General features: G+C 37.6%; 1 pseudogene; it reads right to left on the bottom strand.

Annotated features, from left to right (window-relative positions):
* Positions 1–11,740: 11,740 nt before the first annotated feature.
* Positions 11,741–54,702, bottom strand: LOC111909520 (protein SRG1-like; annotated as a pseudogene).
* Between the last annotated feature and the right edge of the window lie 17,387 nt (positions 54,703–72,089).

Raw genomic sequence — 72,089 nt, 5'->3', positions numbered from 1 at the left:
TTATACTTTTATATTGTTAAATGCTTGCCTATATATGTATAGTTAAATAAGAAAGGTTTAAAAGATTTGGAACGACTAGCACGCCTTATTTCTTTTTCTGTTCTCGTTGGGATGTGGCCTTAGGTTATCAGTTATTCATTCAAATGTCGTCTAAATATTAGTTATATAGATCATGTATACCTATATAGACATAAAAGTTCCATCAGTTAGTTCAGTTCCGACACTCTTGGGTAGCAAGGATGTATAAACATACTTGGACACTCATCAATTACATTCCAGTAAACTATTATAGGAATAGTTTAGGGGATACAAAACATTATTCCTATTACAAGGAATCACGCAAGATTCAGTTCATTCATGAGTCTGTACCAACGTTTTATTTACAAGTATACATTCTTCATAACAAGGATAATCTTTTCATACAAAAGGTATTTCATTATATTACTCGTGAAGTTGTTGTTAGCAAACATGTGAGACAATGGCTTTGTTAGTACCAAAATGAATGTCCCCATTTGTAACCAGAGTCTCCTGGAGGGAGAGCGCGAATTTGTGTATAGATCTATACGGGTTTGACGAACCCGCACCTAAACTGTAAGCTCCAGTTAGACCGGAAGGTCTGGGGTGACAAATGTCGACATTAGTACCACGTCTAGTATGGTTATGAGAAACTTACAACAGCGGAAAAAACAACCCTTTTACGTAGTAATATACATTTAACTCAATCATGCTCAGGGGCTAATAACTATACCATGGGATATTATTAGCATGTTCACAATTCGGGATAAACACTCTTTTAACCAATTTTACTTATACAAAAGACTCACACGGAGTATTAGAAACATGTTCGATATAGATAAACTATTTTCCTTATTACCTTTATATTGTGACTCATACACATAAACGACGAGGTAGACTATAACTTTTATAATAATAGTTAAACAAGGGAAAAACCGTCACATTTATAGTGATGCGTACTTCTAAAACATTCAGGTCTTGGTAGAAGACTACTTTCTAAAACATTCAGGTCTTGGTAGAAGACTACTTTCAAAGGTCTTGGTAGAAGACTACTTTCAAAACACTCGGGTCTTGGTAGAAGACTACTTTTTTTATACTAGTAGAAAATATGGGATTTCTAGGAGTTTTCAAAACATATACAAACAATTACATTGAACAATTTCAAATGTTATCATCAAACTTATACGAACAATGACATTAAATACTTATGAACTCACCAGCTTAAATGCTGACCTATATTTTCAAAATAACTTGTATTCTCAGGTCACCAGTAGACAGGTACGATGACCAGGTTTTGCGAAGACGGAGCAGTCAAGACTCGTCTTTTATTTTGATTACTTGTTGTAATGTCTTATTACTATGAAAGAACACACATGTATTAAACTATTACTATTAATACAATATACGATGTTGTTGCTTGTTTACTACTTTACATTGTTGTGATACATACATGACGTCCTCCACCCTAGAACGTTTCCGCCATTCTCGGTTTTGGGGTGTGATAGATACCCGGATCTTAAATCAATCTTTGAAAAGTAGCTTGGTCCTTGAAATTGGTCGAAAAAGTCGTCTATCCGCGGTAGAGGGTATCGGTTCTTAATGGTTAGTTTGTTTAGCTCGCGGTAGTCGATTCACATACGGAATGATCCATCCTTCTTGTCACACCCCCAAACCGGGAAAACGGAAACATCTGGGGGCGGATGACTTCATCTTGTAATATCATAACAATGTATATAAATGAAACATAGCCATCATCATGATCATACATTCAAGACTACAACATACATGGTTTACAGTATTGTGTTTGTTCATAAAAATTACATCCCAAAATAACAAATGTATGATGAAACCAAAATAGAACATTCATTCAAATCCATAGTTGTAAAGAATCAGCTCACTGTGTTTTTGAGAATGCAAGACATTTGAAAAGAATCAACATAAAAATGTTTGTGAGTTCATAAGCATGTTTATATAAAAACTTTGTAGTAGTTTGTAAATCTACAGAAAATCCAATATTTTCTTGTAAAAATAGTTTGCAAGTCTTGTTTCCAATCATGCATAATTGCATGTGTATTCTTTGTTAAACTTGTTTTGAAAATGTATAGTGAGTGATTCCCAGAAAATCTTGTATTTTCTTTTATATGAAAAGTGTGGTCTTAAACCCTGAGACCCGAGTGGTGAACGTAGATGTAAAGTAGTTGATGCATAGGTTTGTACTTCGTAACATGAGTAAAGTGTAGATATTGGGTAAATTTTAATATAATATTGTTATTCTCTATGGGAGTCGTTATAACCATACTAATGTGATGGAGTGCCTGCCTTGACGTTCTTCGGGTGTCGGTTTCTGAGAAGATATTTGTCACCCTAGACTTGCCTGTCAAGCTGTAGCGAGCAGCTTAGGTGTGGGGTGTCAACCGGGTATAGATCTATAAACAAACTCCCGTTCTCCCTCCAGGAGACTCTGGTTATAACTACAGGGCTTACAGTGTACACTAAGATATGTACGGTGAATGTGTGTCTTACAAGAGCTTAACGAAATTTACGCTAACATTGAGTTTCATTATTTAACGTTATAAATAATGTTACTAGGGTATAATTTGACTACAAATCAATGGTGATAAAACAATATAATCGTTTTTACCGAAAGTGTCAAAATATGACATTGTTACAATTGTTGTCACTAAAGGTCTAATACAAATGGAATTTTCACATAAGGCCCAACTTTACTCAATTTGTTATAAGAGGCCCATTTTTATTAAGATGTTCACGAATGGCCCAATATTATCCAAGGTGTCAATAATGGCCCATTTTTATCAAGAATGTCGAAAAATGGCCCATTTTTATTAAAATGCTCAAAACAACCCATTTTTACAAAAGTATTCATTTAAGGCCCATTTTTACTAAAATGCTCAAAAATGGCCCAAGTTTATTAAAAAGCCCATTTTCGGCCTACTTTTGCTAAGATGTTCAAAGATGGCCCAAGTTTATTAAAATGTTCATTTTTGTCCCTTTTATTCTAAAATATTCAATAAAGGCCCAAGTTTATCAAAATGTTCAAAAATGATCCATATTTACTAAAAAGGCCCATTTTCGGTCCATTTTACCAAAATGGCCAAAATGGTCCCTTGTTAATGAAAGCTTCCATTTTTATCATTTTCCATGTTTTCTTGTCAAATTTTGTTTAAACATAATTTTTGGACTAATCCTTGAGATATTTATCATGCATCAAAGGAAATATATTTCATGTAGAAACTAGTTTTCCATTTTTAACAACATGATAACTTAACTAAGTCCAACAACTTGAGATCTAACAAAAATCTCGAGTTCATAGTCTTTTAGCATGAATTTCACTACATTTAACACACATGTCATGCAACACATGCACATACAAGCAAATATACAAAGATTTACACAAGACTTTGACTTGTATCCTCCCCCAAAAGAAAGAAAAACTCGAAAATAGGTGTATGAAGTTCACCTTGGGTTTTTTTTTTGGTTTGAGAAGGAAAATGGAGTAAGTTTTCGACCCTAAGTACTTCTTTGAGGAGATCTTTGAAGTTGTGGTGGTTTTAGGAGCATAAACACGAAAATGAGGTGGTTATGAGGAAAAATCTTAGTATAAGAAGAAAGTGAACAACTTGAATAATGATATAAACTTACCAAGATTTTGAAAGTTTGAAGAACCTTCTTGAACCCACACTCTAAACTCATGATTTTGGAGCAAGAAGGGAAAACTGAGTGAACATTATTGAGGATTGAGAGGGAAATGATATAATTTTGAAATGAGAGGTGAGTGAGGTGATGGTGGTTCGGCCGAGTATATGGGGAAGGAAGGGAAGATCCCTCCTTTGATGTACGGTGGATAAATTTTTCACCTCTTGATACATGCTAGGTAACTCTTAGATGTTTGTTATACAAATTTGATGTGGCACACTAAATTCAACCCCTCCCATGTGTTCCCTTTCTCTCTCTCTCTTTTTTTTTTTTTTTAATTTCGATCGGCCCAATTGAGAAAAGAAGGAAAGAAAGGGATCTTTAGGCTAGAAGGCAACCGAAAACATCCTACGCCCAATAGGGTTTGCGGTTTGCTTGAGTGATTGGGCTTGGATCGGCCCAAGAATGGTTTTGGTCCAATACTAGGTCAAAAGAAGTGTATTAAGCCAAATAAGGATTTTTGACCCATTAGGGCCCATATATGGGTTTTATAACAAAATGCGGCCCATTAAGACTTAAGAATAATTTTCATGGCCCAATAAGGGTCTTATGGCCCAATACGATATTAAATACGGATTTTTGGCCCAACTATGGACCAAAGGCGAGTTTTCGGCCCAAAAGAATCAAGTAGAGAGGTATCGGCCCATTAGGGCCCAATTAGAAAGTTTTGGGTCCATTAAGAGGTTTGGACCGAGAGAGTTTGGGTTAAGGCCCAAAGTTGAGTGAATCTAGCTTATTGGGTTATATTTTGGGCTTACATGAGGAAGTTTTAACTAGAAACACAATTGTGGATGTATAAATCTATATTGTATTGAAATTAACTTACACTACACATAGTGTTACATAGTTACACCAAGGAACTATCTTGCACATGGAGAGGAAACCTAGCCCTAAAATGCTAGTTGTGACACTTCTTCTTCACGAACAAGACCGGCGCTCCCCAGGGTGAGAAGCTCGGTTTGATGAATCCTTTGCTGAGTATTTCCTTTAGTTGACTGGATAGTTCCTGCATCTCTGCTGGTGCTAAATGATAAGGCGATTTGGCTATTGGGGTAGCTCCAGGAATTAAGTCGATTCTGAACTCGACTTGGCGTTCTGGTGGTACTCCAGGGAGATCTTCGGGAAAGATGTCAGGAAAATCACGAACTTCAGGAATGCTTTTTATCTCATTCACTTCCTGATTCCCGTCTACCACGTGAGCTAAGAACACATGGTATTCCTTTCATAAGTACTTATGGGATTGGATGCACGATATGATTCGAAGGTTCATGTCTAGCATGTATGCACGATGGGTACTTAACCAATCCATGTCGATGATAATGTCGAAAATTTTTATTGAGACCAGCATAAGGTCGATTTGGAATGAATAGCTATCTAGAGTGAGTGTGCATCCTATATATATCGCTAGTGTTTTCAGTCTTGCCGTTATCCATTTCTACGATAAATGTTTCTTTTAGTGTTTGCGGTTGTTGATTGAGTGAGTGTTTAAATTTGTGGCTTACGAAACTCCTCTCCGCTCTACTATCAAATAGTATGCATGCATAAGAGTTATTGAGGAGAAACGTAACCGTGACCACTGTGGCATCTACCAAGGCTTCTTCATGACCTATAGCCAAAAATCTCCCTACTCGACCAGCATTCCCTGCTTTCGAACAGTTCCTCTTGAAGTACCCAGTTTCACCGCACCTATAGCAGGCCTGGCCTATTCTAATACCCGGGACCTGGTTGATTGGTTTTTTCTGGTGCCTTATAGAAATGGGCAGTGTGCCCCTTCTTGTTGCGGTTAATGCAATGCATGTCTCGGTAGGGTCTGTGATGATGGAAATTGCACTTGCTGCATTTCGGCGGATTTCCAGCATACGACTTCGCTAGTGTAGGGGCAGCAGGGGTTGTTGCAGCATGAATAGCCACAATCTATTCTTTCTTAGTAGAGTCCTATGTCGATTGTTTATTCTTTTTGTCCCAAAACTTCCTTTTGTTATCGTTCACTTTGTCTTGTTCGGGGACAAGGGTTGCTACTTTTGGACGAACACCATGGTCTATGAGTCTTTGAGCCAAGTGTTTGGTGCTATCAAATGTAGTAGGGTTTGAAGACTATACATTCCCCTGGAATGGAGGTAACAATCCCCAAATATACCTCTCAATCTTCTTAATTTCTGTGGGAACCATCCTGGGACATAAAGCTGCTAGGTCACTAAACCAAGTAGTGTAGGATATTATGTTAGAGCCTGTCATGGTAAGGCTCCAAAGTTCCTACTCCAGTTTCCGTACCTCGCCTCTCGGGCAATACTCTCCCAACATCAGTTCTTTTAATTTCTCCCAGCCCATTGAGTCAACCACTATGAGTGTAAGTGACTTGATATGGCTATTCAACCATGTGAGGGCCCTATCAGAGAAAGTGCAGGCAGCAAATTTCACTCTACTTCCTTCGGGGCAGGAGCAGATCTCGAAGATTGACTCCGTTTTCTCAAACCATTGCGATAGAGAAATGATTCCTCCACTCCCATTAAAGGTCTTGGGTTTACATTTGGTGAAGTCCTTGTATGAACACTCCCTTGGGTGTCCATGGCTATCCCCATGATGCGAGTTCGTACCGGTTCCAGCCCACTCGTGCCACTAGCATTGATTTAGGTTAGGGCTGTTGTCACAGCCGCGGATATTGTCGCTTGGAAAACTACAGGTTCGAATTATTGTGGTGGCGGCGGAGTTTGAATTATTGGAGGATTGTTGTTGACACGCCTATTTGATTTCCGTGCCGGCATCTTTTAGCTATAAAGTTTTTAAAGCTGAAAATGATGGTAAGAGTTTGATAGTGATTATAAATCGGATGCCCGTTGAACAAATTTACCCTAATTCCATACATATTCTGCAAAAAGTTTGAAATAAATTCTAACACAAGTAATAACCTGTAAAGTAACAACAAGAATTTGATAGTGATTTTTCTAAACAAAAGAGGATGTTTTTCAAATTCATTGGTAGATTAGAAGTATAGAGTTCGGAAAATTTGACATTGAAGTAGGTTTACAACATACCAACTTAACGAGAAAACTTTGATAGCATACCGACCTATCGAAAAATGAACTTTTGAGGTCTAACTATATATATGAAAAATAGCACTAGTTCATGTACGTAGACTTAATCTATATCGAAAAGAGTGAGTAGAGTATGCCCTACTCGCGAGGAGTGTTGTTCTGCTTCATACTATTTTCAGCCCTAGATTTAGCCAATTGGTGTTTTGTTTCAAACACACACCTTTCCAGTGCTACTTGGTGCTCCCAAAGTTCTGTAACCTCGGCTCGGTTGGAAATTAATTCCCTATGTAGGGCCTCGGTGTGATTTATGGTTAACTCTTGGTCTTCGTTCAGGTGGTGGAGGCGAACCGTGTTGACTACTGTGGTAGTACCAACCTCCACGACTCGGTGGATGGCTACTCTTGCTTGCTCGTCGTTACGAGCAACTCGACCTACTAATGTAGGGAGGGCTTTGTCTATTGAACCTCCCTCAGTAAGGTTGTAGAAGCTTCGGTCCACATTGTAGGGAAGTTGCTGACCCTGTTCACGACTCCACCCCTCCAAGTTTATTGCCCACTGAGGTGTTGGACCTTGGAAGTTCTGTTAGGGATTGGGATTTTGGGCAACTTGAGGTTGAGCATAGACTTCTGGTTCTGAGTCAGAGTCTTCCTAAATATCCTCTTCGTTCTCTTCCTCAGAGTCTTCTTCTATTGGAGCCACAGGGTCATCTTCTGGTTCTTCTTCGAGCAATCCTCCGTTCCCCTGATTGGGAAAGTACGTGTCTCCCAGCAGATGAAATCCATCCATGATATCTACGCAAGAATAGGGGTGTAAGAGACATTTAATAGATCTAGAATGGTATGTTATCGTGTTATAAATACTCCTATAGTATTTAAATCTATGTTAAGTTCTAATGTTTCTTTGTAATAAGAGTGCGTAAGTTTTTAGACTTGTTACAACACCACGACCATTCCTAGTCCTATGCTAATCACCTCTCGAATATATATAGTTGATCAGGCTATATTTATCCCAGACCTGATTTTATATCCTAAGGCTTACTCGTGTTGTTCAACAATCATAATACTTTTGTTTTATTCAGGATATGATATTGATCTTCTATGTATGCATGTATACTTTTATAAAATATTAATATATATTAAAAGTATAACTCTTGGTCAGAGTGTTTTATCCCACTATGTTTATAGTTATATATCTTTCATGGGTTGATATACTTTCTTCACTACAAACAATGCTCTGATACCAATTTGTCACACCCCCAAACGGGAACGACGGAAACATTCGGGGGCAGAGGACGTCATGTACAGTATCATAACAATTGCATAATGGTAAAACAAGCAACAACATCCAATGTATTTAAAATAATTAATACATGTGTGTTCTATGTATTGATTGTAAGACACCAAAAATGTATAGCAAAATAAAAGAAGAGTCTTGAACAAGCTCTATCTTCTCAAAAACCTGGGTGCGTATACCTTACTACTGTTTCCTAATAATACAAGTTATTTTGACAAGAGAGTATCAACATTTAAGTTGATGAGTTCATAAGCATTTAGTATTCGAAGTTTGTATTTGTTCCCTGAAAATGCTAGTATGTTCCTCAGAAAATCCCAAATTTTCTACAACAAATGAAAATTAGTCTTAGGCCTTAAGACCAAAAATGTTTGTATGTTTTTGTACTCTGAAATCGTGTAAGTGTATGTTTTCCATAAATGTATGTTTTCTTTAATAGAAAATAGTGTACTGCACTTGTATGAACTCTATAGTGTATTAGTGTTGAAATATAATGATAGGTAGTCCTATTACTTAAAATAAAACCACTGAAGTAATGTTAGTTTTTGTAAACTAAAATGATTAGTTAATGCTTAATGTGAATGAGATTATAACCATACTGAACTGACTAGTGGCCTACTCGACGTTCTTCAGGCGTCCGAATGTTATGAAATTTGTCACCCGTAGACCTGCCGGTCCAACTGTAGCAAACAGTCGAGGTGCGGGATTGTCGGTCCCGTATAGATCTATACACAAATTCATGCTCACCCTCCAGGAGACTTTGGTTATAAAATAGGACTTTAGCATGTACCTTAATAGGTACCATGAAGTGATGGCTCACATTCAAGTATTAGCTCGATTACGTATAGTGTATATATGTTTTCTTGTTCTTGCAACTGAATAGAATATTTGTAATGAAAAGTAACTATACTTACGTATTTTTTCATGTAATGTATCCTTGGACTAGAAAATAGTGTGAATGGATTTCAAAACTATACCTATTATAGTTTACAAGTGTTATGTTTGTACTAAAGATGATTAACAATGTTATTGAAATAAGTTTAATACTCATATATATATATATATATATATATATATATATATATATATATATATATATATGGCATGTATAATTAAGGTTTAACTGACAGTTAGACAGGTGATCCTACCCTAAGCCCACAACCATACAAGGAACAAGAGTTAAGGCAAGAGCAATAGTCCTAAATCTGTTAAATCCTAATTGTACACACACACACACACATATATATATATATATACATATATATATATATATATATATATATATATATATATATATATACAGGTCTATATAAACAACAATTTAAGAGGTTGAAAACACAGTTTAAAATGGTTTGATAAGTTTATAAAAGTATTTAATATCTTAAAAATGATTTGTAATCGTATGTAAGTGTTAACACAACTATCTTGTGTTTTACTTGTATTCTCCCCTATAAAAAATTTTAAAATGCTAAAACATAGGGGTATGAACTCACCTTATGTGAGTGTCCGAGTGAAGATACGGTGTAATAGAGTTAATTCCACAAGTTAGAACCCATAACAAAACAGAATCCTAATAGAATTTCACGCAATATATATGTATATAATTAGCGAATATAGTAATAAACATGTTTATGGAATAACCTAAGATGTAAGAATCACTTACAAATAGGAGTATTAGAATTTAACCGTAAGGGAGATTGGTGTTTTCGGCCACCTATGTGTTTTCGATCACTTGATGATTCAATTGGTTTTCTTGGTGAAACCAAGAAGGTCAAGGTGTTTTCAATTGTAGTTAAGGAGATTGGATGATAATTTCCAAAAAGGTATGAAGAACACTTGATGAATTTAGCAGGATCCTATGAAGATGTAGGTGATTATCGCAAGATACTTGAGAGAAAAGTAAGGTTCTTGGCTTGTGTTCTTGAGAGAAAAAGAGGTGTTTTCGATTGGAAGGTGAGATAATGAGGGTGATTTCTCAGTTCTAGGTATTTACAATAAGATTTAGTGAAGTGACACATGCATTGGAAGGTGTGAAATCACATTGGAATGGGTGCCAAAGGATAGAACTTGGCCTGTTCTCGGTCAGGAACTCACATCGAGTAACCACGTTTTCGGCCGAGAATGGTTTGCTGCCTCGCATGATTTCGGTCCAAGGAGTTTACGACCGAAAAGGGTTTGCGGTTCGAGACAAGTGGCCTTTGCGAGGGTTTTTGGTTCGAAGGCTTACATTTATGCGAGGGTTTTCGGTCCTCGCATTTGGATAATTATAGTACAACCCATTTAAAGTAAAAGGGTTTAGCTATATCATAACTTTGGATAAGCTTCTAATAGTTAAATAAATCAACGTGTTTGACTTTTATTTGACAACTTTTGACTTCTTTTACTTTTACAGACCTGAAAATAACGTGTTGTCACACGTACCCACATTCATATCAATGAAGGGAGGTCATTACGGACCATCCGATCGCAAAACCCAACATCTAAGATACGCATCCATCCAACACATTCTCGCCAGAGTGGCGAAACCTCCTCATGCTGGCCTGCTATAACTGCACTCACTCTTGGAACTTCCACCAACCCTACGACAGCTCGTGCGTGCTAATCACACATAAACGTTGGATTCCATAAACATTCGTATACTTGATTTTACCCTAAGCCCAGAACCAAACGAGGAACGGGAAATAAAGCTAAATCAAACATTCTCAAGCTATAAAATCTTAGTTATGTACAACTATGATGTACACACTAAGCAAGTATAAAAATGATGTCAGTCCCATCTAGCATACAATAGATACTCCTAGGCTATTAGGCATCACAATTCAGGCAATTCTATCGTGCAATTCTTAAAGATCCCTAGCCTATAACTAGCATGCAGTTCTATCATAGTCATCATAAACAAATAACAGTACGTGTATCTTGGGGTATACGTTCTTACTTCGGCTAATCATACACATTTCATCCTTCCTTAGTTACTTTTGAAAAAAATTTGAAAACTTTTTCAAGTCCTTAGTTTGAGTCTAGATTAACATGAATGCTCATCCAATCATCTCAAACAAGGACTCTGATACCAACTTGTAACATCCCAAAATCAAGGCAAAAATTTTCATTCTTAAACCAATCCAAAAACCACAAATATCACAAAATCATAGTTTCCAAAAGTCATAAAACAAGAATCAGAGTATTCCCAAAATCACAATCTCATAAAATAATGGATGATATGCACGATCAAGCCTTCGCATTGGTCTTGTCCTATGAAATATCTTAAACCATAACAATCAAACTGTAATCCCAAGCTTAGTGAGTTTCCCCAAAATACCTAACACAACATAACATATACAATCAAACATGTTGGGTCCACATATGATCATGATAATTCACTTCTATACCATCCAAAAGAATATATATATATATATATATATATATATATATATATATATATATATATATGTATTTAAATGGCCAATTATGTATGTGTGACAACCATAGAGAGAAGTACCACAAATAACAAGAAAATAAATAAATAAATGACTACATGAGATAAATCCGTTTGGTCCACATCCTTATTTATAATTATTAAGAACTATTTAAAAAGACAAAAACATATAGGTGTAGTAGTACTTTACACAATGTTTTATTTCGAAAACAGTACAAATTAACAACTTTTGCATAAAAGAATCTTACAAAATAAATCATATACAATATTGCTCAATGTTACTTTTGGTCTTAAGTTCTCTAGAAAAAAATTTCTTAAAGTAATCCACAAGAGATACCCTTATAAATTTTGGTGGTGTCTCGTGAGTGATTAGGCTTGGCGCCGGTCCAAAATCAACATCTATTTTAGGGGCAAAAATGTGGCAATTGATAGCCTCTCCTTCTTAGAGTTCACTATTGCTCTATGCTCAATGCTTTTATATAGCCCATTTGTCACAATTTGATGACATCAAATAAACTTTACAATTTTAGTAACTAGTTTAAAACCACCATTACAGTGTTGGTCTATATATCTCGTTGTTAAATACATAACAAATCTATAGCTACTCTACAAGGCTCTTTGAATTATAAACCAACCAATCTGTTGCCATTTACCTATGTTTCATTTTCATGAATCATTGTGCTTATGGGACATCTTAAATATCCATCAGAACTTAAATCTCCACGTATCATGTTTGATAAAACAAAAAGGTTAAATGACGAAAAACCATAAGGTAAAATTAACATGATTGATTATCTTGAGATATAAATTAGTTTGAGATAGAAATGATGACCTCTATGATGTGCCCAAGATTGACTATGCATGAATGCATTAGGGAGTGGTTTGATCGGAATCCAAATGCCATCCTTTTTTATCTGCAAACCTTCTACTTCATTGATTTGAATCACGAAGGTGATTTCAAGAGGATCTGAGTGAGGGCGGAGACCAATGACTTTTTCAGGTTCTAGACATGGTGGGTAATATTTCATCCTCATAGATTGTAACCCTTCATCAAACAATAGTTTCATATCTTTAACCTTGATCTTCAAATCTTTTGCAATGAAGATGAGAGTTTTTAGTGTAACGCTCTTAATTTCTCTTTAGAATGCTTCTAGGGTATCTGTCACACCCCAAAACTGGAACGGAGGAAACGTTCGGGGGTGGAGGACGTCATGTACAGTATTATAACAATGCAAAGTAGTAAATAAGCAACAACATCATCCATTGCATTAATAGTATAATTTCATACAAGTGTGTTCTTTAATAGTAATAAGACACCAAAAATGAATAATGAAAATAAAAGACGAGTCTTGAACATGCTCCGTCTTCTCAAAACCTGGTCATCGATACATGTCTACTGGTGACTTGAAAATGCAAGTTATTTTGAAAGCGTAGATCAACATTTAAGTTGGTGAGTTCATAAGTATTTAGTGCCAATGTTTGTATAAGTTTGATGAAAATGTTTGTAAGTGTTCAATGTAAATGTTTGTATATGTTTGAAAACTCCTAGGAAATCCTATATTTTCTACTAGTATAAAAAGTATTCTTCTACCAAGACCCGACTATTTTGTATGTTTGTTTCTATGTAAAAGTGGATGCTTTTCCCAAGTATGACTATAGTTTTATATTACTCTTTATGTGAGAAGATCACAATTCGAATATAATGGGAAAATGTATATGTGTACTGCAGTATTATTTGTATTAACTATTGAAGTAATAACTACCTTAAAGTCGATGGTTTAGTTAAGGCAAAATGTGATATGATTTTTACCATACTAAGCCGACTATAACACAATGATGAAATTCGTCGGAAGAAATGACATTTGGCACCCGTAGACTTGCAAGTCCCATTGTAGCGAACAACAAGGTGTAGGATATTCAATCCAGTATAGATCTATACACTAACACACGCTCTCCCTCCAGTATATTCTGGTTACAAAACGTGACATAATGAAATGGTCGATGTGTTATGAAGTAGTATCTCATATTATGTTATCTCTGAATCTTGTTATAGTATACTTGTTATAGTAATAGTATTCTATGTATAGTATTCTCTGTATAGTATCCTTTGTATATTATTCTCTGTATAGTATCCTTTCTATATTATTCTCCGTCTAGCATTCTTTGTTATAGTATTCTCTATTATAGTATTCTCGGTTATAGTGTTCTCTTTTATAGTATTATTTGTTATCGTATTCTCTGTTATAGTATTTGTATATGATAGTATTCTTCTAAACTATACCTATTATAGTTTACTATTAATTTCTGTAGTTTTAAAGAAGGAAGGTATGCCTTTGCTACCCAAAGGTACTGAACTGATTAATAGTACTTTTATATCTACATATGTATACATAATATATAATTGATATTTAAACGACCTTCTGAAAAATAACTGATATTCTCTCAGGCCACATCCAAACAAGGAAAAGGAAATTAAGCGAGTTATCAGTCCTAAGGCCTTTAAACATTACTTATATATATATATATATATATATATATATATATATATATATATATATATATATATATATATATATATATATTGTCACACCCCAAAACCAGAACGGCGGAAACGTTCGGGGGTGGAGGACGTCATGTTTAGTATCACAAGATATGTATACAGTAAGCAAGTAATGAACAACCATTTCATTTCGAAAGAAAGTGTTTACAATGTGTGTGTTTACAAAACATAGAATTTATAAACGAATAACAAAAAAAGACTTGAAGCTATAATGCTCCATCTTCTGAATTCCCAGAGAGAGTACATGTCTACTAGTTTCCTGAGAATACAAGTTATTTGAAAGAGTTGATCAGCAATTAAGTTGGTGAGTTCATAAGATTTTAGTGATGTAAGTAAGTTTTAAAATGTTGTGGAAAAATGTAGATGTAAAATGGTGTTGAAAATGTAGTGTAATATGTAGTTGTAAGATGTTGTAAGTTGTAAGTTGTGTTTTGAAAAGGTTCACATGTTCCTTTAGAAAATCCTATATTTCGTACGTTGATGGAAGTTTAAGTAAAATGACACTACAACTCTTTCTATGGGTACTAAGTGGGTAGAAGTTATATAAGACTCAGAGTAAACAACCAATTGATTGTGCGCATCTGCCCTAAGCTCACAACCGAACGAGGAACATAAATTAAGGCGGATAACACACATCCCATTGGTTGTTAGATCATCATCATATATATCCCTAGTGTATTCGCTTGGTACTCATGGAGTTAATTGTAATGGTTCCTTTATATCTAATGTAAAGTTATTTAAGAAAACCCATATTTCTTATTATAAAATGGTGACCACAGTGACTACTTTTATAATAGCTTAGTTTATATTGCTATATATAATCTAATATCGGATAGAAAGTTAATTAAGTGAATCTGCCCTAAGCCCACAACCAAACGAGGAACAGGAAGTAAGGCGGAAAGCACACATCCAACTACCTATTAGGTATTAGTTTTATATATAAACATGATGTATAAACTAAGGTATTGTAGAGTTATTCACCTAAGGTCCTTTAAACTATACTGGTTTAATAAAATGGATTAAACCCTTTACTGGGAAGTTTCTAGTCTTGTATGCCAAAAGTACTGATTTTGAAATGTATGTTTTGTGCTAGGAAAAACCGTGCTTTAACTTTGTGTCCTATAACCTGACCCATACCTGGTACCCTTAGGATGACTTAATGTATACTGAGCATACATTTATATAGAAACAGATAGAAAATAGATTGGGTGAATTCGTTCCAAGCCCACAACCAAACAAGGAACAGGAAATGAAGCGGAGAGCACACATCCTATTACCTGTCGGACCCTATTGGTATATATATATATATATATATATATATATATATATATATATATATATATATATCCTATGATGTATACATTAAGGAATCATAAGACTAGCATTATGGTCCTTTCTTTTAAACGTAGCCATCTACTAAGGCATCTTCTGTCAAACGTAGCCTTCTACCAAGGCATCTACTGTTATGTGCTAGACTCGACTGTTCTGTTTGTCGTTTGTAAAAATGTAAGTATTGCAGTATTGTATATAGTAACTAGTAATGTACTAAATGCCTTAAATTGATTATTAAGGTATAATGTGATGGCTAGATCCCATACTAAATTCTCTTCCTGTCAAAAGATTCTGGGACCCAAACGCGACCTCTGCAATCAATTGCAAGCCATGAACATCCACATTAAAATTATGTGATCATGTATACCCAGTATAACTATTAACTTTTGTTTAGAACAATACGTTAGTGATTCATTGGTATAATTAGATCCTGTAATAGTGCCATGCTATAGCATCTTAGTATGTTCGTTCTGTTATAGTATCTTAGTATCTTCTCTTGTTATAGTATCTTAGTATGTTCTTTCAGTTATCGAGTATTGTATCTAGTATGAATTGAACCCCTAAAGTATACCCATTATAGTTTACTGGTATTCTACTTGAACTGTTATTGAAAAGACTCATTTTACTACCAAGGTATGCTTGTACTTTAAAAACGGAGTGTTGTTAAACTATAAAGCAACATAATTGTAAAGTAGTTTTTGAAATATTTTGACCACTTATAGAAGACATAAGCAACATTTTGAAAGATGTTTATAACAAATAATTACACAATTATCATTGTGTTCAACTTGTATCCCCCCCCCTTAAAAGCATTTATAACAGTTAAAAGATTCATTACGGTGTATGAACTCACCTGATGTGGGTGATTCAAACGGGTATGCGTGTAAGGTTGAGAAGTTCCATGAATGAAGTCCCAAGATACAATAGGTCCTAAATGACATATAAGAACACATGTTGACATGAATATAGGGTTTATAAACAATATAAACAACTATATGAAAGGAAACACTTTTTGGGACTAGGAAACACTTTGACCAAGTGTTGGAATCACATGTGATTCACTAAAAGAGAGTGTACGACCACTTTGAGGAGTGTGCGGCCAAGGAATGTGTGGCTGCACACTCATGGTAATGAGTGCACAAAAGTGTTTACCAAAGGTAGGGAGGTTTGTGGGACGATTATACAACAAGTGGTGAAACTAGAATGGCACTTTGGAGGCTTTTAAGCACTAAACAGAGGGGTGTACGGCCACACCTGTGTGGGCGGCCACACACACCATATGTTCTTGAGTTCTGGCATTTTCGACGATTTAAACTAGTGTTCTAAACAAGATTCAAGTATTGGGACGGAGTACGTACGATCTGGAGGCTCAAGAAGGCTCAAAATCACCAACAACAAGTGTGTGTTCTTGGTGTTCTTGGTGAAATGGTTGAAGATTTGAGGATCTAGCCAAAAAATGATTTCAAATGGATGAAATAAAAGGATGTAACTAGTTTAAGAAGATTAACAACAAATCAAGGGAAGAACATATACATTCTTGAAGATTTAAGTTGAAAATCGGATTATAGTTGAGAGAGAAATCGAGTTCTAGGCTTGGGAGTGTGAAAAGGGATTAAAGGAGGATGAGATCTACACTTATACACATGAGTGTGCTGCCAGGAGAGGGGTGTGCGGCTGTACACTCCTTATGTTGGAGTGTAAGGCTCGATTTTGGTGCTAGAAGTGTACGCGATCCATTCCTATGCTCAATGCTTGAATGTACGGAGCTTTGAACCTTCAAACAGACTCTAAAAAAGGCTAAAAGATAGCAGAAATGAGTATGACACTCAGTTAAGTTGACTGTCTGATCTTTACAAGGCAAAATAACAAAAAAAAATCAGGCTGTCACATCATCCCCCCCGTTAGATGGAATTTCGTCCCGAAATTAGCTTTTTTAGCTGTACTACTGGGGTTGCGTTCCTCTGATTTGCAGAATATCCACTTGTAGACCTAGCAACCTTGCCTTGGTGTTAATGATAGGATTCATACTAGGTCCATCTATCATTACCTCGTATATACAAGTCGTATATGATTAGGATTAGTAAGACGGTCGGATGTGTGACTCTGCTCTAGGTCCACAACCAAACAAGGAGCATGAGATAGAGCGGAAACACACATACTAGATCTGCGTAATCATAATCATGTACCACACTTGCGTATACACTGAATAGTGATAGGTGGGTTGTATTCGTCCATAGCCTCTGTGCTCGAACTTGGTCTGCTAGACGAGTGGTATTTCGTGACGGTTTGTTGACATATGATGATAATGCTTCGGAGGACAAAGTACTCTCCGAACGAGTACTTCGGGGTTTAGAATACGAAATATAAAACTGAGGTTTAGGTCGGACTATCAATACGAATGGCGAAGGTTTCGAGAACTTGACGATCGAGGCGACAGAAACATATGAACTTAGTATGGTGAGGACCACGCCAATTCATGACGAATGATAGTAACGGACTCTTTACTAAAAACTTTTTTGGCCAATTTGAAAGAAACATCTGTTATATGATGATGTATCTCTAGTGTCTTCGACAATGTACTCCTAGTGTTCGACAATGTACCCTTTGTAAATGTTCTAGTGCTTTATGTCTTCCTTTTGATGTTAACACTCCCACGTATCGTACCGCTATGTGCACATACATACAAATGAACGTGCTTTGATAACTGATGATGATACTGAATATCATGATCCTCCTCGGTACCACTACGATCGCCTGTCATATTCAAGTTATGAATATTTAAGATGAATGAGACAGTCGACTGAGTAACTCAGCCTCAAATCCACAACCAAACAAGGAACATGAATTAAGGCGGAACCACTCACTCTAAGTCTGCAACATCTTAGTTATGCACAACCCTGATGTATATGCTAAGCCATCATAGCTTATCTAAACGGATCTTTTAGTTCTCTTGCATACCGTGATCTATTTCAATATGTGAGTTATTATAATTACTTTTAAGTGTTTTCCCTAAGTTTTATTCTTATAGAAATATAAATTTATTTTTAAAGTAATTACTACATCAAATGCACCATTCATTACAAGTTATGAATATTTAAGATGCATAAGACAGTCGACTGAGTAACTCAGCCTCAAATCCACAACCAAACAAGGAACATGACTTAAGGCGAAACCACTAACTCTAAGTCTGCAACATCTTAGTTATGCACAACCCTGATGTATATGCTAAGCCATCATAGCTTCTCTAAACGGATCTTTTAGTTCTCTTGCATACCATGATCTATTTCAATATGTGAGTTATTATAATTACTTTTAAGTGTTTTCCCAAAGTTTTATTCTTATAGAAATATAAATTTATTTTTAAAGTAATTACTAGATCGAATGCACCCTTCATTACAAGTTATGAATATTTAAGATGAATAAGACAGTTGACTGAGTAAATCAACCTCAAATCCACAACGAAACAAGGAACATGAATTAAGGCGGAAACACTCACTCTAAGTCTGGAACATCTTAGTTATGCACAACCCTGATGTATATGCTAACCCATCATAGCTTCTCTAAACGGATCTTTTAGTTCTCTTGCATACCGTGATCTATTTCAATATGTGAGTTATTATAATTACTTTTAAGTGTTTTCCCCAAGTTTTATTCTTATAGAAATATAAATTTACTTTTAAAGTAATTACTAGATCGAATGCACCCTTCATTAGAAGTTATGAATATTTAAGATGAATAAGACAGCCGACTGAGTAAATCAGCCTCAAATCCACAACGAAACAAGGAACATGAATTAATGCGGAACCACTCACTCTAAGTCTGCAACATCTTAGTTATGCACAACCCTGATGTATATGCTAAGCCATCATAGCTTCTCTAAACAGATCTTTTAGTTCTCTTGCATACTGTGATCTATTTCAATATGTGAGTTATTATAATTACTTTTAAGTGTTTTCCCCAAGTTTTATTCTTATATAAATATAAATCTATTTCAATATGTGAGTTATTATAATTACTTTTATTCTCTAATGCACTCTTCATTACAGTTTACGGTCTAAAGAGATGTTCTTAGACCGTAAACACCTTGTTCTTGGCTAAAAATGATGTTTTCAAGGTGGTTAACTAGTGATTCAAGCATATATCAAGCTAATGGTAGTGTACTTACTTATTACAAGCTTGTAAGGGTGATTAGGATCCAAGAACACTAGTGTGTGTTCTTGGTGAAGTGAAGAACACTTGAAGATCTATCAAAATGAAGAGATTTCATGGATGAAATCATGTATAACCACTAGATAAAGAGATGTAACAACAAATCAATGGAAAGAATTCTTACATTTTTGGAAGATCAAGATGAAGATCTTATAATACTTGAGAGAGAATTCGTGATTCTAGGCTTGTAAAGGAAAGAAATGATCAAAATGATCATGAATTATGTATATATAGGGAGTTTACAGTTACCATGACCGTAAGCTCCAAAGTCTTGACCGTAAACTCCTTTTGAGGAGGTTTACGGTTTGCTAGATAGTTTAGAACTTACACTGACACTTCCAAACACTGATTCCTTTGATGCACTAGCCTCAGAATACTCAAATAGACTCTAAACAGTGCTAAAAGTTACCAAAAACAAGTCTAACTTTGATTGAAGTGAATGGTTGTAAAAGATAGAAATTTCAGATTATCATAGTATCTCTGTCATAAATATACGTCATTAGATATTAAAGGTTAACAACCTCTAATAAAATGGGACAACTACATACGATGCTTATAATATATTATTATGTATCTCTAAATATTATTAAAAGAGAACGTTTAATTCTCCATTTAGGAAATCAGGGCCATTCATTGCATTTCAATCCTATATTCTAGATCCTTGGATTATTTGCTGATAACACCCAAAAATGTAACACCCAAAGTCAGGAAGGCCAAGAAAGGAAAGGAAACCCTAAATTTAAGGGACGACTCGACGATTCCAAGGAGGAACTCGACGAGTCCGAGCGGGATCCGGGTCAAGGAGTAAGTGACCGACTCGACGAGTCGGTGTCCCGAGGGGGACAAGGTTAGACTCGCCTGCTGTCTTCTGAAGGACAGAGCGAGGGATTGGTGGGAAGAGATTGGTCAAGCATTGGGGGATGATGCCGCGTTGGACGCGATGACATGGAGCGATTTCTCGGCCAGGTTCAGGGTTGAGTTTTCACCGGTTATTGAGGTGCAACAGTTGACACGGGAGTTTCAGGATTTGACGCAGACCACTGAGACTGTGGCGGAGATCACCGCCAAGTTCAGGGAGAGGGCTCTTCTTGTACCGCAGTCTGTCGCGGATGAGGAGATGAAGAAGGCCCAATGCCCCAGTTTGTTTTCAGCAGGACGGGTGATGGCACCTGCCCCTGCAACTTTGAGGATCACAGACGGCCGTCAGGGAGTGTAGAGGCGCCTGCGGTAGGAGGCAGGGCTTTTCAGATGACTACCTTGGAGGCGTGAGCAGCATCGGACGTTGCAGGTATGCGATTTCCGATTTTAGTTCTTTTATTTGTGCATGATTATATTGTTATGGTTCTGCATCATTATCGGTATGAGTATTTTATTTTGTGCGGCTTGGTTGTGATCGAGTTATATGCCATCTGCATACCTTGGATATTTGGAGGGTAGTTAAGGGATAGGCTCTATTGGAAAAGGTTACCTAGGATGCAGTACCTGTAGCATGCCTGGGAGGGACTTGGTATGTCTCGCTAGATCGGAGTTGTATAGTTTTAGAGATAGATTGGTTAGATTCCTAGCTATGGTAAGCTTGGGTTCCTCAGCAGATTGATTATGGAATGGTAGCAAGGATTGGGATTTCTTTTCGAGCATTGAGCAGCAAGGGTTAAGCAGGATCGAAGTGGGGGAGAATCCTCCAAGCGTGCAAAGGTAAGAGCATGCAGATTCAGAATGAGTGCTCGATCTTTGAGAAGGAAAGGAAGTAGTACAACGTTTGATGGATTGAGGATTTTAGGGTTGGGAGTTTGAGAAACTCCCCATCAGCTAGTGCGTGTGATGGTGATGGTTAGTGCGTGGTTGGGAATTCAGGTTGGTGGATCGCCTGTAGGACTCGAGTGAGTCGGAATGAGGACCTTGAGAACTGATAGCACGGGGTGCTTTCGTATTAGCGGTTAGTGGTAGAAAGTGTTGTAAGACTACGGGGCAGCCGTAGCATGCACTAGCGGCCAGTGGTAGAAAGTGTTGTAAGACTATGGGGCAGTTGTAGCATTCACTAGCAGTCAGTGATGGAAGGTGATGTAAGAATGCGGGTAAGCCGTAGCATTCCTTAGTAGCTTCGTTAGCGGAGTTGGGGCAAGGTCCTTATCTCCTAGTGAGCAGATAGGGATCAGGAATGGGTAGTGGACGAGAATGGTAGGGAGTTTTCATGTATAGCCCTAGAGAGGTGAGACCTTGGGGGAGGCCCTCCAGGATATAGTAGGGTGAGACCCATGGGCGAGGCCCGTATGGGATTAACAGTGTAGGTGAGACCTGAGAGCAGGGTTGCTCAGTAGTATGGTTGGGTGAGACACGTGTGCGGGGCCCGATCGAGGGTGGTTAGACAAGTGGGACTAGAAGGATAGAGGCGGGTAGGACCCGTGGGTGAGGCCCGTGAGTTTTAGCAGTACAGGTGGGACCTGGTAGGGACCTTAGTGTCAAGATAGGGGATCGAGGAGCCCAGGATTGTAGTGCCTGTATGGAAGAATAGATTGAGCAGTTATAGGTGATCGAAGTTTCTTCGAAAGTCGCTGGGAGCGACTAGGAGTTGTGTTGGGACTAGCTACCGGCGGGAGCCGGTAGTAGTGCGGGTATGCAGTGTATGGTGGAATTCAGTTAGTTGATCGTCGGGTGCTCGACACCAAACTATAGTAGAAAGAATTCCCAAGTGGATACTGGCGATAATGACCCATATTGGAGGTAGCGGGCGTGATGGATTTGGCAAAGATAGGATCTTCACAGTGACAGAGGGAATAGTTGGTTATAGAGCATTGCCTTGGGAAGGCAAGGAAATCGCGCAGCGAAAGAAGGGGTGAACCCCTATGGGTTCAGTGCAATACTCAGAGAGTACCAGAAGGATTGTCGGTTGAGTAAGTTGTGTTTTCAGAATGTTCAGGGTCAGGGTTGACCCGGGATTATTATCCGCAAGGATTAATGTTAGTCGAAATGACCGGGCGAAAGACCAGCGAAGGTGGGCAGCTGGTGTTGGATCAATCAGTAGAGTATTGAAAGCAGATCGCAGGCAGTTGGCCATAGCAAACTTCGAGGACAAAGTTTAGTTTAAGTGGGGGAGAGTTGTAACACCTAAAGTCAAGAAGGCCAAGAAAGGAAAGGAAACCCTAAGTTTAAGGGACGACTCGACGAGTCCAAGGAGGAACTCGACGAGTCCGAGCGGGGTCCGGGTCAAGGAGGAAGTGACCGACTCGACGAGTCGGGTCTGAACTAGGAAAAACCTAAATTCGGGATTTGAAACCTATTTAAGCGCCTCATTCTCTTCCCTAGGGTTCCTTTACTGCCTCTCTAACCCAGAACACCAAACCCTAGCCGCCATATCCAATTTTGAGCTAATTATTGCCATGAAGAGTGCATTAAAGCCTGGAGAAGGAAGAAGAATCTTGGAGGTGCAAGAAGGGACTATAGATCCGGGATTGGGAAGACATTTCTGAACATTTGGAGGTAATAAACTAGTTCTTGGACTCTTTTGTACCTAGATCTATGTATGAGTTTTGGGCATTGTTGGCATGAAGTAACCATTTCGAGCTAGAAGCTCAGATCTGAGGTTGCTACCTCAGATCCATGCTTGTTTTGGTCTAGAATCCCATAAATTATTAGCTCTTGGCATGTTGGCGAATCATGGTTGTCATAAACCCTAGTTCATGGTGTATTTATCCTAGATCTCCTTCTCTACACATAAAGTTTGCAACTTTACGTGAGGAATAGGCTTGGGAAGGGTAGATCTACAGTTTGGAGTCCATGAATGACTCAAAAGCCCTCTGCATGTATGAAGATCTAAATGGACTCGGCGAGTCCTTTGAGTGGACTCGGTGAGTAGCATGAAGATTAGGAGGACCTCGACGAGTGGGATGAACAGCTCGTCGAGTCGGATGAAGTTGGGTAGGAACTCGGAAAGTTGGAAGAACAACTCGGTGAGTCGGTTGAAGGTTGTCTTGGACTTGGCGAGTCTGGTCGTGAAACCCCAAACCCTTCGAGCTGAGACTCGAATCAGTGAGTCGAGTGGAGACTCGGTGATTCGGACAGGACAGGACTCGGAAATCGGTGGACTCGGCGAGTCATGGACTGACTCGGCGAGTCGAGTCAAGAATGGAAGGACTCTGAACATATGAACTCGGCGAGTCAGTAAGTAGACTTGGCGAGTAGGGTGGACCTGGGAGGTTGACCTTGACCAGGACTTTGACGTTGACCAGAGTTGACTTAGTTGACTTTTGGGGGTCAGTTAGTCTAAGTGTTGCATTGATATTGGTAGCTTGGGGAGCTAGTGGAGCAGGAGTTCAGAGAGTTGCCGGTCAGCAGCTAGTGGGTTCATCAGCGAGTTCAGCCGGTGCAGGTGACTTTCCCTTTGTGTGAATGGGTCTAGGGCCACAATGCCGGCCCATGTAGTTATGAGTAGAAGACCTGGGGGTTAGCCCTAGGTACAATATGCTAGTATGATATTCAGGACGAGGTCCAATGATAACGGGCGGGTGCCCAAGGAATGGTTTATGTGATAGTTATACTTGTTGTCTGTGTGATACTTGTATGTGCCTGGTAGGGGGTGAGTGTGGGAGAGGTCCCATATCTCACTAATAGCATAGTGTGGATGGTGTTCCACATCTCATTAGCAACAGATCAGGGGCGAGGCCGAAGCTAGGGAAGGAGTGAGTGTGGGTTGGGTCTGTATCTCACTATTAGCAGAGTGTGGATGGTGTTCCACATCTCATTAGCAACAGGTCAGGGGCGAGGCCCAAGTTAAGGAAAGAGTGGGTGTGGGCTGGGCCCGTATCTCACTATTAGTAGGAGCATGGACAGGGTTCCATGACTCATCAGTAGCAGGACAAGGGCAAGGCCCAGAGACAGGCGAGGCCTTAGGACAGGATCCGTTAGTAAGTGTTTAGCGTATATGTTGTGATATGTTTGTGTGCTACTATATGCTAGCGGGCGAGGCCCTGTGACAGGCGAGGCCGATGTGAAACATATATGTATCCGAGCGGGGCTCGAAGCCAGGCGGGGCCTGGAGGGGCGGGGCCGTTGTATTGGGCGAGGCCCGAGGCAGGGGGCGAGGCCCAAAATGGCGGGCGTAGCCCAGTATGTGCAGTATGTGGTTATGTATGGTATGTGGTAGGGTGGGGAACTCACTAAGCTTCGTGCTTACGGTTTTCAGTTTTGGTTTCAGGTACTTCCGGTAGCGGAGGGAAGAGCTCGGGGTGATCACATGGCACACACCATAGATTGGATAGCCTGGGAATGTTTTACTCTGATAATGAACATGTGTTTTGGAAATTAATACTCTGATTATGTTTTGGATTGATGATTTTGCTTTAAGTACTGTTTTATTAAAAGAAATTTTTAGTCTTGAATTTTGGGATGTTACAAAAAACTTGTTGCCTAATGCTGCCTTCTGTTCGTCATTTACTCTCTATGTCTCTTCTACTTCAATCGGCCATTCGCTTCTACTTCAATCGGCCAAGATGACACATCTTCTAATCTCCACCGCCTTCGTACACCTCTTCTAATCTTACTGGTGCTTCCCTCTCCACTGCCTACATCAAGATGACAGAATACCCCACACTATTCAAGCAGCAGGTAGATTTTTGGGATTTCATTTCCATCTTTTGTTTTCAATCGGAGACTTAAAATTGACCAGCGATTGTCAAGAGACTTCTGGTAGGAGTGGAGATCAATGGTGGATCGACTGCGTTCCCCTATAATGATTGTCATGAGTCTTCCATCAACTCTTTTAAAATCTACACACCTTTTACAAAACAACAATACAACATTGAAAATCTTTTGTTTTTATAGATAGCATCTGCTAATGTGTCAACCGTGGTTAACTAGTGTTATACCCATCCGGTGGACAAGTAACAAATGTAAAAACAATAGATTGATTATACTTTCGTCTATAACATTCTTCTTTCATTTATTCTCATATTAACAATGTATAATGACAAATCTACCCAATTATATTGCATAAGAATGAATAAAAGGATATAATAGGTTAAAATACAATCAAATAAAAAAAATAGCTATTGATTAAAACACAATCAAATGAAATCAAGTTCAAATGAACGGGTTAACCAATAAACGAATAATCATTAATTGTTTGTATAATGTCATTGTGTATACAATTGATGATACATTACATGATGCAATAGTAGTGACTTGAATAACTACGTTTTTATTATCGGCTAAAAAGATAAGTATGTTGCTATTATCGGCTAAAAAGATATGTATGTTGCTATTATCGGCTAAAAAGATAAGTATGTTGCTATTATTGGTGAAATTGATAAGAACATTGCTATTATTGGTTCAAAATATAAATGTTCATATTAATGTTTAATAAAATAAATATGTTGCTGTTACCAATTAAAAAGATAAGTGTTGCTATTATTGCGTGCAAAAAAAAAGTTGCTATTTTCAATGTAAAAAAATTAGTATCTGATCTCTATTGGTAAAATGAGTAAACACTACTACAAAAAAGAGCATTACCGACCGCCAAAACCGTCGGTAATCCGCCACTAATAGGCTTTACCGACGGAATTGCAACAGACCAAAATTTGTCGGTATATTCTTGTAGCTAGATGTTTGTAACGGATTTCCGACGGCCACAACAAATTTTTTGCGACAGATTTTGCCGTCAGTAATTAGTAACCGATCACCAACGGAAATATTTTTGCAACGGATTACCAACGGAATGTTTTTGTAACAGATTACCGACAGAATGACTAAATAACAGATTACCGACCGATATACAACATTTTTAGTGACGGATTTCCGTCACTAAGCCGTCGCTATAGTGATTTTATTTAAAAAAAATAATAATAAAATAATTTTACACGATATAACATGTTTGCAAACTTTTGCAAAATATGAATTCCTAATATACATGCCACACTAATCAAACACATATATGTATTTTGCAAGTCTCCATAAACAAATTCAGTGAATTAAATGATGGATAATCCACAATATACAAATGATCATATGTTTAATTAACATAAAAATTCCCAAAGAAAAAAAGTAAATATATATATATATATATATATATATATATATATATATATATATATATATATATATATATATATATATATATATATATATATATATATTGTAGCTAACTTGTACACGTCCCATGATGACAACAGCCCAAATAGCTAGCATGTACAAAAAAGAATCATCAAAAATACCATCATTATAATGAAACAATTTTATGGATAATTACACAAAGAAAAAGAAGCAACAAAGTAAAATATTAGAAATAAGGATAATAATGAATCAATCATATTGGAAAATAACATACCTCCAAAAGAATATTTAAGATGAATCACATGCCAAGATGGACCATTTTCCATTATATTCAACAGGGGCAAAAGTGCTCCCATTTGCAAATACAGCAAGACCTTGCCATCAGCAAAATATAAAGAAAAAAATAAAAATAAATAAAACAAGAGTTATATGACTATTAAAGGTATAAACTTTGGGTCAAATTTGGTAGTATAAAAGTCAAACCTCACTCCAGTTATTTGCTAAAGAAGTATTTAAACCTCACTCCAGTACATTCAGATTGTGATATTGGGTTGGAAAGAGGAAGAAGAATAGGTTCCAACAAAACCAGTAATTTAGACAGCTTAATCGGATGATAGTTTCAATAACTTCTTTAGCAAATGCATGATTACATAATAACATAATACAAAAAGACAACTAATTTTCACCTTGTCAATTGCAAGATTCGTTATGTTTTGTTGGTTTATATTCAGAATTGAAACCTCTTCTACAAAGGTAAAAATTATTGAATTATAAAACATGATAAAAGCTTATTAAAACACAAATAAGATTATAATAAAGCATATATAACTCTTTGAAAAAGATGGGACTTGTCTAGATTTTGAAATTCAAATTCTTATAGATAATGTTGTATTTGAATATTGCACATCCAATTTGTAAACAACACCATACTGGAATATGAAAAACCGTAGGCTCAAAATCGTCTCCATAACCCTTCCTTCAAATGTTCGAATATGAGACTGCAAAAAAATCACATTTTATCATAATTAAGAATTGTATATAAATACATGGTAATGGAAAAACAAGGATTTTTTTTTAATTGTAGTACCAATTCTTCATCTTACCAAGCTTCCCAACTTTCTTCTCCTGTAACACCGATTCCACCTCTATAGAAGAGCTAATTTGTCCGGTCTCTGAAGTCCTCTACTGTCGTAAAAATGGAAAACAAAAAAAAAAGTATAAAATATAAAGATGATGTCATCAATTATAAAAAGAAAAAAGAAACTCACTTTTGCCACTTGAAGCCGGATGGATTGAACAAATAAGGAGGAAAAAGCCATGAAATGGCCATAAACCAACTGCAAACACTTAGAAGAAAGTAGCCTATTAAACCACCTGCATTGTATCCATATGCAATGTACAACACTAACAATAAAACCATTTCCATTCTGTTTCAATACATAAATAAATAAAATATTAAAACATTGAGAGAGAGTCAATATTCTAGAGAGAGAAAAAAGAGTATCCTTTGACAAAATGACTTGGCGAATATGTACACAGTGATCATGTTAACTGCACATTAAACCAAAAAAATTATTAGCCATTTTAAAAAAATAATAATATCAATTAATAAAAAAAAGTGTGTAGTCTATCATGGTGCAGATGTAGAATCCAATGGTTATATAGTAGAACGAAAGCATCCGGAAGAAGTCAAAGAGTTCCCAAAACCTGAACCTTTTCCTTCATAATCCATCTTCATTCCCTGCTCCTATCTAGTTTTTGATGAAGAAGGTGATGGTGATGGTCATGTTGATGGTGATTGGATCAGTTGTTGCATGATGATCTTAATAACTTAAGAAATTCAGAATCCATTGATGGGTGTGGTTTATTTGTTCCACCAAAGTTACAGTCTTTTTCAAAGAGCTTGTAGTGAATCATTCTACTATGAGTACCTGTAATGAAACTATATAGATTAAGAAGAACAGAAGCAACTAGAGTAGAGAACTGAAAAATAGATGATTAATTTGTGTACCTAAAAGAGTGACTGTTTCTTTATCAGTGAAACCCTCTGTTGCAAATCTTGCAATGTTTGTAGAAAGATCATACAAGTGACTAGGAAGGTCATACGAAAGTTGAGAGAAAGATCGACTGCTATCTTTTCTACCTGTGTGAGTCGCACAGGATAAAATGGTCCACCAGCCTGTAAAAGAAATTAGATGTTAACAACCTAGAGTTTTATGTGTTTTTGAATGATTTGAAGAGGAAAAAGGTGAAAAGGGAAATGATTGGGAGATGAATGTGGTTAGTTACTAGAATCACACTCTCACAAGCAGCCACCACAAGAAGATCAACACAAGAAACTACACCAGGGCATGCATTTTCTAATTCGACTTTGATGATGTCAGGATGTTCAAATCATTTCAAACAATATATGGAAAATCCAATTTAGACAGAACTAAAAACAATAAAACTGCTACATCATCATAGCCATAACTCTGAATCCCTATGTTAAGAAGGTGGAATTCTTGTTCTTCGGTAGTGGGTGAGGACACGAGTTTGTTGATTATACCAACCACAACATGTCTTAATCTCCCAGTTGTAACATTCGGATTTTCAAGTATTATATTTATTCACTTTATTTTGAGTTTTGTGGAAGAACTCGACGAGTTGGTGCGAAGACTCGCCGAGTTGAGACGCGATTTCTCACCCGAATTAATGACCGGACTCGACGAGTCACATTGGTGGACTCGGCGAGTCTGCGCTGTTTAATGAAACCCTAATTTCTCAGGTTTGGGGCCTATTTAAAGGGCCTTACGGCCGTCATTTGTGCTCACCAGTCCCTAGAGTGAAACCCTAGTGAGCTTGAGCATTTGGAGTGAGATAAGGAGCCATTGTTGACCTTGGAGGTGTTATCTAGCAAGAGAAAGGAAGCAATAGCCAAGGGGAAACAAGAGGATCAACTTCCAGAAGATCTGAGGTCCAGAACATCACGTTTGAGGTACTATTTTTGAACCATTCTCTGTTATGGTGATGTTCATGTTGATTTAGGGCTTATTGATCCCTTTTGTGGCTAGATCTAGTGCTTCCTTGGTCCCTTAAGCGAGCTAGGTTCTGGATCTAGACCCTTAGAGGTCCAAAGTGTCCCTTTGTCCAAGCTTTTTATGAATCCATGTAGGTTTTGGATTGGGGTCTTTGTGCTTGAGGTCAAAACACCATTTATGAGTCATTAGGTGTGTTATGAGTGCCAAGACATTAACTTTACATGATGAATAAGCTTGGAAGGACTGGATCTATGAGTTAGTGAAGCAGATCTGACCTCAGAAGGTCATTTGGGGTTGTGCATGGAATGAACTCGCCGAGTCCATTTCCAGACTCGACGAGTTGGTGCGGGTTGTTCTGTGATTTCGAACCAGGGTTTGAGTAACCGAGTCGGGTGAGTGACTCGGTGAATCGGAAGGGACTCAGAGGAATCGGGTCCCCGTAGAGACTCGGCGAGTCCATGCCAGACTCGGCGAGTTGAGTTGACCGTTGACCATTGACCAGAGTTGACCCGTGTTGACTTGATAAGGTTAGTCAAACCTAGTTGGGAAAGTGTTAATTAGAGATGTATTGTGTTATAGGAGGACTATAGCTCGGGAGATCGAGCACTAGTGATTTCAGGGATTTGCGAGTTATCGAGATACGCAAGGTGAGTCTTCTCACTATACTTTACCTTGAGTAGGTAATCAGAGTTATGTGACAGAGTATTTGTATGCTATATGTATGTTATGTGTTGTACTGCATTATTTCTATGTGAATTATGTTGTGCATGTTTATAGAGTTGGAACCGGAAGGTTCACAGAGTTAGAACCAGAGGGTTCACAGAGTAGGGTCCACGAACCCACAGAGTTATAGCCTCGAGTGGCTAATATGTGCTATGCGTGGTATTTTGGGGAACTCACTAAGCTTTGTGCTTACAGTGTTTGGTGTTATTTGTTTCAGGTACTAGTGATGACCACGGGAAGGCGTTGGCCTGATCAGTACACACACGGGATTTTTATGTTATGAGATCTTGAGATTTTTATATGTTATGGATTTGAGTTTCAAACACTGATGTTTTTATGAATACTAAATGAATTATGCTTTTATAAAATGCGAAAAAATTGTTTTGCAATTTACGGTGTTACACCAGTCATGAAAAGCATAAGGTTTGATTTCTGTAGGTAAACAAAACTTCCAAATCAAAATGAAAATTCAATCGAGAAATCAAAAAACTAAATCAGAGTGGAAGTTACTTGCTGATGGATACTTTGTTCAAATATTCACAATTCTAATTTTAATTACCATTAACCAATAGGAAGTATCAAATTAAACATCAAACTCAATCGATGTAATAGAAAAAATAAGTTAGGGTTTTATTTTTACCAAAACTTGGAGAAAAAAACTGAAATGGGACCCAATGGTAAGGTCCACCAGCTGCAGCAGCGACTTCGACGGTGGTGGTGGCGGCAAGAGAGAGAGGCCATGTTGATCTTCGTTCACACTGAGAGAAACGGGAGCAAGCTGCCGGCGGTGATGGCGGATGCAGTGGCCGGATGGTTAAAGATCGGAGATGAGTGGGAGGAGTTTTTTCTTCACATGAAGAAACATAAGGCCATATGGTATACTAACCACGAGGCACTTCGTGGTTGAGGTGGCCACGAACCACGGTCGTGCACACCGCCCCGGTGGTTCGTGGTAGCTCGTGCTCGTGGTCATTTGTGTTCCACACAACGGATGTAAACGCCCAATCAAATCGAATCTCCATTTTGACCGTTGCTGCTAGCCGTTGAACGGCTAATTTGGTTAAAAAAAATTACCCACTTTATTTACCTATAAATACAACACCTTAACTTCTTAATTTTTACACCATTCTTTTCTTTCTTTATACACAAACTACACACAACATCTTCACAACCAAAAACCATGTATCCCAAGCAAAACACCCCTCCAAACTACAGAAATCGCAAACCCGATAACGCTTTTGCGTTAGATACAACACCTCACCAATTCCCGACTATGGAGTCACCTCAAGGCGGTTTTATCAATCTACTTCAAAGTGGTTCCCCTATCCAACAATCACCATTTTTCCAACAACAATATCAACCTTTTCCGGCTTTCCAACAACAACAAGTGCAACAACAATACCAACAATTCCAACAACTACAACAACTCTAACAACAATCGTCACAACAACAACAACCACCACTTTCACCAGATTTTGTTCCAGAAACGCAACCTTCACCACCACCTCAACCAAAAAAGAAAAAAGGAAAAAAACTGGCCCGACCCATTACCACCCAAGAAAGGGTCCCATGGACAAAAGAAGAAGAAGAAAAGTTAGCGGAGGCATGGGTGGCGGCTTCTGAAGATCCAATTGTAGGAGATAGCCAGCCTTACGGAAGTTTTTGGGAAAAAGTCCGAGCCATTTTTTATGAGTTAATGGGAAGTGAAACTCGAAATGGCGAGATATTCGACTAAAATGCACCGAGTTTGGAGAAATCTACAACAACCTCCTAAAGATACGCAAAAGCGGCTCGAACGATTTTGATGTTTTCAAGGCGGCCATGGACCAATTTGAGAAAACAACACCAACACGCAAAACTTTTCCGTATATGAAACCGTGGCTAAAATTGAAAGACTCCCCAAAATGGAAAGAGAAAACAGAAGGAACTTCCCAATCTTCCGGTTCAAAGCGTTCGAGAAACCCTGATGGAACTTCTCAACAATCGGACGGCCAAACACACATCGACATCAACGACGATCCGATAGATCTTGAAAACGATCAACCTCTTCGTCAGCCTGTTGGATTAAATAAAGCAAAAAAGTGGCGTCAACATCTTCGAATTCTAGTGTTATGGATATGTGCAACTTCAAGAAACGAAAACCGAGGTGTTGACTCGGATGGAACAAAAAATGATCGAAGCACAAACATCATTTCAAGAGGCACAAGAGACACTCCAAACAAAAACCGATATGGAAATCTTGAAAATAAAAGTGGACGACCTTGAAGGCGAAGACTTGGAACTTTTCCAAGCAATGAAAGAGTCGGTTCGAGCCCGACGTAGGCGTAAGGGGTAGTTTATTTTATTTATGGTTGGAATTTTTAGTTTTTTTTTAATTTTTTTTAATTTAACTAATGTAATTTTTATTTTGATTGTTATTTTTATCTTTTTTTTTTTAATTTCAATTAACGTAGTTTTTATTTAATGTAATTTGGTATTTTAATTTAATGGAAAAACTAGTATTAATGATTTTAATGTATTTTTTGAATTAAATTTAAATAAAAAAATGAGGTGGAGTGGTGTGTTTAGTGATAAGTATCCCATGTTAGTGGTAGTGGAATGTGGTGGTGATGTGGCACCCACCACATATGTGGTATGTGGTGGGTATAACGGATGGTCTAAGAGGGGAAACGAGAGTAGGGAAAACACTCTGTTTTTAGTTTCATTTGCATATTCACGGAATTGACCTAAATATTTAAAAAATAAAAAAGGAAAATCCAATTTCACCCACAGAATTTCCAACAGAATTTCAATTTTGTTGATTTTCCCGTAAACGGTCGGTATACTGTAACGGATTACCGACCAATTTTATTCCGTTGCTAAACCGTCGTAAAATCGCCGCTAATAACCAAGTAATTTGTCTATCGGAAATCCGTCTCTTTTTCCAACGGATTTATTCCGTCGCTAAAATTTTGTCGCTATTGCCTGTTGCAATTCCGTCGGTAAGCCTATTAGTGATGGATTATCGACGGTTTTGGCCGTCGGTAATGCTCTTTTTTGTAGTAGTAAACAGATACAATGTTTAAAACAACTTATGAAGATGAAATATCTTATGGAAGAGACTGGCAAAGTGGGTATAAAAAAAAGAGTTAAAGGACGTACCTATATCATGACCAACTTTTGTAGAGGTAGGATACAAAGCAATGCGTCTTTCATTCCCTTGATTTGGAAGCTCTATAGCGAGAACCTTGCCGGTTGCCGTGAAAGAAGATCATACAACTAAATATTATTTTCTACAACTTTTCAAAATCAATAAAAAGGCCATCATGGACCAAGATTGAAAGGGATCAATCTTACTTCCTTAATGTTAGTTGACAAGATACATCCAAAATAAAAATCAACTTCTTATTCCAAAAGTACACTTCTTTTAAACTGTCATTTCAGGAACTTTTTTAAAATAACATGCATCAGACTCAGACTCAGACCTGACTTGGAAATGAACACATCAAAAAATAAAGTAAAAACATTTGTTTTGAAAGTAGATTGCTATTAAAACCACCATTTTAGAAAAAAAAATATTTTGAAAAACTTGTAGACTCAAGCCTGACCTGGAAATGATACACATCAAGATAAATTCTCAAATTACGTTGTTATTACTTTAAAGCTGTCATTTCAGAAAAGTTTTTTTGAAAAAAAAACTTGCATCAAAATCAAACTTGACCTGGTAATAGAAAACATCAAAAAATAAATAAATAAGCTTTTTAAGAGTACATTGCTATTCAAACCTCCATTTCAAAAACATTTTAAAAAACTTGCCTCACTTAGAAACTTCAATTTGCCATTGTTGTTTGGTCTTTTTACAGATTTGAACAATTTATCATACAATTGTTTGGCAGTGTATGTAGTTAAAATTTTTTTTTTTTTTTTAATAAATACCCTTTTCATCGAATGAACAAAATGTGAACTTAGATGCAGTAAAAAAGTCAAGATAACTAACATGTAGAACCAAGTTATATTATGCCTGGACTTGAAGAGTATAATGCTCTTGGCAACATCATTGAGCATGTTTGATTTTTATAAAAGGTGTGTTCTTGATAGAGTAATTTGAACCCATATTTCCTCCAAACTTCAATGAAGTATGATCTGAAAACTAAAATAGAGAGTAAGATAAGGGTAAGGTTCAACTCATAATTAAAAAAACTTTAAAATGAACTAAAAAAATAATTTCTTTTATGTTTAAAAGTGCAATGCTATAACATAACCGTCATAAATTATCTAATAGTACAATACACAATAAAAAATGTATATATTTCCATGATAATGCTAGCAGAAATGGGAAATTATGTATGGATGGTTGGAGGCCAAGATATTGAAAGAGGTAATATCGATCAGCAACAGCTAAAGCTCTGTTAGCAAGTTCCATTTCTATGGAAATACATACAACCACAAATGATGGCTAACAAACCTGATAGGCAAAAAGTTTAACATTAGATCTTCCAAACCTAAGGTAACGATTCTCAAGGTAGTAAAGCAGCTCATCTTCATCCCGTACTTCAAATAAATCACCAGTTTTTATGTCAATCGTTTGACCAAAAACTACTCAATTCCAACTTTAAAAAGCCATGTTTCATTAGCTACATATTCTTCTCCTGTGTAAATGAAAGGGGTATTAAAACACGTTGGTATTTTCTAGAAAAATATAAAATCGTATATACATTCCACTTTCTCTGAGTTTGCAATTGGCTTTATCCATGCTAAAAGACCGCATAAATATGTATAACTGTGGTTGAATAAGTAATTCCAGTCCAGTTTATGAAACATGTTGTGAATGGGTATGTAATAGCAAAACATCGGTTGAGATGATTTCCTGTACAAATTAGATAAAATAAATCATATTTCTATATAATAAACAACCCAAATTCGAGAAAAGTAAAAGAAAGGCATACGTATAAAAAATCAAAAGACAAAAATCCAGTAACTCGGTCAATGAAAACAGTCGAGAAACAGATCATATACACAAAACCACTATGAGGAAACATGAAGTGCATTTCCATTCTATTACCTGCCACAAATACATTAATCAGAGTAAACATATACATAAAATATTTGTTTTCTTGATATATGGATCAATTCACAATGAAAAATGATGGAGCAATCGAACATGTGAGATAAAAAAACGTGAGAACATATACATGAACAATCAAATCCTTCACATTTGATTGAATTCTTCACATTTGATTAAGTTCTCCACATTTTATCAAATCCTTCACATTTGATTAAATTCTTCACATTTTATCATATCCTTCACATTTGATTATATTCTTCCCATTTTATCAAATCCTTCTCATTTGATTTTTAGCATAGGAAGAAAACTTTAGGCTCTTCTCTGACTTGTCATTAAAATGACAATGTCTTTCTCGTGGGATAGTCTTTCGTAATACCTTTTTCTTGTAGTACAGATCTATACACAATGGGGAGGCAGTCGATTTACAGCTAAAAGAGGGTCGTATAGGACCTGACATGACGCAAACAAAACAGTGTCATATAGAAAACAATATTGGACTTTCGGCGACATACACACGAGGTTTACGTGACAAAAATGATTTGGTAAGTATTAGGATGAAATTTATTAACATTTCGCGAGTAGATTTCCGACAGCTCACTAGTTGTCTTTACTCTACAGGTTTCCTTCAATCTACCGGATTCATTACTTAGAATAGATTTAACTTTAAGGGTCACGAATATTTCTCCACGCACCTAAAACACAAATACTCCAGCATACGAGTCATCAGTGAGTACCTTACCAGTTGCTACCGATAGTTCTTGGATTTCATTCCTTGTTCTGATCATGATTGCTCTAAATCGAGTAGTCACCTCCTGGTTGTTCAGTCTTGGGCAGTTTCTCTCAAAGTGCCCATTTTCACCATTTTCATAACAAGCCTTTCGTCCACCAATGTTTGTTCTAATTTTTGCATTTCATCTCTTGGTAGCATACTCCTATGAGCATCACCCGTAGTGCTTCTCAAGTCGTGGCATAAGCAGAGTCGATGCCCACGATTTAGACATAGTATTTCTACTTGGTAAAATCTGTGTCTTTAAAAGTGTAGGTGACCACTTAACACGATAGCTTTCTAGACAAGAGCTGACATGAAATACCAATTCCATCTTTTCGCTCCAGAGAGTCATTCCTACAATCCATTCAACGACGTAGAAGGATCTAGGTTGACGTCACTATTACTTCCACGTTTATTGCTTTCGAAATCTACCTTGTTCAAATTCGTTGTTCCTGTTGACTTTGTAAGTGACCAAGGTGTTAACTACTAGTTGTTCAATCATTATCTCGATCATAGTTGCGGCAAGCGATTGTGCTGGCTTTAGATGACCACTGACTGGTCTCTTGTGAGGCATATCTTGGTCTCATTACAATTGGTTTGAGGAGAAAAATAAGTCGCATGAAAATATCGTTGTGAACATAAGCGATAAAATTACAATTGTATCAACCATGTAGAATTAGCGTGGGGTTGCCCGAGATTAACTCTACTACGAGTATTAGATGTAGCGAACTATTACAGTACCACCAAGGGTGAAATGTTACACTTGGAATGAGTAGAAAGAAACAACCAAGTATTGGAATAATTGGTACAAACTTACGAAGAAAATGTTGCAGAGTAAGTTGACTACAACTTGATGTTTTGACTATATCTTGAGTTTCAAAGTTCTGATTTATTAGAATCAAGATATTTTGGATCTAGACAAGATTCCTAACAACTTTCATGTTTCAAGTTTTTTTATTGAGTCTGTTTTATTCTCCTTCAAAAAGGGTCACAAAAGATGACTGGTAGGCATACGTGTCCTTCTTTTGAACTTGGATGGTTCAAACATAAGTCGGACGGTTCACAACAGAAAGAAACAAATTGATTAAATACCTAATCCGAATTCGAAATGATTCGTGAATGTGCGTATTTTACACAGTATCCTTAAGATGTCTAACAGGAGTATTCGTAGCATGTCATAGACGAGAAATTAGTATTCCGAGATAATCATCAGACATGATCTATTTTTATGATACTTACAGTTTCATGAGCATTAGAGGTAAATATTTGTGAAATATTCGTAAAGGGTTTATTAAACTTTTGAGGGTTCTTAAGCGTTTTGAACTGTGATTTTTCATTAAATATTCAGGATTCCAAGTGTTTTAGTCTATCAACAACCGAATCCAAGCTTAATTGTTCATCGGTCCAACCATAATTAAACATAGGTGATCAGTCTACGTCTAGTTGTGGTTCGGCCGGCATACAATCAACATAGTTAAGGTGTTTGACCTAAAACCTTGCGGTGTATTAGCATTTGAGGGTTCGAGTTTATGTAACTCTATATTTATGGGGTTAAGGAATGTACTTAACCTAAGAGAGTCATCCATAGGCTATAGTCGTGTTTTCCTAAGAAACTACTAGTTCGCTATAGCTAATAGCTCTGATACCAATATGTCACACCCTCGATCGACAACGAAAACGCTGAGGTGCACGACGTAAACTAGTAATCACAGTTATTGAACATACATTAAACAATACAAATACAATCTTTTATTATTACCGAAATGGAAGTTTACATTGACAATAGTTATTGCTGAAACGCTACACATGCCTAACAATCCGACATTCACAATTGTATGATAAAAATATTAGGGGATTTTCTGTACGAACACTTCCGACCTTATAAATAACCTGAGAATACATGCATTAAAATACGTCAACAAAATTGTTGGTGAGTTCTACAGGTTTTGACACAAAGTATTTTTATACCCAAAAATGTTTTATAAAATTTATCTGGTTGACCATCTTTTATAAACATGTATTTTTCTATCGAAAGTGTAAAATAATTGAGTAATAAAAGTATATTTAAAGTCATTTAGAAATGTTATTTGCTCAAATCCAAAAATACACCATCTGTAAAATATATAAGTAAAACAAACTTATAACAACTTCTTGCGGTTCTTATGACCAAAATGTTTTTTGTATAAAGATTTTGAATACCAATTTATAAAGTCATATCACACTTTGTGAAAACATAAAATAGCCAAGTTTAATCTTCAAACTTTGCACAAACGTTCATATAGTTTACATGTAAAACTTATAAGTTTCGAATTTTATAAACTTTGTAAATTAGTGTCGTATTATTAATTAAGTATTGTCTTACTTAATTTAGAAACTGACACTTAACCAGTGGGTCAAAACTCATCCGAAAATACTTTTGAACAACCGGTAAATTATAAACGCATATTTTTACCACTCCTATAATTTCAATGACAAATATTAATCATTGTAACGCTCTAAATTTCCAACCAATTTAAACTTTTCAAAAAAAAACTCAATTTCATTAAGTTATTACAAAAAGGTTTTCAATACAAATATTATCAAAGTATTCCCAGAACCATATCATAAAACATAACATGAGGAGCGGTACGATCACGCATTTTCCTTGCTACGGTCTCCTGAAGTACCTGAACCATTTAACCACAACTGTAAGCCCGAAAGCTTAGTGAGATACCCCCAAAATACCAACCACATATACCATGCACATAGCAAGTCATATCATAACAGAACACAGAACAGGCATGCATTTCGGGTCTACTATGTGACTGGTCCGCCGTACCGGCCCTTCAGTCCACCTGGTCCACCCTCCGAGTTTAGCCATATACATCGAGTCTACAGTGTGATTGGTCCGCCCGCACCAGGCCTTCAATCTACCTGGTCCACTCTCTGAGTCTACAGTATGGCTGGTTCGCCCACACTGGGACTTAAGTCGGCCTGGTCCACTATCCGAGCCTTGGCATGTCTGGTCCGCCCTCTTGGGGCTACAGCCTATTCAGACCACTCGCTGGGCCTTTAGGATAACCGGTCCGCCCTGGGTATGTTGGCCTACAGCACAAAGCAGGAATCGCCTCAACCCAACCCCAATCCAACAACCATGTGCATATAAACATACAATCATATAACAGTTCACATCCAATCAAACCGATCTAGCAGATCACATAACATAACATCATCCTAACCAGGATACCAACCTAACCGGTCACTAGCATAGCATCATCCTATATACCAGGATATCGACCTTAACCAGGACTCTAACATATACTATCCTAACTACCAGGATGCAAACATAGCAAAGCAATAACATAACAACGATACCCGGATTACAATCCGATAAAGGGTCGGCCTTGGTGTCGTAGACCCTGTCGATATAGTGAGGATAACTCACCTCGCAATTGCTGACTAAAAAGATGAGATCACGTTGCTCCAACTTCCGATACGAAATCCACCACTGATCAATACCAAAAGACTAAACTCAATAAATACCAATAATTACCAAAATACCCCTAGAAGTCAACTGGTCAACTCTTGGTCAAAGTCAAAGTCCTCAGTCAAAGTCAACCTTCCTGACTGACTCTACTCGCCGAGTCAACCCGCTGACTCGTCGAGTCCCTATGCTCTGATGTCACACCCCCAAACCAAGGATGGCGGAAACGTCCGGGGGTGGAGGACTTCATGTATAGTATCACAACAACGAGTATAATAGTTCTCAAAGTAACTACAACCATCATAAATATAATTGAAAAAGTTACACCAAAGTATATGTTTACATGATTCAAATCAATTACATTATGATGACAAAATGAACTGTTTAACGATTTATCGTCCCGTCCTCAAAACGCTGTTGATTTCCTATTTCACTAAATTCCTGAGAATACAAGTTGTTTGAAAAAGTGTCCACAAAAAGGTTGGTGAGTTCATAAGCTTTTTAGATAAAGAGTTTGGAAACCGTTCTTTGTAATGTGCGGTGTGTTACCAAGAAAAATCCAATGTTTTCCTTGTAAAAGTTATGTGGTCCTAAATGTCGGGACCGAGAATGAACAAGTATTTGTCATACTTAAAGATATAAAAGTGGTTTTAAATTGGCGTAAAACCCTTTCTGATTTGAGAAAAATCCCGTAATGAATGATGTGTAGTCTTAAATACCAAGACTGAAAATATACAATAATATCCGTAATTATTGATATAAAAAGTGATTTTAAATCGACAAAAAACCCCACGGGCTAATTGAGTCGACCGATTTGACTTGTTGACTTTAGTTGACTTTCACTTGACCGGAAATTGACGGTTGTCACATCATCCCCCCATTAGAGGGAATTTCATCCCGAAATTTGAATTTAGCAAGGATTAGGCATGAATAATCGAGCCAAGTCACTACGGTTGACCTCTCGGTCCATGTTCACTACGGTTCTTCCACGAAGGTGAGGCTCTTGTGGAATTCGATCTCGTCAAGGGGGATTTCAAGAGTCTCATCGGATAGATGCTTCTGCAAGTTCGAGATGTGGCGGGTAGAATGTACTTTACCAAGCTCTCGGGGTAGATTGAAGTTGCGAGTTATAGGGATGATTCTGACAAGAATCCCAAAGGGCATAATTATCTGGGGTTTTAGCTTTCCACGCTTTCCGAAGCGTACTAAGCCTTCCCAGAGTGAGGCTTCCAGAGGAATTTGGTCTCTAACTCTGGAGTTCTAAAGGTTTCTCCTTCTTTCTTCTCTTCCCATACAAGGGTTTGCTCCCTTCAGGGTCAAATTCGTAAGGGGAATCCGTAATATGCGAGAAGTTCTAAAGGAACTAAGACGGTAGGTCAGCGAGACCCAAAATTTCGGCGTGTTCCCGTCGACGCCTTTGGTGCTGACAATTTCTCAACGATTTTGATTAATTGAAAGGGGTCCTCAAGAATTTCCACATCAATAATAGTGTGTCTTAGGAACTTGACTCTTCAATTCCAAAACTCGTATCTAGAGAACTTCGGGTACGGCTTCTCTGATCGTATTGTTCCCACAGTTTGTTGTAGCTGCTCTTTTTGGTTGTCTTCTTACTACTAGGGTAGATAAGCAAGTCATTTTCAAGGATAATGTCGAACTGATCCCAGTAAGAATGGCGTACCCTATTCATTAAGTTCATGAAGACTGCGAGCGGGTTGGTCCTATCCGAGGGGTATCACTACAGACTTGTAGCGTCCGCATCGAATTTGGAGGATTATCCTAGGACATCCTTCTTCAACACTCGCGACTGGTGATATTCGGATCTCAAGTCTAATTCCTAAAGGTTAACTCGTTCCTTGCGGTTGGTCAGCCTATTCGTCTATGCGGGGCAGATAGTAATGATTTCTATTGGAGATATTGTCGGGGCCTCTGAAGTCGATGGACCTACGAGCAATTTGCCTTTCTATTTGAAGAACAAGAGCGGAGCTCTCCATGGTGAGGAGATTGGTTCTTCAATTCCATTGTTGAGTAGTTCGACAGGTTTGACCTGACAGTTCTTGTAGCTCGGCAGGGGGGTAAGACTGTAGGGCGATCTGGTTACTGGAGTCGTATATAATTAAGATTGAAAAGGTAATTGAATAAATGATTCTCCTTTAAGCTCACACCACAACGAGGAAAAGAAGTAACAAGGGAATCGTTAATTCTAAACCTGTAGAACCTTAGTTATATACCACCCTTGTGTATACATTCTTTAGCGATAGATTAACCGTACGGGTCTTTGGATTGAACTTAACGTACTACCTGAGTGGTACTTCGGGGAGGTTTGTTGAGGTTTCTTCGGAAAAGGCTAAGAAACCTGAGGTACTCTACGCATGAGTACTTCGGAGTTCTGGAATGACGGTTTCGCTAGAAAGATGATTTCGGAGGAAGAGATTCACGCACGAAACTGGTATTGTGAGGATCGAATGGACTCCAGTCGTATGATAAAAATCGGAGTCACTTGAAATAAGGCGCTAGATTTGATCGCAAAGGCGTTACAAACAAAATACAACTGTGCAACTTTTAACAGGGTTACAATACTATAAATTTACTACAAGACTATTGTTGCGAACTAGGTATACTACAAAAGGCGAGTATACGCAGTGCGAGGGTCCCTTCACTGACGGGGTCTTGCAAAAGATAAGACTCTAGTTGCACTAGTTTTGAATAGTTTATGATTCTGTTATAATGAATTCCTTAGATATTTTTAACGGGGTCCAGAGTAGTTTCTCCTGCGGCAGTGATCCTTAGTATCTTCCCGTCTGCGCCACAGTTCTTTATTATTGGACAGTCCTTTTTGAGGTGTCCTATTTCGCCGTATTGGTGACACATATGGCTTGTACTAGCATTGGTGGTGGAAGTGAGGTGTTTAGTCAGAGTTACGTGGACACGGGTGCCTTCCTCGTTCATCCACTTTGAAAATTTCCTTTTATGGGGTCCGGTTTCACCACCACTTTTGTGTGCAGGGTTGGTCCCATTGCCAGGGACTTGAGGAATGGGTCGTGCTGGTGCTGAAGGGGAAGGAGTTTCCACTCGCTGTTGTGGCATGGCAAGTCTTTGGGATCATTGGCGCTCCTTTCAAGCTCAGCGATTTCGTTTCCTCCTCTCGGTTTTACCACTTTGTACGCCCGTGACTATTGCCCTTTGGTGGCTTCCTAGATCGATACGTCGATCGGAATTTTTAATTCCTTTGCTAGTCGTGATTGCGTTGCCAACATTGAGGTTTGCAAGGACAGTTGTTACGGCAGCTGTTACTGTGGCTTGGAATGTGGCGGCGTCGATATGAAGGATAGGGGCTTCGTTGATCGGCTGACTATTTCCAGATAATGACATGATTCTGCAACACGAATGACAAGGAGTTCATGAGTGACCAAGGTTGACTCTATATTATTTTGAGTCTGACTAAGAGATGAGTCATTATACATGAAAACTTAACTTATACACATTATGATATAACCAAGACTGGGCGGATAGTGAAATGTGTGATTCTACTTTAGTTTCACATCCCAATGAGGAAAAGAAACTAAGTTAGAAATCTCACATTCTATTGTCTACCAGGTCTTTGTTATATATAACTGTGGAATGTATAAGTGGGGAAGTCATATTAACAACATTCTTATTGATTCCTCTCAATGAACTAAAATTCCTAGCAAGGCCATTATTGAACCTAGATGTATTTCGACCGTTCACCTACAAAGTAGAAGTATGTTCTCGAAGGTTTGACCTACATCCATATGATGAAGTCCTACTATGGAGTAGAAATTAGTTCATAGAGTGGCCTCATGACGTTTGTCGTTCAAACCGGGTTCCATTGGTTGGTGAATAACATGATCCAACCTTTGAAAGAGAATTGGGAACGATCCCCGAGCTAAATTACCCTAGTCCAACAACTTGACTAGAGTGGTTTTCAGATAGACTCCTATGATTGTATGATGGAAGTATTTGAACAAGGAGTGATGCAGAATTTAGCCAATTGACAATGTCATTGATGTTCAAGATGTAACAAGTTGGGGAAAATTGACCTTGTAGGAGGTTCTTACATCACATCCGGAGTAGGAGAGTTTTAGCCACCTAAAGGCCTAACTAAAAGTACCCACAATACAAGATAGTCTCATCGAAAATACCTCATAGGGCATAGATAGGAAAACAATTTCTTTTTAGCAGGGAAAGGAAAGTAACACATCTACTACTGGTGGCGGTCATCCCTCTGGTGTACTCAGAGTTCTATGACTTTGGCTCATGTTTCACGATGAAAACGACTTCGTGAGTGGGAATAATTATCTCAAGTTCATCCTTACGATTTATATTCACATATATAAATTCTCGCACATTATTGTACTATTCCTAGTGTCTCTGCTAACGTTCCTGAGACAGAGTTATGGTAGTGGGTAGGAGTAGGTTTCATATAGGCGTTTTAAGCTTTACTCATCTTGGGGTCAAGTTTGTCCAAACACACTTAGCTGAGGAGTTTTGATAGGACCTGGTGCATTAGTGTTGGTATGATCGCACCCCATAGGTCTACGAAGAAAACACCTTTCAACCAAAATGTTTAAAGGTGAGACGATAATGAGTTTTTAGAATGGATATGTTGCGAGTTTTCTCACTAAGTTTATCTTAGTTCAATTTGTAACGTAATTCGGTTGTTAAGGGTGCTCTGTAAACAGTTCATAACGAGAGTCTTTATATGATAAACTCATGTGTTTGGGTAGTTTTGTATCCAAGTGAACCTTGTAAGTTGACCCAAGCTAGGTCCTTATTATGACCCATTGATGATGCATAGTGGTATGATTGAGACTTAATAGACCTTTGAGTCTGATGGATCTGCCGTAAACCCGTTTCGCTAATATGATGCTATAAATTTTTGATTTCAGAGAAGACCTTGACCTCGCTGCAGGTCCACACCACCTTATTAAAAGGAAAAGTTTTGATAGCAATTAAATCTCCCGATTAGTATAAAAACTTAAATCACAGAGTTTAGCTCTCACATAGAATAGAGTAGCACCAACGCATACTCATGAACCTAGTTTACAAGGTCTTGTGAGCGGTATCAACTCTACTCACGACGACCCGTCCTTTGCGATGCCTGAGGCAAAGTCGATGCACCATGTAGCTTTGCCAATTAACGCTTGGCTGCAATCATCCTCTCTTTGAATGCCGTGTGTCTACCTCGTTACTCTCTTGCCTCTGCCCGAGCTGTGATAAGGTTCTAAAAAGAATTTTGGCCTCTGAAATAGTAGTCTATCTTCGAGTCTCAGGTATGTGAGACAGTAGGGTCTGTAGTAGCGCGCATTTTCTAAACTCGGATTGTAGTCTTCCTGTGTTAATCCCCGATGTTCGCGATCTGCCGGGTCTTTGTCGGGAGGGCTATGTCAGTCGGTCCCCCGTGCTTGAGGTCATAGCACCCTCGTTGGTCTCCACATGGTGGTTGTTGTCATTGCTGTCGACATTCAACCCACGATCACGGTTGCCCAACAGGGCACAAGTTCGATGTAGTCGAAACGGTTCGCGGAAACCCATGCTATGCATGGAGGATTGATTACCTCCGGTTCCGCTTCTGATTCTTCTCATAACCATTCACCATTTCTCAGGTTCAGATTGGGAAAGTAGGGGTTGCCCGGTAAGTAGGATCTTGGTATGTTATACGTGCGAGAATAGGAATGGAAGAGATAACTACTAGGCATCTAACTCTATAATTAATTACTTATAAGGGTCTTTAGTTTTCACATAAGTTGGTTATAGTATTACAAAATACTCCTATAGTATTTTAAACTCATGTTCTGTTCTAATGTTCTCATTATGGTAGTGTTGGTAAGTTTTTAGACTTGTTGTCATATCACAACCATTCTTGGGCATGTGCTAATCACTCTTCGGACTAGCATAGTTGTTCAGGCTATGCCACTCCCAAGACTGACCATACATCCCCGATCTTACCCGTGATATTCAACAATCATTACTTTTGTTTTGTTCTAGAATGATGTTGACCTTAGTATGTATGCATGCATGTATACTTTTAACAAGAAACTATTTATTTCTAAAAGTATAGTTGTTTTGAAAACTTTAAATTAGAGACCTTAGTCCCAATGAATTTATATTTTGTATATCTTATGTGGTTCGATATATTTAGTTCACTATAAACAATGCTCTGATACCAATCTGTCACACCCCAAACCAAGGATGGCGGAAATGTCCGGGGGTGGAGGACTTCATGTATAGTATCACAACAACGAGTATAATAGTGCTCAAAGTAAATACAACCATCATAAATATAATTGAAAAAGTTACACCAAAGTATATGTTTACATGATTCAAATCAATTACATTATGATGACAAAATGAACTGTTTAACGATTTATCGTCCCACCCTCAAAACGCTGTTGATTTCCTGTTTCACTGAATTCCTGAGAATACAAGTTGTTTGAAAAAGTGTCCACAAAAAGGTTGGTGAGTTCATAAGCTTTTTAGATAAAGAGTTTGGAAACCGTTCTTTGTAATGTGCGGTGTGTTACCAAGAAAAATCCAATATTTTCCTTATAAAAGTTATGTGGTCCTAAATGTCGGGACCGAGAATGAACAAGTATTTTTCATACTTAAAGATATAAAAGTGGTTTTAAATTGGCATAAAACCCTTTCTGATTTGAGAAAAATCCTGTAATGAATGATGTGTAGTCTTAAATACCAAGACTAAAAATATACAATAATATATGTAATTATTGATATAAAAAGTGATTTTAAATCGACATAAAACCCCTTTTGATTTATGAAAATCCCCGTAAACCTTATGAGTTGTTAAATTCCTATGTGAGCCGCTATAATCATACTATGACTGAATGAACCTGCCATGACGTTTCTCAGGCGTCGCGAAACTGAAATGACACTTGTCACCTCAGACCTGCCGGTCTAGCTGTTGCAAGCAGCTCTGGTGTGGGTTTGTCAAACCCAATATATATATGTACACAACTATCATGTTCTCCCTCCAGGAGACTCTGATTATAACTACCAGGAATTTAGATCCCGCACTCGGACGTACAGAAAGAGAATGTCTCACAATTTAGGTTAACAAGTTTACGTGTGGTGTGCGTGAATGTAAAACCTTTTTGTATGAATGTACCCTTTTTGTATGAGTGTGGTATGTGATGAATCATAAACTATACCTATTATAGTTTATCAAAACAAGGGTAGAAGTGGTAACATACATGAACTATACTTTAACATAGTTTATTCAAATGTTTGTATGTAATAGATGTGCTATGATTATATCAAATCATTATTTCTATGCTTTATCTAGCAAACTCCATTTTTTAACTGATGTATGACTATATATACTAATTCAAAATTTCATTTATTTTCAAAACATATATTCACATAAAGATATACACCTTGCTCAACATGTTACAAGGTGAAATCAAATTGATAGCATTTTTCTGTGATTAATATTTTCATTTACTATACTTAAAAAATTTATAGAAAAATCATCAAAGGTCCAAATCAGAATCCGTAAATTCTAAGATTTGGGAAATGAGTCTAGTTTGTTCATAATTTTTATTATGAATTTTAATGACCTCTAACTTGTGTGAACAAGTCCATAATCACAGACTGGTTCGGGTTGATGTTTAAATTGATAGAGAGTTTTGTAAAAATCAGCATAAATTGTAGAAAAATCGTATGGTGATGTGCAAGTTGTCATTTTAAAGCTAAGAACTGGAACTACTTACACTTCAAACAGTTTTGAAAACAAAAATGTTTTAGTTACCCAAAACAGTCCGTGAATGGAGTCCAACTTTTTTGATGAAAGCTATTAGAAAATTTTAGTTATGTTCTTGGTGTTTTAACTTGTATTCCCCCCCCCCCCCCCCCCCCCCTAAAAACTTGAGAAAACATGAAAATGTAGGGATATGAACTCACCTTGAGTGATTTCAGTAGATGGATGATGGAGAAAAGAAGTGTTCAACTCAAGAACACTTGAAGATTCGAAGATCTAACAAGAATGTAATGATGTTTGTGTAAGGAATCATTGATTTGAGAAAAAGGGAAGTGAAATAATCATAGAGAGGATGGATTATACTTACCAAGAGTGTGAGAAAGCTTGATAATCAGCCTTGAATCTCGAATTTGAGGGAGGATGTTGGAGAGAAAAGGTTGTTTGATCTTCTTGGTGAAAATGAGGAAAATGTGTGAAGTGAAGAGTGAAGGAGAGTTCTCCAGCTCTTTTGGACATTGGTGGCTGGGAAAAGAGAGGGGTAATGCCTTGAAGTGACTAGGAGTAGAGAGGAGTACAAGGATTGGTCAAAGGAATGGGCATGGGGTGGTGGTTTGTGCCAAATATTATGGCAAGATTCACATTCCACCTCAAGATCTCACTTAAAAGATTTTATTCTTAAATAATTATTTCCATGAAAATATGCCCAATTTATGAATATTTAGGGTCTTATATGTTAAAATATGAGTTCTGGAGAAAATCCCACGTTAAATAATTAAAAACGGACTTAAAATGGAGAATTAGTCAAAAACCGGTTGAAAAATGGTGAAATCCAAAGTCTGGGCGAGATTGCGGTCATCAGCAGCCAAAACCGGAGTGGCTTAGTCGCCTGGGTGCGGTCCGAGGAGAAGGAGCTGCGGTCCGAGGGTCCTGATGCGGGCGTGGCTGCGGCTCGCTGGCTGCGGTCAGGCTGTGGCTCGCTGCTGCGGCTCGCCTGTTGCGGCTCGCACGCTGCGGTTCCAACTCAAGAGGGTCCGGCCTCTAAGAGGCTGCGGTTCCGGATGGCTTCTCCTGGGGCCTCGGTTCTGCTCTAGACCTCGGTTCAAGATGGACTTGGCCCTTATGAGGAGGCTTCGGTCCTAAAGGGTTATTTTCCAAGGTTTTTCCCTTCTTTGAGTGATTTTTCACCAAGTCAAGTGTCGGAATGCCCCAAATGATCAGAATAAATCCAAAAGAGGTTTTGAGAGAGATTTCACCATCTTGGAGAGATTTCACATTCTTGGACAGATTTCTCATACAAAGAGAGATTTGGAAGAGATTTCACATTCTTGGAGAGATTTCTCATATAAAGAGAGATTTGGGAGAGATTTCACATTCTTGGAGAGATTTCTCATACAAAGAGAGATTTGGGAGAGATTTCACATTCTTGGAGAGATTTGAGAGAGATTTGACATACTTGGAGAGATTTATCATTCAGAAAGAGATTTGGGAGAGATTCCACATTCTTGGAGAGATTTGGGAGAGATTTCTAGACAAAGAGAGATAGAGTGAAAACAATTGAGAGAGGTTTCGTGTGTGACAGTTGTGAGTGTTGGCTCCGCAACGCAAGGTCCGTAAGCCCCGTTAGGCCATGTTTAAGGACTTTACACACTCCTAATGAGTATGCAACAATGTTTTATCGGTTTGGTTCGTTACTTACCACGGTTTTAGGTTAAGGAAATCTAGATGTACGAACTTTTCAATTTATGATCTCTCATTAGACTAGCGAGTTGTATAGTAATTACTCAACGTAAGCCCTGGTACCCACGGGCTAATTGAGTCGACCGATTTGACTTGTTGACTTTAGTTGACTTTGACTTGACCAGAAATTGACGGTTGTCACATCTGAAAACTCCCATATCGCGACTCAACTCACCGAGTCGCCCCAAGACTCGTCGAGTCCAACCACTCTGAATCCCTTCACGCTCAACTCACCGAGTCATCCCTTGACTCGCCGATTCACCGTTCAACCCGAAAAAGGTTAGGACTCTTCGACCAGACTCACCGAGTCCAAGGCAACGTTAAACAGACTCACTGAGTTGTTCTTCCAACTCGTCGAGTTTCTACCTATCTTCATCCAACTCGTCGAGTCACTACGCGACTCATGTCTAATCTCTAGCCCGACTCAGCGAGTCATCTCCCAGTCTCGCCGAGTCCATACGTAATACCTTCATTCAGACGATCACAGGCCAATCCATTGCTTCCAATACATAGATCTGGACTCCTAGGGCCAGATCCACACGTAAAGTTTCCAAATTTACGTGCATGCAAGGCTCAACAAGCTCTACTCAAGCTAAAATGGAGGGTTAAGGCAAGGACACTCTCAATCAAGCCCCAAAGCTCTCACTTTCCAGGTTCATGAGTCAGTACCAGTCTAGATCTATAGTAGCAACCACAGATTTGGACCCAACACTTGAAAAGAGGCTCATATAAGACAATTTGGCCCTAAAACTTCATTCATGAACAATCTAAGCACAACAAAGTCAAGGCAACAGCTTTATATCTCTAATCTGATGCCAACAAGCAAGAAAATCATATCAACTTCGCTCCACTATGATCCCACCAACTCTTGCTTCAAGTATCCTTCCTCTCCAAGCTTTAAAACACACTTAAATCCTTCTCACTCTCAATTTAGGGTTTACAATTGATGGGGAAAGCTTCTAGACGTCAAAGGGGGTGCCAAAGAGGCTGGGGTGGGACTTAAGGTTCCTTATATAAGGTGCAAACCCCAGGAATTAGGGTTTCTCATTCCAGCACTGACTCGCCAAGTCTAGCCGCCGACTCGCCGAGTCAGTCACTTAGCACGTGACCAATCGCGACACGACTCGCCGAGTCTATCCATGGACTCGCCGAGTCTATCCTCCTTAATTACACCCAACACCCTGAACTTGAACTTCTGAACTCGGGTGTTACAATCATTCTCTTTACAATTTTGTTCTTTGAAACGACTATGCTTACGGACAATTATGTTGTAGGGAGAGGTAGTTAACAACCTAAACACTCTTACACACTCGGACCAAATTGGGAGGATTGACTCAATCTAGACCTATACTTCTTCAAAGAAAAATCTTCAATATATCAATTTGCCTATAACCGACACTATTTGTCGCTCCTCCACAAGCCACATAGGCACAATAAACAAGCCACACAGGCACAATATAAAGAAAAATGGAGGAATCAAGATCATTACTAACATTTAAAAGCAGTCGTATAGTAACAAAGAAAGAAACACTTGACGTCTGTTGCCTCATCAAATGAATTTGTAGCTAGCAACCATAGACGGAAAATGACGATTCACATAGATCTTTCCATAAGAAATAGATCTACACCAAAGTTCTTTATTATAAATCTATTGCATGTACATAGACCTATAGTATATGATCCTTCCTAGATTAACGGTTATAGAGCTAGGTGTCAATTCTAGGATTTGAAACTTACAAAGGAAAAACACAGCATCACAAAACTCTCTCTTTCACCCCTTTCGATACATTCCTCTCACAAGCACACATGGGATACACAATCCACAAAATCCATGACGACAATTCTTCAACTCGTTAAATCTGTCGTCCTCTAGGTTCACTAACACGAATCTTAAATTATTAAGTTTTTTCAAAGCTTAGTGAAATTAGTTAAATAGTGAAATTAACGTAGCGTTTGACTATTGTGGCGATAATAATTTTAGTAGTTCCTTACTTCAGCCGATAAGGAGGATGTTCGTTCTTGTAGCCGAATACTAACTTATGTCGATGTTCGATAAGTTGCCTAATTTATATGATATGTAATTTATTAAGTAATAATCCCCAAAAATCCAATAATTAATTATATTATCATATGTGATGAGTTTCGTATCACAACTAATATGATTTATATTTTTATACTAATTATAAAAATAAATTACATCCTTTACTTAGTAATCGTTTCCACATTATGATCGGGAGTATAAATATAAAAATTGATTTTTTGTATATTTTCAATTAATTATTATATATATTTGTCAAATCTTCGTTTATAGTCGATTAAGACAATGTACATTTCCTTTGTACACAATTATATTGAATAACATATATTGTTATGAGTATAATGTCTTTTTATGCTTTCTCAATACTTTCCTTTTTATGCTTTCTCAATACTTTCGTGCACATATATACGAAGAATATTATAGCTTAGGATTCGTCTAATAACTAATATCTTTATATCTATCTACTTATAATTCTATTATTTTTATTAATATTAACTAATATACCACAACAAGGTATAATTTTATCATTTATAGCATTAACTATAAGTTATATAATTTATTAATGCTTTATACCTTTTAGATTGTTATTTTCATAAAGAGGGACTAATTTTGCCACACAATTACCACAAGGGTGGGTTTTGCTCTCTTCAAATAAGGAGGGACTAATTTTGCCAAGTTCATCAAATATACAAAGAGGGTTGTGTCTTCATCATCCGTTCATTAGGTCGAGCAAAGCAAAAGGAACGGACATGATTTTAATTGACCAGCAGGTACTGTTTCTACAAACTTTATTTTTTAGATTGTCAAATTCTTATGTTATTCAAATCACTGCAACTATGTGGCAGAAAAATATGGATTAAAATTGATTTATGTTCTTCTTTTCTATTTCTATTCAAATAATTTTAATAATCAACTTTATTAATTTACATAAATCAACTTTAGACTATGCAATGAAATCTCTTATTATTCCTCTATTTTGCATAAATCTGATAAATTTACAATTATTAAAAATCTGGTAATTTTAGTTCCTCATCCATTCACTCAATATTATTTTTATATAGATTTATTATTTTAATAATCAATTAAGTATGTCGATCTCTTCTTATTATTAATTGTGTAATGTTTCTACAAACTTTATTATTTAGATTCTTCTTATTATTAATTGTGTAATGTTTCTACAAACTTTATTATTTAGATTGTCAGATTTTTATGTCATTACTACAAATTTTATGTATTTTTGCATAACATGGGTATTCTAATTGCTTTTCATATTTGGCAGAAAAATATAGATGTTAATCGATTTCAGATTTTATGTTTTATTTCTATGTTATTAAATTTTTTGATGCTTTTTCTTTAAATTTTATTTCCATTTTATTAAATTTTAATAAACAATATTATTTTTATGTATTTTTATTACTTTTTTTTTGTTTACACTTATATTTCATTGTCACCTATATGTTATTAAATTTTATGATACTTTTTCTTTAAATTTTATTTCCATTTCATTAAATTTTAATAAACAATATTATTTTTATGTATTTTTATTACTTTTTTAACACTTACTTATCTTTCATTGTCACCTACAGGGCAGTAAAATACAATCATTGCTCAATTGGAAAAAAAAATTAACATCAAACAGGTAATATATGAATTTATCTCTATATTTAGAATTTATTTCAACATTAATGATGCTCTTTTTATTTTTTTGAAACGGCGATCTAACTTACTCCTAAACTACACCTTAAATTCACATATGTCCACAACGGGACTTGAACCCTCAACCTCAAGAAGGGATGACAACACCGGATACCGCTGGGCTACAAGCCCTTTGGTTAATGATGCTTTTTTTTTAACCGGCAAATCTAATCTACTCCTAAGCTAACAACACCTATTCCACCTATGTCTACGACAAGACTTGAACCCTCGACCTCAAAGAGAGAAGGCACCACCTGATACCGCTAGGCTACAAGCCCTTTGGTGTTAATGATGCTCTTTTTGCTTATTGTTTTTTTGTTTTACAGTTCTCATCATTGTACATTAAAGATTCTATTGCCGCTCCTTCTTTAAAGATCCCAAAAATGGAAAAGCTCGAATAACTTAAAGTCATTCATCATTATCTGTCATTTTGGGTTGAAGACTTTTTTTTATTAGTTTTATTGTTTGCTTATGGATTTATTTGACAAGTAATTTCTTTTGATCTAAGATTCTATGTTTTCTTTCATCTGTTTCACATAAATTTTATTTTTTTAATTATTATGTGTTCCCTGCATTTAACGCGGGTTATAATCTAGTTTAGAATAATAAAGATTAATTTATTCCATTAGACTATTTCAGTTATTAATAAAACTAAGAGTTAATTAGTATAGAAGTTCCAAGAATCTGATAATTCAAATCAGTAACCTAGATTATCTCTAACATAAGTCAATCAGATGATTTTCAGTTACTTAATCAGCCTTCTGGTAAAAAAAATAAAAAAAAAATTGTTATATATGTTTGGCTTGACCCATAGAAATTGAATAAATTTAAATATACCGTAAGTGTATTTTTTATAACTAAAAAACACTAAAAACAAAAAAAAGTTTATATTGCAATATTTTCATTCGGATTTATATTTGAATGAAAAAAAACCTTTTGCATAAGGAATGAAAACTAACAAAAACAAGGATCATTCGATCAGACAAATCAAACACTCCTTTTGTTTTAATTAAATAGACCAGTTTATCACTTTTTCAATTCCATCTTGCGAAATAATGTCTATGATTTATCATACTACCATATAATTAAAAGTGAAAATAGGTAGAAAATAGAGGGACAAATGACCTTAATGGAAGAGGTAGCTTAGGAAACAAGTGAGGCTTCCTCATTTCACGAGGGAGTGTAACCAGGTAAAACATGTTCGCCCAATCAAGGTTTTGTTCCTAAAGACAACAAAAGCTTGTCCATATCCCTCAATATCTCCTACGTCTTGCCAAAACTTCTTCTTTTCTTCCATTGGCAAATTGAAAAATTATTGTGTTTCTTCTTTCATCTTCCCCAACAATGAATAACTCATCCATGATTTGTCATATGTAACATGAAATTCATAAATCATGTTTTGTGAGCACAATCTCAACTATATTTGTAATCGGTTTCAATAATATTATTGTTGTCAATGAGTATGGTTTCTCCCAGCTTATAACACAATACTACCAAAATCAACAACATTATGTTAAATATTTTTTTCACCATATTTTAAATTTAATCATGCAATAGAATCGGCATTTGGAAAACAATATGCATTATATAATTACCAGAAAAAACCCCAATCTTTACAAGCAAGGTGTAGCCTTCCCAATTCAAAATTACTTGAATCTTCAGACAGTAAGAGTTGCATATCTATGACAGGTACTTCTAGTAGTGTAGAAGACGGCTGACATGATGATATTGGATGCTCCTGATCGACCCGAACATATCTGGGAGGAACCTCAACAAGCGGTTCCTTTGCCGATTCTTGCACACTAGGCACTAAAAGGGAACTCCCCAAAATTCTTCCCTTCGCTTCCATGTGTGTTCTACATGTATTGGTGTGGTAGTCCTTATATATAGAGAAAAATGTAAAGTTTGTCCCTTTGTTTATCAAAATTTAGGCGTGTGATTCCCTAAAGTTCAAATTATGCATATTATACCCTTAAAACCATGTTTTGCCATGTCCAAATTGAAATTATTAATATACCTATATATAATTTATTTTGATTTTTCTGATTTGTTTCAAATACAATTAAAAATATTTTCTCTCTCTCTCTCTCTCTCTCTCTCTCTCTCTCAAGATCAATAAAATCCTCAAAGTCTTTCTTGAACAAATCATACCCAAAACATCATCCATGAAATACTCTTTACAACCGAGAGTTACCCCTAATTTCAGAGTACCTTATGATGTAACCCTCATCCATTGTCGATGCTTCTTCTTGCACAACCTTGAGATTTGGGCATTATTGGCGTCATGTTGCTCTGATTTTGTTGCCTTCGTCGGGGACGGGAAAGGTGGCAGTTATGACTACTATTATTGGTGATGGTGCTTATGGGTTATACGACTGCTAAAAGAACGAAAGATTGTGAAAAGAGAGAAAGAAAGAGTGTCGTCTCATCTTGTTCTTAATTAAATAATACTCTAAAATATATGGAAAAAAATTTTAAAAAATATATAAATTAGCTATTTCAATTACATAGCAAATTATGTACTTAGGGATTAAAACTCCAATTTGTTTTGATGCTACTATACGTACCCTCACTCACTCAAATAAATAGCCAAATCATTGTTTTTTTTTGGGGGGGTGGGTTGTATAGTACGACGTTGTGTAGTATTATCAGAGGGTGAGCCGTTCTGTAGATCACAGTGTACAACAAAGATGGTGGCGGTGTGTAGGAGGATTCTTTTGATTAGCGGTTATGATATCAAAATTAGATGAAAAATATATGTGTTTGGGGTACGTGTTTATATGTGTCACTGCTTGCTTGCAAGTAGAAAAATCCATTTTAAGAGTAGATGGTTTCCATACTGGTCTCTTGGGGCTGCTGCTAAGAACTTATAAAAATCAAAGCTTTTTCATCCCAATAAGTATATCTGTGTTTCGTTGCAATGACTATTTATGTATGGGTTTTTGTTATTTTGGATCACTTATTCACACATGCTTAAGATAAAAAGGAGATATATAGATAGATAGATAAATAGATAGGTATATATATATATATATATATATATATATATACACATTAAGAGAAGAGAGAGAGAGAGAGAGAGAGAGAGAGAGAGAGAGAGAAAGAGAGCTAGGTTCAAATGTTTCTAGCAACTATTGCATTCCTAAATGCACCAATGAGAATTCAAGAAATAATAAATAATTAAATAAATCATTTAAGGGTATTTTGGACCTTTTGTACTTTTTAACTAAGGGATCATTTAATTGAAATCTTGTAATTAAGGAAATAAAATCAATATATTTGACCTAGTCTCTCTTATATCCTGTCTTATATCTTCGAGTCTTCACTTTCCCCGAACTCAAATCAGCCACCAATGGCTTCAACCGATCAGCAAAGATTGGCGAAGGTGGTTTCAAGTTTGTCTACATCGGCGCCATTAAATCCGATCAAGACTCAGCAACAGGTAGAAATACTAAAACCCAAATCGGCAACACCAGGCCTTCTATTGTCGATTGATTTTGAACATATTTTGATTTCTCAAGGATCCAGTTTCTTGCGATAAAATTGTTTTGGTAAGTTTCTTTTGACATCTATGATTGAAAAAATAAAATTGATTTTATCAAGTCGTCCAAACTTTATCTCAATTTTGATATGAGATCGAGATTGTGTTCATCATCTTATTAATTCAATTTCTTCAATGTTCTATTTATGTTTTTTTTCGATTGAAGAAATATTCTGATACAACTTGCACTTCACGGTCATAAGTTGGCGTTTGTTTCTAAAAAGTCAAAATTGGTGTTCATATTTTTCGATTTGAATAACAGATAGGTATAAGATGTCGAAGTGTGATGTGAATTGAAAATCGATTGAAGAAAGTATCTATAATTACAGAAAAATGAAAAGTCAATGTAGAAAGTCAATGAAGTTTGGTGTGAAGAAGTCAATGTATTTTTCATAGCCTATTCTTCTCTGATAGATTTTCCTCTTATTGTGATTCTCTGTGAAGTTAGAATAACACCATTCTTTTTATTCTAACCCCACATCCCTTTTTATCATAATGTGGTTGCTTGTGCCACGTTTATTTTTCAGATGCTAAGTGTTTTATTGGTAGGAGATTCAGTGATGAGATGACATGGTTCAGGCTGACAATAGTTTGTATCCTTTCAAGATCACTGGAGGACTCAATGACAAGCTTGTGATTTTAGTTACGTACAAAGGTGAAGAGAAAAAAATCTCAGCTGAAGAAATTTCATCAATGGTTCTCGCCTGAGTAATTGTTTAGTGATTTTTTCAAACACCAAAGTTAGTTCTTTCTAAATCGATATTGCAATTTCTAATTTGAACCAATATTCTTTAAGTATAGTTGACACGTTTATATAATTACATGTCTAGCACAAATATTTATAAATAATGGAATCTATCAAAGAAAAAAATGCATAATTAAGTGTAACACCGTAAATTTCAAAACAATTTTTCATTTAAAAATAATTGTTTAATTCTTAAAAAACACTTTTCTTAAAATCTCATTCATAATCGAATTGCAAAAACATAACTCCATTTTCACTTGCATAATAAACCAGGATCCTCTGAACATCACTCTTTCTCTGGTGTGTACAATCGAGTCGGTGCCGTCCCGTGATCCTGAGAGAAACCTGAAACACATAACACAAAACACTATAAACACGAAGCTTAGTGAGTTCCCCAAAATACCACACATAACACATATTAGCCACTCGAGGCTATAACTCTGTGGGTCCGTGGACCCTACTCTATGAACGCTCTGGTTCTAACTCTGTGAACCTCCCGGTTCTAACTCTGGGAACCTACCGGTTCTAACTCTTTAAACATGCACAGCATAAATCACATAGAAATAATGCAGTACAACACATAACATACAAATACTCTGTCACATAACTCTGGTTACCTACTCAAGGTAAAGTATAGTGAGAAGACTCACCTGGCAAGTAGAAAGCAGATATCCCCACACTTGAATCTCGAACTCGCCACCGCCTAACACATAAGGCAAATACTCTCATGAATATAACTCTCGAGACTAGAATCAGCCCTCTCTTGGCACCCTCTTAAGGGTAAAAGACCATTTTACTCCTCTCTTCGCCCAAGGGCCACATCGCTGACCAAACCCTAAAAGTCAACCAAAGTCAACGGTCAACTTTGACCGGACTCGGCGAGTGCACTAGGGCGACTCGGCGAGTCTATACGTGTCCACTGACTCCCTTGGATCCTCTCTTGACACGTCGAGTATTTCTCTGACTCGACGAGTTTCACTTGGCATAAATTGCAGGGCCACCACGACTCAACTCGCCAAGTCTCAAGAACAACTTGGCGAGTTCCGGCTTGACTCAGTCCCCCCTAACTCTCCCTGACTCACTGAGTCGACCCCTCAACTCGACAAGACCACTCGCTGAGTGGTTACGGGCAAACTTCATGCTACTCGTCGAGTCTGTTCTTCAGACTCGGCGAGTCCAGGCCATGTATAACTCAAACTCACTTCTGAGGTCAGATCTGTTCCATACAATCATAGATCTGGCCTCCCCAGGCATGATAATCACGTAAAGTCCAAACCTTGGTGCTCAAACAACGACTATTTGCTCCTAGATGATGTTTTAGCCCCATATCTCATGACTCTAGGTGAAAACTCCCATGAATCCTCATAAAGCTTAAGGAATAAAGCTTCTCTGGACCTCTATGGATCTCATCCCAAGCCTCATCACAAATAGGGACGAAATGGACATCAAATCTAACCAAGAAAGGGGTCAAGAAACCCTAACCCCCATGTTTATCATGACAACAGAAAAGGAAGCCAAAATATACCTCCAAGATGATGCTCTGAGCTCCAAAATCGAAGGATGTCCACCTACCTTGCCTCCTCTTAGCTAGAATCTCCTTTGCCTTGCCAAACAAAGCTTCAAAGGTCAACAATGGCCTCTTCTCTCTCCCAAAACGCTCAAAATCTCTTTAGGGTTTCTCTCTGGGGTTGGTGGCCGCAAATGACGGCCATAAGCCCCTTTAAATAGGTCTCAAACCATGGAAAATAGGGTTTCATTAAACAGCGTGGACTCGCCGAGTCCACTAATGGACTTGCCGAGTCCGGACATGAACCTGGATGAACATCCGTGACCCTACTCGGCGAGTCTTGGCTCCAACTCGCCGAGTTCCTCCTTAAACACCAAAATAATTAAATAAAATAATATACCTAGGAAATCAGGATGTTACAATTCTCCCCCACTAGAATCAGACTTCGCCCTCGAAGTCTCACTCTGGAAACAACTCCGGATGCTGCTCACGCATCTCGTGCTCCGACTCCCAAGTAAGCTCTGACCCCTTCCGGTGTTGCCACTGGACCTGCACCACAGGCACTTCTTTGTTCCCCAGAACCTTGATCTTTCGATCCTGAATAGCCACTAGTCTCTCAACGTAGTCCAGGCCCGCATCCACCTGAATGTCCTCTAATGGCACTACTGCCGACTCATCGGCTATACACTTTCGCAACATTGACACATGGAATGTGTCATGGATCTGACCTAGCTCTGCAGGTAGCTCCAACCGGTAGGCTACCCTGCCTACCCTCGTAATCACCCGAAAAGGACCGATATATTCGGGCCCCAACTTGCCCCTCTTCCTGAATCGGATCACTCCTTTCCAAGGAGAGATCTTCAGGAGTACGAAGTCACCGACCAAAAATTCGAGCTCGGACCGGCGCCTGTCCGCATAACTCTTCTGGCGACTCTGAGCGGTCAAAAACCTCTACCTGACCTGTTGTATCTGCTCTGACGTCTGAAGCACGATCGCTGTACTTCCCATCACACGTTGCCCTACCTCTCCCCAGCAAATGGGGTCCGATACCTCCTTCCCTACAACATCTCAAAGGGTGGCATACTGATGCACTAATGATGGTTGTTGTTGTAGCAAAACTCTGTCAAGGGCAAATACGGGCCACAATTCCCCCCCCCCCCCCCCCCAAAATCTAATACACAAGCCCGAAGCATATCCGCGAGCGTCTCAATCGTTCGCTCGCTCTGAAGTGTCCACAGACATCACCATGGTAAACTCTAGCTTATTTCTCATATTCATCTTTGATACCGAGCACTAGGTCAGCTTTTGGCTCCACAACTGAACCCCCAAGGGTCACACATAACATGATCCAAAATATCTCACTAACTTCCTCCCTGTGACCGCTATCACTAAATATCTCATTAACCACTAGGCTCCATAAACTCAACACTAGGGCTAATCAAGCCTAAAACTCTTCTGCATCATGCACTTATCGGAGAACACTCCCTCATCACACTCTTTTTCTGTCTAGTGGGTACTATGGCTTCCCGCAACATTACGACAGCCTCTACTAGTGAGTACTACGGCTCCCTCCCTCTGACTTGTGAGTACTATGGCTCCCCTTAGCATCACAACACCCTCTGACTGGTGAATACTACATCTCCCCGTAGTATCACGACTCTCTCTCTCTGGCTTGTGAGTACTACGGCTCCCCGTAGCATCACAACACCCTCTGACTGGTGAATACTACGGCTCCCCGTAGTATCACGACTCTCTCTCTCTCTGGCTTGTAAGTACTACGGCTCCCCGTAGCATCACAACACCCTCTAACTGGTGAATACTACGGCTCCCTGTAGCTTCACCCTATACTATCATTCTCATTACAACGCCACACTATGTTTACTAACTCTTGCACCGAAGACCATCCTAGATAGTTACACACACTTGCCCAGATATGCATTACAGACTCTGGCAGCAACCGCCATAACACAGAACCTACCTCTGCGGAGATCCACTTCCTTAAATAATCCCTCTTGATGACAATACACGAAGGGCTCCCACTGGAACCATAGATACATGATACATCACTAGTCGTCTTAAACTCAAGACTCTAAATAACTCCGAAATCGGGACGCTATACGCGGAAACCACGGAACACCATAACAGAGCATCACAATGTCCTGCCTATACCACTGATTTGCTTACTCCCAATACCATACACATACAACAATACATTTCCTCTAAATCCCATAATAATTTCCTATTTCACTCAATGCGCAACTTCAGTGCATCCAAACACTCAATTGGAATACAAGGAAGGTGCTAACTCTTCAAAACACACTGATGATCCTCCGAAACCCTTTCCACTACTGCTCAAAATCCAAGCAAGAATACACATCCCATGACATCTCTTCTCAATATGCTCTGGTGTATGGTACCCGAACCATAGCATCACTCCTCCATCCGCTCTGATGTATGGTACTCGAACCATAACTTCACTCCTCGATCCGCTCCGATGTATGGTACTCGAACCATAACATCACTTCCTCAATCCGCTTTGATGTATGGTACCCGAACCATAACATCACTCCTCAATCCGCTCGGATGTATGGTACTCGAACCATAACATCACTCCTCAATCCGCTCTGATGTATGGTACTCGAACCATAACATCACTCCTCAATCCGCTCCGATGTATGGTACTCGAACCATAACATCACTCCTGAATCCGCTCCGATGTATGGTACTCGAACCATAACATCACTCCTCAATCCGCTCCGATGTATGGTACTCGAACCATAACATCACTCCTCCATCTGCTCTGATGTATGGTACTCGAACCATAACATCACTCCTCAATCCACTCCGATGTATGTTACTCGAACCATAACATCACTCCTCAATCCGCTCCGATGTATGGTACTCGAACCATAACATCACTCCTCCATCTGCTCCGATGTATGGTACTCGAACCATAACATCACTCCTCAATCCGCTCCGATGTATGGTACTCGAACCATAACATCACTCCTCCATCTGCTCCGATGTATGGTACTCGAACAATAACATCACTCCTCCATCTGCTCCGATGTATGGTACTCGAACCATAACATCACTCCTCAATCCGCTCCGATGTATGGTACTCGAACCATAACATCACTCCTCCATCTGCTCTGATGTATGGTACTCGAACCATAACATCACTCCTCAATCCGCTCCGATGTATGATACTCGAACCATAACATCACTCCTCAATCCGCTCCGATGTATGGTACTCGAACCATAACATCACTCCTCCATCTGCTCCGATGTATGGTACTCGAACCATAACATCACTCCTCAATCCGCTCCGATGTATGGTACTCGAACCATAACATCACTCCTCCATCTGCTCCGATGTATGGTACTCGAACAATAACATCACTCCTCCATCTGCTCCGATGTATGGTACTCGAACCATAACATCACTCCTCAATCCGCTCATTAGAACCTTCAGAATACTCCCTGTATCAAGTATGGGTCCTCTGCTTTCAGTAGTACGGGCCTATACTACCTGCCACATCTACCCATACTTTCCACACGGACTATCCTGGAGCTCTTAAGTAGCTGCTCGACCTTCTCGTTTACCAATTCCGCCGCACGTGCTCGCTCCCTAGCGAAATTCTCTACTCTGCCAGCGCACTCATCTGGCTAAGGTTACTCCCTAGGCTCTTCTTAGATTCCCACACTTCTCTGCCATCAGCTGCTGAAGAGCTCCTAATGATGCCAGCCATCTACCTCCTGAATATCGTCATATTCGCTTGGTAGCTGACTCCCATCATCGAGAGTTCCACAAAGCACGAAGCAAGCAACATTCGAGCATCGAAGAATACATATGACTCACTCTGGGTGATAACTCCGCTTGCTCTGCTCAACGTCGAAAGTACCACCGAACTCTGCAACTCTTCCCCTCGTGGGTTCTACCTATTCTTTCGCTAAGTACCACGGTATTCATCTAGGTATCTCCCCTAGATTACTCCACTACTCAAATCCCCTAAAGGATTCCAACTAAATATTCTCACTCATCACATACTCAAAAGCACATCGCATATAACAACAATCCCTAGGCTAAGGCATCACAAATCAGGCCACTCTAGTCCTAAGATATGAAATACCTAGCCTGTCTCTAGCATGCAATAATATCTCATAAAGTGCATCATAAATATCTCATGACACAAAAGTAAGGGTATTTTGGGAAATCACCGTTTGGGCTCTGGCTGATTGTACACACTGCTCTTTCTCGCTTTCTCTTTGAACTCTTATTTGCTTTAGAAAATTATTTCTTTGAAAACTTTTCTTACTTCCTCAGTTTGAGCCCAGATTTACCCGAAGGTGCATCCGAATCCCTCAAACCAAGGCTCTGATACCAACTTGTAACATCGTAAATTTCAAAACAAATTTTCATTTAAAAATAAATGTTTAATTCTTAAAAAACACTTTTCTTAAAATCTCATTCATAATCGAATTGCAAAAACATAACTCCATTTTGACTTGCATAATAAACCAGGATCCTATGAACATCACTCTTTCTCTGGTGTGTACAATCGAGTCGGTGTCGTCCCGTGATCCTGAGAGAAACCTGAAACACATAACACAAAACAGTATAAGAACGAAGCTCAGTGAGTTCCCCAAAATACCACACATAACACATATTAGCCACTCGAGGCTATAACTCTGTGGGTTCGTGGACCCTACTCTATAAACCCTTTGGTTCTAACTCTGTGAACCTTCCGGTTCTAACTCTGGGAACCTTCCGATTCTAATTCTGTAAACATGCACAACATAAATCACATAGAAATAATGCAGTACAACACATAGCATACAAATACTCTGTCACATAACTCTGGTTACCTACTCAAGGTAAAGTATAATGAGAAGACTCACCTAGCAAGCAGAAAGCAGATATCCCCACACTTGAATCTCGAACTCGCCACCGCCTAACACATAAGGCAAATACTCTCATGAATATAACTCTTGAGACTAGAATCAACCCTCTCTTGGCACCCTCTTAAGGGTAAAAGACCATTTTACCCCTCTCTTGGCCCAAAGTCCACATCGCTGACCAAACCCTAAAAGTCAACAAAAGTCAACGGTCAACTTTGACCAGACTCGGCGAGTGCACTAGGGCGACTCGGCAAGTCTATACGTGTCCACTGACTCCCTTGGATCCTCTCTTGACACGTCGAGTATTTCTATGACTCGACGAGTTTCACCTGGCATAAATCGCGGGGCCACCACGAATCAACTCGTCGAGTCTCAAGAACAACTCGACGAGTTCTGGCTTGACTCAGTCCCCCCTGACTCTCCCTGACTCACTGAGTCGACCCCTTAACTCGACAAGACCACTCGCTGAGTGGTTACGGGCAAACTTCATGCTACTCGTCGAGTCTGTTCTTCAGACTCGGCGAGTCCATGCCATGCATAACTCAAACTCACTTCAGAGGTCAGATCTGTTCCATACGATCATAGATCTGGCCTCCCCAGGCATGATAATCACGTAAAGTCCAAACCTTGGTGCTCAAACAACAACTATGTGCTCCTAGATGATGTTTTAGCCCCATATCTCATAACTCTAGGTCAAAACTCCCATGTATGCTCATAAAGCTTAAGGAATAAAGCATCTCTGGACCTCTATGGATCTCATCCCAAGCCTCATTACAAATAGGGACGAAATGGACATCAAATCTAACCAACAAAGGGGTCAAGAAACCCTAACCCCATGTTTATCATGACAACAGAAAAGGAAGCCAAAATATACCTCCAAGATGATGCTCTGAGCACCAAAATCGAAGGATGTCCACCTCCCTTGCCTCCTCTTAGCTAGAATCTCTTTTGCCTTGCGAAACAAAGCTTCAAAGGTCAACAATGGCCTCTTCTCTCTCCCAAAACGCTCAAAATCTCTTTAGGGTTTCTCTCTGGGGTTGGTGGCCGCAATTGACGGCCATAAGCCCCTTTAAATAGGTCTCAGACCCTGGAAATTAGGGTTTCATTAAACAGCGTGGAGTTGCCGAGTCCACTAATGGACTCGCCGAGTCCGGACGTGAACCCGGATGAACATCCGCAACCCTACTCGGCGAGTCTTGGCTCCAACTCGCCGAGTTCCCCCTTAAACACCAAAATAATTAAATAAAATAATATACCTGGGAAATCAGGATGTTACATTAAGCTAATTCTATGAATATAACTTTGTTACCTTATCATCAGGTGTTATCTTCATCTTCAATTGTTTAATTCTTTAAGAATTTTTTGCATCTAAGTTATTCTTCTATTTGAATAATGTATAAAGAGCGTTATATTCTTGCAGAATCACATAAGAATGATTTTGTCATAATTGGTTTTCGGTATAATCACATAAAAATGATTATGGTATAATCACATAAGAATGATTTTGTCGGGATTCTATTGCAACTGGCTTTCATGCAATGCAATTATTATATAATGTTAATTATTTATATGTTTAATGTGCAGTTATTACAAGTCTATTACTACAAAATATTTGGCAATGAATTTGTGATAGAAATGGCTTGAAGAATGAATCAAAGAGTGATCACACTAACTATTTAAGAATGTCGTTATTTTTTAAGAATTACACTTGTTATTCTTTCAGAATGTTGTTATTATTCAATGTATCATAATCATACAATGTAATTATTTGATATATTATTAGTTCAAGAATCGATTTTGTGAGTTCTTTCAGAATGTATTTACTAGTTTATGGTTAGCATTCTGTCATTCTGACAGAATAAAATCGAAAATATATTTACTAGTTTATGGTTGGCATTATGTCATTCTAACAGAATAAAATCGAAAAATATATTTACTAGTTTAGGTTGGCATTCTGTCATTCTGACAGAATAAATCAGATTTTTAAATTTGAATTAATTTAAAATATTCAGATTTTTAAAAATAAAGGAATTAATTATCCTTAAAAATCCGAAAATTTCCTTTTTTTAATATAGGTTAATTGACTAAAATGCCCTTATGCTGAAATTTGTGTGATTATATGATACATGTTATCCTATTCTATTTTCATAGACACTCGAATCATTACCTTTGATTCTATTCCATCCGGTGGTCCAGATCTGTGCATTCTAGCACACAATATTTAGTAAAATCAAAATAACCTAAGCCTATATATATATATATATATATATATATATATATATATATATATATATATATATATATATATATACATATATATATATATATATAGAGAGAGAGAGAAAGAGAGAGAGAGAAAGAGGAGAGAGAGAAAGGGTTTTCCATCTGAGTTTTTTTTCATCTGACTATATAAGTGAAGAAAAATGAGAAGAAGAAGATGTGAGAAAGAGAAACAAATCTAGTTAAAAAAAGAGGGAGAAAGAATTCAGATGGGGGTGTATGTGAGAGAGGGAGAGAGAGATCGGTCAATTCTTTTTAATTAATAAAGAATTAAAATAAGAGTGAAAAAAAAAATTTAAATGATAAAACAGTCATTTCAAGTTTTTCAAACACAAAAATCACAAAAAAAATCTTGATTTTGGACTGCCGTAGAAATTTTTTGGACTCTCTCATCAATTTTTGAGAAGCCATAAGGATAATTTTTTCAGTTTTGTCCAATTTTTATATACAAAATAACATAAATGGTCCATGTGCTTTACAAAAAGTTGGAAGTTTAGTTCTAAATCTTTTTAGATTATATCGGTTCATATGGTTTCATTTTTTTTGGTGGTTGGTCTCTAACCTATATAAAATAACGTTTATATCATTATTTATTTCATTTAAACTTTGCCATTTATTTATTATATTTTCCATTTATTATTAAATAAAATATAAATGACCCAAGTAAACCTTTTTTGTAACCTTCAACCCTGTTTTGAAATATTTAACTTTCGCAACTTTAAAGCCGACCGTGTTGCAACCAATCTATGAGAAAACAACATATTCAAAATCTATATGAAGTGATATAGGGACAAAAGTTATCTCAGACTCATCTGTAGAATTCGTGTCAAACAAGGTTACAGTTTTTGTCACTAGCCATTTCGTTTTTGTATGGATTTCTCCTATCTTATCTTGGATTTACCATGAGTATTAGTTATAGATTGTAATGAATTTATCAAGGACCATTTTAAAATTCGGCTTATGTTCAATCACATACAAACCCTAGTTCAAGAACAAGTTTACAAATACAATAATAAGCCCGTTGGTGCTTCTTAAGTTAGGTTCTTTTTTATAATTAAAAATGAGGTGGGGGAGGGTGGAGAAGAGGTGGGGTAATTATTATTTTGGGTAACTAATGCAACAACCCTTTTATGTATTGTGATTTTATACTTTCAGTCCTTAAAGTTATTTTCCTGCCCTTTAAGGGAACAATGTTGATGTCGACCTGCTTTTTTGGTCACTAAGACCTAATATACCATGTTAAAGTTGATGTGGCAGATGATTTGCAATTTTTTAGTTATCAAAATTAGGGCCCAACATCTCTCTCTCTCTCTCTCTCGGACTTGTGCCACCATAGAACCACCATTGCCACCATCTTATTCCCCACCAGAAATCACCAACACCCCCCATAATTGTTGATGTCAGAGCTCCATTCTCAGCCACCCACATCCCCTTTTCCTTCACCACCGAGAGGTACCACCCTCTCCATCGCCCCTTATTTTTTTTCTGTTGATCGGAGTAAAACCCAAATGCCAACCACCGCCAACAGTGTATTTATTCACCGCCACCTGAGTCATTTGATTAACCATCCAAAAACTTCTCAAATAACCATAGCCACCAATCACTACATGTTCTTTCTCTTTTCTCTTGGAGGACAACAAATTTTTGGATCTTTCAAAAAAAGAGGTACAAATTCATTGTCTTACTTTTGAACCTTATTGTGGGTTTGTGTGATTTCATCTTGTTTACCACAAATCTTCAAGAAAAGAAAACTATCTTTTTCATCAAATCATGCATGGTTAATGGTGAAACTTAGTTCCAATCAGTGTTCTAAAAATTGGTCTAGGCGGTGATTAATCAGCGCCTAGACGCTAGGCGGCCTCCAACCAATTACAAATAAGAGTTAAAGGGTTAACTAATCGACTCTGGTCAGTATTGGTCAAAGTCAGTCCAACTCGGTCCAAATCAGACCTACTTGGACTCCAAATCGGCCCAAATCGATCAAGAAAACGCTAAGGGACCGCAACTCAAAAGAGCCAGCTTGCCTAAAAAGTAGTTGGGTTTCGTTTTTCAAGACATAGAAGCTCCCTTTTATGGAATAAGTTGCTTTTGATGAATGCTTCCAACAACGATGTAGGATGAGTTATAATTGTTTCATATAACTTCTTATCATCTCATTCTACCCAACTTTTCTTTCTTTGATAGCTCACAACTTTAGGTCACTAACCTCAACTTTCTTTGATTTACCCTTTTGTTTCTTTGGCGTGTGCCCTTTTTAGCAAAATCGTCCAAGATATGGAAGTCGACTTCGACATGACTATCAGACAGAAAGCAGTCTTTGAGTGTCTCCGGGCACCTCATGCTTAGGATTTTCTACTAACTATCTCTATTGATAATCTTGGCCAGCATATGTCTCCTGTGGAGTACCAGACTATCCTTCGTTCCGCCTCATGATTCCCATATTCCCAATTGACAAGATATGCCCAGTTTGTCGCAAAGCATGCTTGGATACCTTTGGGGAACACGCGGTTCATTGTAGAGAGCTCACTGGTTTCAAGTATAGACATGATGTGGTTCGGGATGTTCTCTTTGATGCTTGTTGATGTGCTGGTATTTATGTGAAGAAAGAAGCGCCAGTGAACTTTTTGACGGACCCGCAGGATGGAAGGTCCACACATAGACCGACTGACATTTTGTTCTTTAGATGGATAGGAGGGAAGCATGCATGTGTGGATCTTACTGGGGTCTCTCCTCTCGTTGCTTTGGGGAACGGGGGTTTCACAGTTGGGCATGCCGCTTTGATCGATAATCTGTTCCATCAGTTGCTTCAATTTCCCTTTTCTTTCTTTGATCGATTTTCGGTTCCATCAGTTGATTCCACCTGAAGTCGATCAGAAGATTCATCGTTTTCTTTCCATGTGTTGAATCCGACCTGTTAGATAAAAGAAGGGTGGAGAATTCAAGTTCAATCGATGCAATCAACAGACAAGTGCTCCAATTGATGTTTAGAAGAAAAGAAGGGTAACGCTACTGTGTACAACTTTCACGATATCGCATTCTACTCTGGTTTGTGTTTCCTTCCAACCTCACCGTCACATTCTCGAATCAGAGTTGCTGCTTTTCCCCCGACATCGTCTATGACTCCGAGAGCCCTCCGATACCAATCCTTATCATCTATGAATGTTATCTCTTCCTAAATCGTCCCAAATGCTTAGTATTCTTCTTGCTGGGAATTGGTAAGTGCCGAAAAAATTACATTTTTCCTGTTTCAATTTCAATTTGAGGTAATGTTTATGTTTTGTTGCTATGTTGCTGCTACATGTTATTTCATTATGCATTCCAAGTTTTTGATGTTATGCCTAAATACTAAATCGAAATAGATTGAGAGGTATAGCAAATTTCCAATGGATTCCAAGTGTTTGATGTTCATTTGCTGTTGGTGTTTCATTTGAAATGCAATCTCTAAGAATCCAACATGTCTAGATATTCACATAGTTGCATTTTTAATTGATTTGTTGACTTTCATTCTCACAGAATTATTGATATACTCAGTTTTAGATGTCAGAGAACTCGAAATTTATGAGTCCAATGCCTATACATCCCCTGAGCACACCAATTACTACTTTGATGTTAATGTTGACTATTGTGAAGAGTCTTTAGATAGACACATTTCACTTGTTTTTGACAATTCTTTAATTAGTTCATGGTATTCCCATTTTGTCCTTGTAGAATTTAACTAATCTTTTTTCTTATCGTGTCTTTTCTTGTATAGACTTGCACAGTTCTTTATCAAACCACTAATGTCATATGATGCAGCTACAAAAACATCTTAGTAATTCACTTTCTTGTTTAAATCTATAAAATATCATTTATAATGGAATCTCTCTCTCAAGTTTAGGTATCTAAAACTACTAAATAATAGTTGTTTTGTTTTGTATCTCATAGGGAACTGGGATACACTTGAGGTAAAGCCAATGTCAAAAAGGGTAGATACAAGAGATCAACTCCTCAAATTCTATAAAGAAAATTACTCCACCAACCTCATGAGTGATTTATTAACTTTATGTATCATATGTATCATTTGTATCATGAGTGATTTATGATTTTGACATTCATATTCTTAGGATTAATGTTATATTTATTAACTTGTTAATTTGTTTACTTATATTTGTAGGATTAATGTTATATTCGTTAATTTATAATAACTTTTTTAATATTTAATGTTCCCCGATTAATCTCCCGATTAATCCCCGCCTAGCCGATTAATCCCTTGACCCAAGTCCACCGATTAGCCTACGTCGAGCGATTTCCGCAACCTTGGTTGCAGTGCATAAAGCCTTTTACTTCTTGGGATAACCAAACTACTAGCTTTTTACACCCAAATCTGCTTTTTATCTTATTATGATCTTGTTTTACCTCCTAAAAACTGTAGCAAGGTTCTTGTTCTTCGAATAACCTTGCTGAAGTGAGAGAGACCTCTTGTTCTAATCTTGTTTTACCTCTTAAAAACGACATAGATGACAAAAGTTGCAATTAGAATGTTCGGAAAAAGGAATCAATTAATCATCTAATTTATGGTACTGTGTCCATAATTCAGGGGTAAGTTCAAGAAATGTAAGTAGGGATGGAAATAGACTTAGCAATTCCTTTAGCAGCAAGGTTTCATCGGTTCCTCCGACTTTCAAGGGGAGAGAGATGGGGGGAGGGATATAGTAGGCCCCAATTTTGATTACTCTTTTTAGTTTTACTAAAATAATTCCAAATCATTAGCCACATCAGCTTTAACCTGGTTTATTAGGTCGTAGTGACCAAAAAAAGCAAGTTGACATCAACTTTGTTTCTTTAAAAGGTACGAAAATAACTTTAGGGACTAAAAGTTTAAACTGGAATACATACTAGGGTGGTTGCGTCATTTTCCCTTATGATTTTTTGTTACAAATGAATCATCTAATAAATATAAAACAAAGACAAAGTCATATAAAAGTCTTTCTAAATAAATCACAAGGAGACTACAAAATAAAATGAAACCACATGGATTATTGATTATATATTCGTGTTCTCCTCCGTGATATCTACGTTTGGATATATCACACGTCCAAAATGGATTAAAAATGAATGAGAAATTATTTGTCAAAGTAGGGCAATTGGAAGATAAAATAAAAGAGTTAAGTGGGTTTAAAACTCATCCCACATTGGTGGGAGAATGAAAATGAAATTGGTTTATAAATACAAAGACTAGCTACCTTTGTAAGACATATTAGAACCAATGCTCTCTCCTGTGCACGCATGCAGGGGGTGCAAATGCGAGCCAAATTCGCTTTGGGTCACTGAACTTGTGTGTGAGCGCGCGTCCTGCAGGCATGAATGCACCACTAATCTAACAACTTTTTATACACCCATAGCTGCTTTTTATCTTATTTTTATCTTGTTTTACCTCTTAAAAACTGTAGCGAGGTTCTTGTTCTTCCAATAACCTTGTTGAAGTGAGAGAGACCTGCTGTTCTGATCTTGTTTTACCTCTGAAAAACGACACAGATGACAGAAGTTGTAGTTAGAATGTTCAGAAAAAGGGATCAATAAATCATCTAATTTATGGTATCGTGTCCATAATTTTGATGTAAGTTCAAGAAATGTAAGTATGGATGGAAATAGATTTAGCAATTCCTTTAGCAGCAAGGTCTCATCAGTTCCTCCGACTTTCAAGGAGAGAGAGAGAGAGAGAGAGAGAGAGAGAGAGAGAGGGTGGGGTATATGGTATGCCCCAATTTTGATTATTCTTTTTTTTTTACTAAAATAAATCCAAATCATTAGCCACATCAGCTTTAACCTGGTTTATTAGGTCCCACTGACCAAAAAAGCAAGTCGACATCAACTTTGTTTCCTTAAAGGGCACGAAAATAACTTTAGGGACTGAAAGGGTAAAATCGGAATACATACTAGGGTGGTTGCATCATTTTCCCTTATTATTTTTTGTTACAAATGAATCATCTAATAAATATAAAAGAGAGAGAGAGAGAGAGTGTCATATAAAAGTCTTTCTAAATAAGTCACAAGGAGACTACAAAATAAAATGAAACCACATGGACCATCAACGTCAAAACAAAAGTTAGAGACTTAATCTTTATGTTCTTATAAAGCACGAGACCATATATCTAATTTTGTCTATTTATATTTCAGTGTACACCATACGCTTATATTTCAGTGTACACCATACGCGTACAAGGTGAAAAAGGCCTATCCATTTGTTTTTTAATTACGTAAAGTGTTAGTCTAATGGCATAT

Source organism: Lactuca sativa, chromosome 3, assembly GCF_002870075.4.
Source record: "Lactuca sativa cultivar Salinas chromosome 3, Lsat_Salinas_v11, whole genome shotgun sequence".
Classification (NCBI taxonomy): Eukaryota; Viridiplantae; Streptophyta; class Magnoliopsida; order Asterales; family Asteraceae; genus Lactuca; species Lactuca sativa.
This window is presented reverse-complemented; position numbering and strand designations above follow the sequence as displayed.